Source organism: Caretta caretta, chromosome 8 (assembly GCF_965140235.1).
Source record: "Caretta caretta isolate rCarCar2 chromosome 8, rCarCar1.hap1, whole genome shotgun sequence".
NCBI classification, from domain to species: domain Eukaryota; kingdom Metazoa; phylum Chordata; order Testudines; family Cheloniidae; genus Caretta; species Caretta caretta.
The window spans coordinates 11120815-11192903 of NC_134213.1; the positions used below are offsets into that span (position 1 = coordinate 11120815).

At 42.6% G+C, this 72089-nt stretch overlaps 1 protein-coding gene across 10 annotated transcripts; it reads right to left on the bottom strand.

The window, feature by feature from the left end:
• Positions 1-1895: 1895 nt before the first annotated feature.
• On the bottom strand, positions 1896-44589 carry SMAD5 (SMAD family member 5). 10 transcript variants are annotated; one of them, XM_048861047.2, is made up of 10 exons: positions 26325-26460; positions 21112-21173; positions 14047-14144; positions 12856-12939; positions 12389-12756; positions 10852-11103; positions 10033-10152; positions 9014-9235; positions 6035-6291; positions 1896-4951 (listed from the first exon to the last, which is right to left on the bottom strand). In XM_048861047.2, the coding sequence occupies exons 5-10, from the start codon at positions 12645-12647 to the stop codon at positions 4808-4810; spliced, it is 1254 nt and encodes a 417-aa protein (XP_048717004.1). In that variant the 5' UTR covers positions 12648-12756; positions 12856-12939; positions 14047-14144; positions 21112-21173; positions 26325-26460; the 3' UTR covers positions 1896-4807. The 10 variants fall into 10 exon arrangements, with proteins under 10 accessions (XP_048717004.1, XP_048717000.1, XP_048717003.1 ...); XM_048861043.2 differs by lacking the exon at positions 26325-26460 and adding an exon at positions 44495-44589 and having other exon boundaries at positions 12389-12939; XM_048861046.2 differs by lacking the exon at positions 14047-14144.
• Between the last annotated feature and the right edge of the window lie 27500 nt (positions 44590-72089).

Below are 72089 nucleotides of genomic sequence, written 5' to 3' on the forward strand. Positions count from 1 at the left end.
TCAGTATATGCCTATAATCTATATGCATATAGGTGTTCTATCTTTAAGCTCTCTGCTGGTGTTACCAACAAGGCTAACAATTAATTGCTGGTGGCTAGTGAGATACAGAATCATGCCCACCAAACAAAGATTGAAGTTTCACTTTATTTTACATAGGGCAAAATTGCTTTCATAAAATGGTAACAGAGTCTGAGCAGGGCTAGGTTTGATCTCCTATTTCCAAGACCCCGACCCATCCAGTTTCTCTGTACCTGTTAGCAATGTAATTAAACAGCAACTGCACTCACAGGTATACTGTGATCAGTGCTTCCATCTTTGCCATCACAGAATTTAAACATTTAGTGTCAAGCAGTTCTCAGCCAGCCTATCCTTGCATAGATGTGTGAACGGTGATACTCCGACACAAATAAAACTGAACAGAACTAAATATATCATGACTCTGCACCACACAAAACTAGAAAGCTTTTACAGAGTCCTAGTATTTATGATAAGCACCACTTAAACTGCAAGCGCAGCACTTCGCAAGCCTGCCTCTGCAGAAGAAAATGTAGGAGCAAAGCAATAGGATATGAACACTTCAGGAATGGAGGCTGTTCCAAACTCTGAAATGTTCGTAACTCTGAACAAAACATTATAGTTGTTCTTTCAAAACTTTACAACTGAACATTGACTTAATGTAGCTTTGAAACTTTACTATGAAGAAAAATGCTGCTTTCCTTTTTAGTACAGGTTGAACTTCTCTAATCCGGCACTCCCTGGTCTGGAAACATGTGTGGTCCAGCATAGGTGCTAAGTGGGTGCTCCAGGGCTAGAGCACCCAGGGGGAAAATTAGTGAATGCGGAGCATCCACCAGCACCAAGCTGCCCCCCCACTCCTCATACACAGGCAGCCCTGTGCTTACCAACTCTTCCTCCCTCCCAGCGCTTCCAGAGCACCACGAACAGCTGATTTGCGACATTAAAACTCTGGGAGGGAGGAGGGAAGACCTGGGGCCAGCAGCAGGGACCCTGGGTGAGGGGCTGGCTTCAGAGCCCCCAGGTGGGGGGCTGGTAGCCAGGACCCCAGGTGGCAGTGGGGCCCCCAGGTGGGGGGCCACAGTGGGCACAAAGCCTGGAGGTGCTGCAGCACTCCCTGGACGGCTGCTTCATTCACCTATGGAGACCCGCTGGCACTCTGCATTGACTTCCTGTGATTCGGCGAATTCTCTGGTTCGGCACTGGTCAGGTCCTGAAGGTGCTGGACTAGAAAGGTTGAACCTGTATTTTACATTTTACACAATGTACTATTCTGTATTTGCTCTTTCTGTTTTTTTCTGGTGCATCTCTGCCGCTGCCTGATTGCATATTTCCGGTTCCAAATGAGGTGTCTGGTTGACTGGTCACTTCGTAAGTCTGATGTTCGTAACTCTGAGGTTCTACTGTATTGCTAAGATTATAGTACTGATGCACATATAGCCAGTCTGGCCACATTAAGCACTAGTTCTGTCTTGTGCACACCCATGCAGCCATTCCTGAATCATTTACTTAGTTTCAGCTAGGCACATACACGAGCATAGATGAAGCCAATAAAAAAAAAAAAAAGGTCAAGCTTGGATGCAGTGAAATCTTTTAGAGGCACTGCAACTGAGATTTTACTCTTTTAACCTGATGCGTCATGCCATTAATCATAAAAATTATTCTAGAAAAGATACCACAGTGTTAAATATATGCAGAGTTACAAACTTACGAAGAAAACTCAAATATGGGTGTAGGAAAATGTTCATTTTGACTCTGGAAGGCCTGATCTTGTGGGTAACAGCTGAATTTGTTGCTCTTTCAATAAAACCATTGTTGGCTACAGTTCAAAGGAATACATAGTGGTCCAGAAGATAAATGACAAAGTAATGTTACTCCTCTTTTTCATGAAAATGTTTTATTTTTAAAATGCTGGAGAAAGTGTTTAAGATCAAGTACAAATACTTATTCCTGTACAAGACAGCATTATAGATCTGTGAACGTTATCAGTTTAGCTTTATTCCTTTAAGGCATTTCATAAGAAACAGAATTTATCATGATATGTAAACAATTTTGTTCCTTTAAAAAGATTTACTTATGTACTATGTGATACAGGGATTACCACATTTAAGCACAAACTTTGTCATTCAATAAAAGGACACAAGAAGAACTTAAGTGATCAATACCCTTGGGCTCCAGTAGCTAACTACAAAGCATCCTTTAATAAGTACTTGAGTTTTAGGACCAGACTTCAAAGAGAAACTGCTGAGCTTCAGTTCATTTGCAAATTTGACACCATCAGCTCAGGATTAAACAAAGACTATGAATGGCTAGCCAATTACAAAAGCAGTTTCTCCTTCCTTGGTGTTCACACCTCAACTGCTGGAAGAGGGCCTCATCTTCCCTGATTGAACTAACCTCCTTATCCCTGGCCCAATTCTTGCTTGCATATTTATACCTGCCTCTGGAAATCTCCACTACATGTATCCAATGAAGTGGGTATTTACCCACAAAAGCTTATGCTCCAATACGTCTGTTAGTCTATAAGGTGCCACAGGACTCTTTGCCGCTTTTACAGATGTGGACTAACATGGCTACCCTTCTTATATTTGAGTTTTAGAGTTTTCAGCCTACCTCCCAAACATTTTATCTGGGTGGGTAAATAACGTGTGTTTGCGATAGGGAAAGGGGAAGGTGAATAGTTATTATATACAAAAGGCCCTGCACTCTGCACATAAAAACTTTAGAATTAAAAGAGTCTGGCCATAATTCACTTCACCTAGTATTCTCCACAATACATTTCTTTCGCGCATTTTCTTAGGAAAAGACATTACCCATAGATTCCCCCTTTTTTATTTAGTGTTTGTATTGACAGCCTGGGCATCAAAAGTCCTCCAATTAGTGACACAACAAATACAGCAGGCAGCTGCAGTACAAGCCTTTTCACAGTCTTACACCAGCGTACTTCAACCCCGACCCTGAAGGATTTCCTATGTGGTTGAAAGGGCAATTTAATCTCCATCAAAAAGAACAGCCTCTCTGGCCTCCCTGGCCACTCAGTAAAAGATTTAAGGGTGACAATTTTGCAACAGAAAAGCTTCAAAAACAGACTCCAAGGAGAAACTGCTGAGCTTGAATTAATATGCAAACTAGATACCATTAACTTGGGTTTGAATAGAGACTGGGAGTGGCTGGGTCATTACACATATTGAATCTATTTCCTTAAGTTAAGTATCCTCACACCTTCTTGTCAACTGTCTAAATGGGCTATCTTGATCATACTACATTTTTTCCCCTCCTGCTGATAATAGCTCATCTTAATTAATTAGCCAAATACAGTTCGTATGGCAACTTCCACCATCTCTGTATGTGTGTGTGTATATATATATCTTCTAACTATATGTTCCATTCTATGCATCTGATGAAGTGGGCGGTAGACCACGAAAGCTTATGCTCTAATAAATTTGTTAGTCTCTAAGGTGCCACAAGTGCTCCTGTTCTTTTTGCGGATACAGACTAACACAGCTGCTCCTCTGAAACCTTTAATCTCCATCTACATGCAATCGTTAGCTTCTCTGCTAAGAATGTCAACTGTAGGCCTAGACTATGTGAAGGGAAACTCATTCATCAGGATTGGGATGAAGACCACCATTTCACACAGGACATAAGTCTTTACAGTCATGATTTTTGATAATTATCTACCACATCTGCATTTGATCTAGAAATAAAACGCTCTGCACTCAATTACCATTTGCTAAGCCATTCAGTCTTCAAAACAGTATGAGAAAGAGAGATTAATCAAATCTGTATTGGAAGTGAAGTACAGGGTCATTACTAATATTGCAAAAAAACTGCTAAGTGATTTACGAGACCTAAAACATGCCAATTCTGAATAGGTAAAACAGACAGCTAGAGAACTTAGCTCCTTTGCAATGTAAGTACTACCATTTATAAAAAGTGGTGTGTATACTAAAATACAAAAGGGTACCTAAAAAGCTAGGTGTTGGCAATTACATCCAAAACAGCATGGGTGCATATCAAGGCAAAACAAGAACTGACTAGTCCGCAGCAGTGCGAAAGAGTTTACCTTGTATCAATTACTCGTTAAATGGTGGTTAAAAGCAATGTTATAAAATTGGAATGGGACAAGGCTAATAATTTATGTTCTTCAATGTATATAGTGTGTTTATGACTGCATTTTCCAAAAGTTAATGCAAGTGTTTTTACACCATCCATATCCATTTAAAAAAAAAAGTATTTCAAGAGGTGTACACTTAACTCACATTGTTCAAATTGAGGCAAACTTAGCTGTAATAAAGGCTAACTTTGTTTATGACAGAAGTCTTCCGTAAGATGTTACACAGCTACATATAAAATACTGACTGAAATCTGGAGCTGCACATGTTCAGCAAACAGAATGTACAGTTCTATTAACACTAAAAATCTATGATCTGTATTTACTCCTAAAATCTGTCTTCAAAATTCTTGTCCCTGTGTGACAGTGAAGAAAATATGTTCCAGTTAGACATATACCTGTTTAAGTTTCATTTGAAGAGGGGGAAAAGTGTTGCGATTTTTTCAAGAAACTTTGTCGCACTCCCCCCCTCCCCCAATAGGGCTCAATTGTCACTTTAGTATCACAAGAACAAACAAATGTAAAAATAAATCAACAATATGTAATGCAATTGGTCACAAAGGGGGTAAAAAGTTAAACCATATCTGTTCTCCATCTAGCTCACAGTATCCACACTGGAAGTTTCTCTAGAATTAAAATAAGTTCACTAAAGGTAGAGTTGAAGGTAATACTGCAGCACTATGAAACTGAAGAGATGGGATTAAGTGGTGAGCCCATTTGTGTAAGTACTTTATCCAGCCACTGAAGGGGCCCGTGAAGATGAATTTCTATCCAGCATGGGGTGCTTGTGACATCTTGACGATGATATTCTGCTCCCCAACCCTATAAAAATGAACAAATGTTATACCTTTGACATTATGAGTGTATACTCTTAATCCAAACTAATTTTAGCAACAGGAAATGCAAAGTTAGGCTGTAGGACATTTAAAGCTATTAGAGGCCCCCAAATAAGCAAGAACAATTGTGTTGTTCAACCTTGAATACCCAATATTGAACATCCTTTTAAAGATCAGATACAGAAGAGCTTAGTGGCACAATTCACCTCTTACTACAGTAGCAGTCAGACCATTTACTAATAGAAAACCAGGTTTTTTGAGAACTACAGATATTGCAGATTTTTTTGAATTTATTTTAAAAGGCACTGAATACAATTTGGCTGCATAAATTTAAAAAATAAAAGTCTGCCTTCATTCTACAAAAAGGTATACTGAAGGCTCAAAAGGTTGATGAAATTCATTTGTCTAAGAACTCAAACTTTTTTGGGGAGCAGGAATTGAGGAAGGCACAAGGAGGAGTCAAACTGTTATATATGTATTCCTTCAGTTTTACCATATGGATCACAGCCACATTAGTTGTCCAGCAGGTCACTTTATTCTTACCCCATCATTCAAATTGAAATGTGAGTGCACATTGCAAGTCTCCTTTAGAAATGGAAGTTTACAAGACTTACAGCAGGTTTCAGAGTAACAGCCGTGTTAGGCTGTATTCGCAAAAAGAAAAGGAGTACTTGTGGCACCTTAGAGACTAACCAATTTATTTGAGCATAGAGCTGTAGCTCACGAAAGCTTATGCTCAAATAAATTGGTTCGTCTCTAAGGTGCCACAAGTACTCCTTTTCTTTTTGCGAAGGCTTATAGCATGCTTTGGATCTGCGAAAGGAAGCATTTAACTGGACCAGATGGAGCAGGGGACCTACTAAACTACTATGGCCAACAAACTCACCTGGCAAGTATCACACATGTAACAGTAATGATACTCCAACACAAGGTGTCAGATTAAAATGTAAAAATCATGTTACATTGCAAAAACTTTCTGCAGTATAGTATCAGTGCGAATCTGAATATTTTGCTTGAACCTCTCTCATTCCACAGTAAATTTAAATGCTTAGATAAAGAATTTATTTACCTTTACAAAACTCATTCGAATGGTGCACATTTTGGTAAGCTCATACACTGCCTCAAATCCATGGTTGACAGACTGAGCTAAAAGCTGAGCAAACTCCTGATTGTTAAAAATTTTAAGGCTGCAGCCACTGGGAATCTTGCACACAGTTGTAGGGTGAAATCCATGATGGTAGTTGCAGTTCCTGCTCTGTACAAATATGCTGCTGTCACTTAAGCACTCAGCATAGACTTCCCCACCAACATAGTAGAGATGAACTCCTTAAATCAAAAGGAAAAAAAACAGATTAAAAAATTGCTTCAGATTATAATCAAGTTGTATTACTGTAAATAACTTCCTTGAGCTCTGAGACAATTTAGTCAGACTTCCATTTGAAGAACTTCCCTGAAAAGATATTTTTCTAGTCATATACACATAAGCAGTTCAACACACTTTTTCCACCTCAGACGACTTCATTTTATATCAGCCACTAGATGGCCTTCTCTCACCAATTATAGGACAGAATGCCTAGTGTCCAGCTCAAAGCAGCACTAGACCCTCCCAGAACAACAGATGCATAACCTACAGATGTATCTTCATTGCTACGACTATCATCACCCCCGCCCCTGCCACCACACACCTTTCAAGATCCAAGGGTCCTATACATGCCTATCACAATATGCGGTGTACCTCAGTGTACTAAATGCCCCAATAGCAACTGTGTGAGTGAAACCAGATAAACAATCACTACACTCTAGAATGAACTCACATAGGAAAATGATAAAAGACAGAAACACCATACCACCTGTGGGTGAATATTTTTCACAAAGCAATCATTTTGTATCTGACCTATTAGTCCTCATCCTCAAAAGGAAACCTGCAAACTTTCAAAAAGATGAGCCTGGGAGCTTAAATTAATAACTTTGCTAGACACTAAAAATCAGACTGAAGAAACACACTGGATTTATGGCTTACAACAATCTATAACCCTCTAACAACCCCTCCCCGCAGCTGATTTCCCTCTCCCCCTTCCTTTCTTCCCGATGACTGGGACAAAAGTTTGTCTCTCTCACCAACAGAAGTTGGTCCAATAAAAGATACTACCTCACCCATCTGGTCTCTCTAGTATCCTGAGATGGTCACAGCTAGAACACTGCATATAATAAAGGAAGACCTGAACTAATCTTTCAGACTGACAGCTATTGGTGAACTCATCAGGTCCACTGAGAGTCTGGGGTGGGATAAAGTTTGGGGAAAGTAACTTAGAAGCAGATTGCTTCATCAGCTGATAAACTGCAAGTGGCTCACAGTGGATTTGGGGTCAGGCCTCTCTCCCATGTAATTCTGTTCTATTCTGCTTCTTTCCTGCCCCACTAGTCAGTTGACCTTCCCATGGTAAGGTATTGATTGGGGATCTCTGAGGAATCGAATTGGAGAGGTAGGCTGTGTTGAGTTGGAGAACAGAGGTACATAGCAGGCTGCGACAGAAATGTCTGCTTCTCCTGGGGAAAATAAAACTCAAGATGAAGAAATAAGAAGCTTAAAAGTTAATTCTGAAATTTCAAAGTGACCCATGGCTGGGGTGCAGTGCTTTTACAAAAATGAGAGAAGTTTGGTATTTTTGGTGGCTGTGTTGTATATAGAAAGGGGAGACATTCAGAATAAATGTCATAAGTAGATAATGTAACTGTATTCCCTTGTGAAGTTAACAGAAATCATCCTAGAAAATTCAACTGTCCCAGGAACAGTGACTCTGCACTTATAGAGTTAAAATTCCATTATTAAGATTACAGATTTTAACTTTAAGTTTTAACTTATGCAAGCCTATCTACCTAGTACTCCTGGGGGAATTCTGCACCCACCCAGGCCCCCAACCACCTTCATCTGGACCCCCCCTTCAGAGTCCCACTTCTGTGCATTCAGTGGCCTGTGCTCCCCAATGGCGTGCGGGAGCCGCCACATTTATCTGACAAATAAAACCTGCAGAATTTTAAAATGTTTTGGCACAGAACGCCCTCAGGACTAATATTCATGAGCACAGCTCTGTAATATTGTCTCCATTTCTAATCTATTGATGGTTCTAGTAGTCCACATCAGAAGTAGCACAAAAGTACCTTGTTACAGTACCTTTGGCTTTCTAAGGCACTAGGCAACTGTTTCAGTTTGACCAACGGTAATGCAATTTTGAGAACAATTTTAAGTACTAAAATGATCTTTATAAAGCAGAGCAGTAAGAAAACGGTTCTCTTCTCAAGACATGAATAAGGAAAGGCATATGAAGGGACATTTTAAAAATTCACTAAAATACTTTAAGAGAATGAGCAGGCTTCATCTGTGTGAAAATTGTGTGTTCATATAGTGCTATCAGCTGAAAAGCATGGCAGACCCAGGGGAAAACTGCAAGATCCTGTGAGACCTGTCAAACCCAGGAAAACCCCCACCCCTCACTCATCTTGGAGTCACTCCAACAAAACAGATCCTTAAAGCCTTATTTTAGTTTTGCTTTCAACGTACGATATTTAAACATACTAGACAGCACTCAAATATCCTGTATGAACTGAGAACAAAAAACTCTGAAATATTATTAAGCAGCAGCAAGAACTTCTTCTGAGGAACATATCTAAAATGGTAGTTGTATATATGGAACTTGACAGATACTCCCAGGACCTACAATTTTGTTGAAGTGCTGGCACTGAACACAGTACAGTCACGGCAGGCTTGTTTGCCAACAGTATTCTACCTACTCTAGAAGCAGGCAATTTTTATATTGTACATCATTTAAGTTAATTGGATGGATTCTGTGACCAGAATTCTTCAATGTGTATCACATATATACAATTTGTTTAAACAAACCTTTTCTCCAGGCTTATTATTTACCACTGCAACCACCATATATAATTTCAATTTTTGCACATTACAATATGCCTGTTTTCAATGAAGTCTTTAATAGCAATAGGTTGACAAGCAATCAAAAAGGAGACATAACGTACACTTATGAATTACCTTTTCCAATATGTCGCCTAGTGTTCTCAATAGTTGAGTTGCGATTAACATTGGACAGCAAACCTAAGCAGAACCTGTTTTTATTGTTAGAAGGATCTGTAAATCCATCCACTAAGACACTGGTGGAAGATGCGTGAAAAGCTTCTCCAACGCGATTGTTTAATTCATAGTACACAATTGAACACCAGTGCTTGGGCTCTTCATAAGCAACAGGTTGAACATCTATAATAAAATGGAATTAAAACCGGTCAATATGTATTTCAATTTAGAGGTGTTTAACAATTCCTTTCACATAGCAGTAAAAAACTGCTCCCGCAATCCCACGCCTGTATCTTATGCTCAGAGTTTGAAGGATAGTAGGATATGGTTAAAAAGGCCACTACCAATTTGTTGAAATCTAGTCAGTTTAAAAAAAGGTAAGAGCATCTTCAGGTACTACACCTGCTCCGAGTTACTCTGAAAGTTTTGTTTCACGATATTTTCTTATTTTGGTGCCTTTCCCTCTTCCTGAGCCTTATGTGAAAGGCTCATGTAAACAAAGTGGAAAATTATACAATAAGTGCTGCCACACAAAGAGAAAGTTTTTCTGTATAAACTTATTTATAATTGACATGTTGAGGCCTGATCTTCAGGGATGCCGAGCAAGTACAACTCCATGTGCAATCAAAGGTAAAAGACAGGGTCTGAACAATTCAGGGGGCGGAAATCATACCCTTAGTAATTAAAAGAAGCTCAATTCAAGAAGAAGGGGAGGTTTTTTTGTTATTTTCTTCTTAAGTGGTTTAAAAACAAGCCAATCAACAAAACGCTGTAAAAATGAACTAGATAGAGGTTATTTCATCTTGCATTCTCTTCCTGGTGGCTGCTCCTTCTGGTACAACCCTGGACTTCTTCCATTTTCATTTGCAAGTTATATCTACTTAACACCATATCAATTACTCCAATTAAGTTACCACAGAATCTGGCTCTCAGCATGAAATAAACCAACTAAAGATTAATTATATACCATACTATCTTACCTCTGCTGGCTATATTTGGCATAATTTGAGGAATCATAATGTTGCTTGTGTCCATAGACTGTGAATTATCCTGCCCCATCTGATCTTCGGGGGGCATATATGCAGGAGGTGGAGTATCAGCTTCAAATAAGAAAAAAACACGCACAAGTTAAAACTATAAATGAAGACTGACAGACAGATGCCATCAAGCGGAGCGTAAGGCCTTGCTTTGCTCACTCAGCTAGGCCACACTTAAATGTTGTCGGGTGCTTGGTTATTAGCGTGATGAGTAAATACACACGCTTAGTTAGATTTATTAAGAGTATTTATTAAGAGTCCCAAGTCAATACTCTTCAGCACAACTCATTGCTGCAGTATTTGAGGTCTTATAAGACACTTCCATTCCGTACTACTGGATGATATTTAATATAAACTATGCCCTCTGTGAACTCAGAATTTGTTCATGTCAAATTCCTTCTGTTTTAAAAGAGGACTGTTACATATTAAGATACTTCCTCTCTGCTTTGCATCTCATATTTAAAAACAGTGAATTCATTTATTAACCCCATTTTTCCATATCCTAGCCACAAGTCAGATGGTATTTGAAAAATAAAAACCATAACAAATAATTCACAGAAGAGCTCGTTCTGATCCATATCAAAGACTAAGGAAAAGTAGTAATGAATGATTAACATAGTACCAGAATTGGTTGATATTAAGCCAATATCAATTGATACCAGAAACAAACAGAGAGGCAAAAGGGAATTGCAATAGCTTTTGGTATTATTCTACAAGCATATTTTAATTTCTCAGCAGAGTTCGCATATAGACTGTTCTCACCTGGTAGCTGAAATGGACTAGATGGTCCAGAACTGGCAGGGGAACTTGGGTAAGTGCTGCTCACTGGAGAAGGTGGGTAGGGGCTGTTTGGTGAAATGGAAAATGGAGTGCTGTTGGGTTGCTGGAAAGAATCTGGAAATGTAGCATTTTGTGGCATGTGCGGTTCATTGTGGCTTAGGTTCCTGAACTGAACAAGAAGGCTGTGCTGTGGATTGAATTCACTATGTCTAGGCACTAACACTGGAGGTAGAACTAAAAAAAAAAACAAAAAACAATCAGACAAAACAAAATTGTTAAAAATATAGCTAGAACGAACAGCATAAAATAGCGCAAACTATTCACTAACCACCAAAATAAATAAATAAAAATAAAAATTCCCATCATCAGCTCAGGAGAAGCAAGAAAAAGGTGTTACAAGATTTAAGTGCTTCTTACAATTTGTTGATTTAAAAAATACATACACTTTGTAAAACTATTTTACACTTCTGCTCCGTTTCTTGACAGACTTAATTTATACTTCACAGCATGAAAAATAGTCATTTGTTACCAGTTTAGTGAACCTTTTGTGCAGAGCGTGCATACTAAGTGGAAAGTACTAATAAATTTAAAGGATTAGTGTCCTCCTAACATACCATTAAGTGCAAAAAGCTACATTAATACATTGAACTCTAAACTCAAGTAAGGAAATCCAAAAGTCAATGTTTCCACAACAACATTAGCAATCTAAGTACACATCTGATATATGTTATTTTGGATTGTGTACACACGCTTTCAAATATACACCTTCCTACCAGCACCATTGCTGAGATAGTGGGAGAACAGTAACTTACAAATTCCTGACTTGTGTGTGCAAATTCTCCACTTTAACCTTGCATTACATATTCCTATGCCCACTCTAGTGGAAAGCGGATTCCCCTGCTAAACATACTTCCCAGAAATTACAAGACTGACTTTTCCCATTCCCAACTTCAACTCTACTTTCCTCAATGTCTCCCATGGACCCATGCTTTTACATACTACCATGCTTACCTTTTGGAACCTTGTACCAGGAACATGGCTGTACCTATCATTCCTAGTCTGCCCTCCCACAATCACTTGTTGTCTAGAACTTGACTGGGGAGCACCAGTCTCTCCACATCTCTTCTTCCTGTGTCATGCCCACTGTGACTGATAGAACACCCAGTGATTAAAAAAACATACTGACCTACTAATAAGAATTCTGAGGTTTATAGCTAAATTTCTCAAAGAATATGAAGTCTTCAGTTGACTACTTTTGCATTTAGAGCCAAATACTGGTCATAATAAAGTCAATGATGACTTTGTGATTGACTATCGGAACCAGGATTTAGAAATCCCTTCCATAGATCATATGCTACACAGTAAACTGTAGTTGTAAGGTTTTTACCAGGAAAACTGTATCTATTCTAACCAGAATGTTATACTCCACCCCACCCCTTCCCCTAACAATTTAACTGGCAAGGCAACACTGTCTGTGGGCAATTTGTTCAGATTTATAGACAGCGATGCTCAAACTTACCTGGGCTCTCCACCCTTTTGTAGTGGTATGGATTAATACAAACTTCCTTCTGTTTAGATCCAAATGGAAATTCACAAACGTCCAATGGCTTCAACTCATGATGACTCTGTAGATCAGGCCAACGCCAGACACGACAGTATATAACATGGGGCAGGCCTTTTCTGTGGGAAACTTGAAGTCTCCCATCTAAAGAACGAGGAATAGTAACACACTTGCTGGGCTGTCCGGGACTGCTCAAGGCTTTTTCTAATTCTTCCATAGCACCCTTTTTCTTTTTCAACTTTTTTACCAAAGCATCAACTGCCTTTTCTGCCCATTTTTCCTCTTCATCTCCTTGTTTCCAGCCCAACAAACGCTTTACAGCTGGGCTAGTAAAAGAGAACAAACTGGCCATTGACGTCATTTGACACAAGTCTTCAGAAAACCTTTCTATAAATAAATGTCAATGTCTACAAGAAGCAACTGACCAACTGTATTATTTCTTGGAAGACAACACCTGATTGAATAGATGTCACTTATAAATCAAAAGGGACGATTCTTCTAATTTAGTCCTGTTTAAAACAAAAAAAAACAAAAAACAGCAAGTAGTTAGCCACTATGTTTTGTTTTGGGGTTTTTTGGTGGGAGGGAAGAGGAAGGCAGAGCTGAAAACAATTCAGATATTAAATAGGAAGAGTGATTATTTCTATCTTTGGTTTTAGATCTAATTTTTTAAAAGAACACTGAAGTTCCACATCATAACTACCATTCTTCTAACTGAAGGAAAATTCTGTAGGACTCCTTTCAGACTATCAGTGCTAGCTCGAGGGAGGCCAGGGTAGTTTCCAAGAGATGGAAGGTACTCTTCTCCATCTCCTGTAACTTTGGATTTCCTGACATTGGCTGGTTTAATAGGACTTTAATGCAAAGCTTTCCAAGTTAGCTTTTTATAATATGCAGTTTAGTGTAGATATGGCGTAGGTAAAAAACACGTAAAAAATTTATTTGCTTAATAGGTAAAAAGTTTACTAGACTACAAACAGAAGAACTACTTCTACTCACCAAAAGCTAGATAAAGACAAATTGAGGGATATGGGTAACCAGCAAGTTCCAAGGGCAATATGCTGGAGCAGTGGTTCTCAACCGGGGGTATGCAGAGGTTTTCCAGAGGGTACATCAACTCATTTAGATATTTGCCTAGTTTTACAACATGCTACATAAAAAGCACTAGTGAAGTCAGTACAAACTAAAATTTTATACAGCCAATGATTTGTTTATACTGCTCTATATACTGAAATATAAGTATAATATTTATGTTCCAATTGATTTATTTTATAATCATATGGTCAAATGAGAACAAACAATTTTTCAGTAATAGTGTGCTGTGACAATTTTTATGTCTTATTTTGTAAGCAAGCAGTTTTTAAGTGAGGTGAAACTTGGGGGAACGCAAGACAAATCAGACTCCTGAAAGGGGTACAGTAGTCTGGAAAGGATGAGAGCCACTGTTCTGAAGAATCCTATCCTGCCATCACCTTACTGCCGAGAAGGGAGAGCATGCTGAAGCTTCTACCAGGGTGCTGCTCTTGGACATTCAGTTTTTTGTAGCTAACAGTGATGAGATCGGAGGAACAACCGAGGATAGCTAATAAAAAAAGATTTTAGACATAATCAATCACCTTGGCCACTTCACTTATACGCTTAGCCATTTCCCCCAGTCTCCTGGGATAGGTATTATAAGCAGTAGATTTTCAGGCTTTTGCAGTACGTTTTCTTCCTAAAAAGGTGAAGAGACTGCACAATAAGTGCCAGAAATAAGACCTTTACAATAAAATGTTTGAGGGAATTAGTTTGAACAGTACTGTTCGATACACAATGTCATAAAGAAACAGTGTTCACACACTGCCTTTGTTTTCTTGAATACCCACCAGAGTCTGGTGTAAATCTTTTTTTTTTTTCTTTTTTTAAAACAGGGAGTAAAGATGACATGAGGAAATGATGTGCTGTGGCAACTAGCTGATAAGAGCTCACGAAATCCCTTGTGATTACTACACAAGCAAGTTCAGACAATGAGCAGCTGGCGAAAAGCAAGAGCGGAGCTAAGAGAAAGGATGTCAATAACAAAAGATGCTTCCTTTCTTGCTACAGAGACTGCCAAACAATATTGTCTCTCAGCTTTTGATAAACTCTGGTGAATAAGAACATCTAACATACTCTGGAACACTGAATCCGCATACAAGAGAAATCCATCTAAGTATTTCAGTACTAAACAAGATAAAATTATTCATTTTCAAGATGTCACTGTTCTCATACCACTGTCTTTAATCATCAGAACTTTTGTTACTTTTCTTACAACCCATAAAAGTAAATTAGATTACCTAAAAGAGTTGGTGGTGTTTTTTAATTTCAGACCCCATGCTGTCAGACAGCTTTAAAAATATCTAGAGATACCGATTGGTACCTTCCTAATATTTAACATTTAAGCATCAGAAAAACTGTTTAAGTCCCAGTTTACGGCACTGGTTATTATACTTCATGACTGCAACTAAAGCATTAACTTAAGCCTTCGTCAAGCAACCATTTTGAATATCGACCAAGTGTAAGCAATTCAGAACGCAAACATCAATACTCTAGCCACATTCAGTTTTTTTTTTTTTTTTTTTAAATAAAAGAACACACACTTCGCCATGATAAAGATGAAAGAAGTTAACACTACTTTGGACAGACTTTCTACAGGAAGAAAAACTATCCTAGATAGCCTACCTCTCAATGCAGCATCTGTTTCTATGGAAGCTCTGGGAGGTGTGCCTAAGTAATAAGGAATTCAAAACTGGGAAAAGCGTCAGGAGAAACCCTATTAAAAATACTACTTGCTCCTAAATACACACTATACTAACAAAAAAGAAAGATAGAGGTTACATGGCTTTGATAAGCATTTATTCTGTGTTCCATAACCATCTTTACGTTACAGGAGCTATATTTTAAACAGCAATTATTCATAATTAGTTTCCAGGCAAAATAGAGGGATGTGACAAATGGCTTTCATGTTATTTCAGTGAAAAGTTTGTTTTCTGCCTGAACGATCATGCACACAGAAATCTTTTACCTATATGCATCGTTACAAGGAACGGGAAACACAGAAAAGGAACAAAGCTTGGCCAAAAGAACAGACTAAGTTTATCATCTTAAAAAGAATGCAAGTTTAGTGAAAGACAAGTAAAAGCTCCTCAGTCATAAATAACTTACTTTCCAGGTGTGAGTACCACTCATTTGCTAGCTCTTATTAATACTCTCCACCTTCAAGCTTCTTTATAAGCATTAATTCACTCTGTAAGGTAAATAAGTATCATGCTCATTTTTACCCAAAGCTAAGAAGCAACTCGGTGGCAAAACTAGACCAAAACCCCACAAAATAAACTTTCAGGAATTTTAAGGTCTTAGCCCTTGCTCACACCACCTCTAATAAATAAATGATAAAACCACTATAGATGTCCACATAGAATATCAGTGAAAGGAACAAAAAAAAAAAAAATTCCCAAACATGTTCTATTTTTGACATGTTTTCACAAGCTTAAATGTAGCCCTGTGAGAGGGAAAAAAAAGCAAATTACAAGTTTTGCTATTTATATAATTTTAAATTAGAGCCATCTTTCTATCCCAAAAACATCAAATACTACCAAGTGGCAGAGCATAGCCATAGGAAACACTTATAATGGATTATTACTACAAATGCATACTCTAGAGATCCCTTAGCATTTATCTGATTTTAGGACATTTCTAGACATTTTCTTCTAAACCGTTCTGATATGGCTGTCCTGTGTGTCACGCAATAGAAGTGCAGAACATGTACCGATCAACAGTATTTTATTTGGTATGTGCCATGACAACATGCAATATATATTTGAAATTTTACCAATTTTATATTCCTTGTGAAACATTTGATACAGATACAGTAAGCAAGTGGCATTTAAAAGCATAATGAAAGTTAGAAAAAAGGGCATTAAAGGCAAAGAGGTCCTTCATAACAACCAACCTAAGCAGCTCCAACACTGCTTTCCGGTTAGAAGTGGTCTCAAGTCTTTAGTGGTCAGAATTTTGGCAAAGAGACACTCAATTGGAAGGAAGCATCAACAGAATTTTGTTAGCTTTCTATGTCTTCCACATACATGATTTTAGGAAAATATGTTGGAGTAGATATTGTCTGCTTTCCTGCTCGGAGTGCTCAGACTGCAAAACTAAGAGGTGCTGTGTTCCTGAGATCTCACAACAGAAGGATGAGGCTTTTAGGGTTCTTGTACGTCTTTGAGAAAAATGACCATATCCATTCCCATTTTTCAGGAGAATGACAAAGACTACAAGGGATAACATACCAAGAACTTGTCTACAAAGGCCAGGTTGTTATAAATTGTTAAAGGATATCATTCGGGAAAATATTTTATTTTAAATATTGCTTATGCACAATCCTGGGTTGTTTTTTAGAACAGCTGAAGAGAATAGGAGTAATGGAAAGACCATCTCCTCCCTTTCCGTAACACAGTATTACAGAAAGAGGAACAAAACTCATATTGGAGTATGAGATCATGGTGTTCAACAAACCATTTCAAACTGGTCTTATCTTTTCCCATCTCTCAGTACTGGAATGCACCAACAGAGTCTGTTAAGACAGTTACACTGATCCATACTTTGTGCAGCATTTTGGGATGTATGCACCATCTAAAGGGAAAGATTTAAAATGAAGAAAGTTCTTTTCACTATTTGGCTCAGAGACCTTGAGTGGCAGGTGTCATTATACTAGGGGCTTGTCTACACTGGCACTTTACAGCGCTGCAACTTTCGTGCTCAAAAACACCCCCCTAAGCGCTGCAAGTTTCAGCGCTGTAAAGTGCCAGTGTAGACAGAGCTCCCAGCGCTGATAGCTATTCCCCTCGTGGAGGTGGGTTTTTTGCTGCGACTACACAGCCACGTTAATGTTGCTAATCAAGACATGCCCTTATTCAATGTTGCTAGTGAAGACTTGCCCTTATTCTCTCAAATGGAAGGGAACAATGGACAGCTCATGAAGTGCAGAATAAAGACTCATTTACACACAGGAATTTCAAGTACACCTAACTTTACCCAATACATGTGCTTGAAACAAAGTCCTATACAAAACAGTAGTAAAACTGACGCAAGTACCCATTGTCAATTTATAGGTGGTTAGTGTACTAGACTGGCCTGTAAGATCCCTCTTAACTTCACAGAAGATGAGGATCTAAGAATTTCAACTAGATAGACAAACTAAAACTAAGAAGATTCTGTTAACTGAATAGAACTATATAATTTGTACACCAAAAACACTCAACTTCATATACCACAAATCAATTTTGGCTAAATGACAATGTGATCAGACTTCCTGGTCATCTTTAAGGAAAATTCACTTCCACTTTTCATTTAAGAGCAGTGTAAAATCAATAAAGCTTCCAGCAGGTTAAATGGTACTGTGAATTTTGCTTTCATTATAATCCCTTGGGAGATGGCATTTAGAGAGAGCAATACTGATGAAGGTTAAAAAGCCTTATTTTAATACAAAACACAGAATGCAAAAAAAGTTTTATTTATTCGTAGATTCAAATCCTGATTATTTCTTTGGATCTTTATTAGTGCCATAAAAATCTTTTAAGCTATTTATCTAAAAAAAAATGAAATGTGTTTTTATCTTAAAAACTGCAGTTTTTAAAGGTTGTTAAAATTTATAAACTACATACATATCCTACATTTAGATCCTTCACTTGTGTTTTATGCAGATAATATAGGGTCAAAAGACATTTATAAAAAGGTTCTGAGGTACCACAGTGACCGCTGCTTTAAATATTTCAATGGAACATCCATGTTCAAAAGTCAGCTTTTCTGATACTTTAAAGCAAAGACATATTTGTTATAATAGTTGTGGCTGCAGTGCAACACTGTCTCACCAAGAAGATCATCCGTTCAAAAATGAACTTTAAGCTCAGGTGCTTATTCAGAAAGGTATACATAAATTACCCACGAGCTCATCTCAGACAACAACCAAGTGTGTTCATTGTGTCTAGTTTCCTTTTCACAAATTTAAAAAAAAGCAATCATGAACGGTTTTAACAGACCAAATAAAATCCCTTGAAATCTAGAGAATCCACAATGCATTTCACAAACATCTATCCTACTCAGCTATGGAAGTACTTGGAATGTCAGGTTGTTTGCGTAATATTTTGATAGCCTAAACTATACAAAAGTACTTTAACATGCCCAAGTAATGCATGTGGCTCTTTACTTGTGTATAAAAACATAATGTAAGTCGGTAGGTGGCATGGTGTGTGCTTCATTACTGAACACAAGAGGAAGTAATCTCTATATCCAAACTAGACTTTGGGGCAGACTTGATTTATAGATCTAGGGTTCTTTCTAATAGTTGCAGCAAATGGAAGGAAACAATCTGTGTGAACAAGTCCATTGTTTGAACCCCTTCTTAGTACCATATCAGGCCAGCTGAATATAAACAAAGTTGGTTATCAGTAGAAATGGCAGATTAAGTTTCATTTGTCAAGGAAATATTTTATTTGTAAGTCTTTCAGCTATTGAACGAAACAACTATGAGACTGGTAGCTGAAACAATCAACTGCCCTATCACCAAAATTAAACAATTCACAGCTCTGATTTTACACATTTCTCTTCCCCTCACACTTACCTATATGTGAAAAAAATTTACCAACACCTTTCATTACAAACACCACTGGCCCAATATCATGGCAATCAAGCTTCTGGATTAATAGGACCTGAACAAGACACATGCCAGAACATACCAACAAAAGATGACACGTGGTTGGTATATAATGATATGAGATAAACCCTCCATTTCTCCATCTGAACTGTTAGATGGACGAAATGGACAAGAATTGAATAACAGATTACGCTGCAGGAGCAGAAGAACTATCCTCTTCCTGATAAATTAGTCTACTTAGTAGTTTTAAAAATGCAAAAGACAGAAACATAAGGATTCCTGAACACCGTGTCCAATCTGAAACAACGAACGTATTTGTCAGTAAAGAAGTGGCTTTTAGTGACTCAGTTTCATAATATAAACAACAAGCTGCCCACTAGAATTATCTACACAACTGCAAATTTGGTTAGAATCTCCGCAGTCATGTCTGTTACAAGGTGTGTACTATAGACGCCATTTGCAGTTCACAACAACTTTATTGGTTCCACAAATATTATGTACCATAGATGGTTTTCTTTATATTAAATATATACATACATTTGTATATATACTGATCTATAACACATGAACCCTTTACAACATCTCTTCCTATGATGGAAACTAAATAATTTGATTAACAAGATCTTTGAAACTATGAGGCAACTTTACTGTTCTTCCACTGCACCTGATTTTGTTTAGAGTCCATTCCTTCTGTTGATGTTTGCCCTCTGTGCAGATATATTTTCTGGCATCACTTTGCCAACTCACAAGGGTCCTTAGCGAGCTAACTCATTTCATATTCACTGCTAGTTTACACTGTACCCATGTCACAGGATTCATTATAGTCTTTTCCTGAGGACAAATAATTCCTTGCTTGTTTCTAGGAAGTCATGGTTACAGTAGTAGAGTTGTCCATGTAATTCTACCACATATATGAAGGTTTGAATGGTCACTGAAGGTTTGTCTACACATACAATGCTGCACCTGTGCCACTATAGTGCTTTAGTGAAGACACTACTATGCCAAAGGGAGAGCTTCTCCTGTCAGCATAGTTAATCCACCTCCCCAAGAGGCAGTAGCTATGTTGACAGGAAAAGCTCTCCTTTCAACATAGTGCTGCCTACATGGTGTAAAATATCCACACCCCTGAGCGACACAGTTATACCGATATAGATCTGTAGTGTCGACCTGGCCTGAGAACAAGTCACTTTCCCATGTTGAACCAGTTTCATTTCAAGTAATGAATGATGAACTTTCATGGGGTGGCTAAAAGGAAGTCTGCATTACCGCTGCTTGTGCCATACTTGTTCTGTGAATATCAAGTTTCCTCTTCAGAACTAAAAATTCAGCTTCTTTCACAAACACAATATAACCTTAAATTTAAAAAATAATCTACTTACAGACTACTAAATTGGAAGTTGGGCAGATTTTAGAAAAATGGTTTTAACTTTCAGCCAGTTGGATTTCCATATAAACCTTAGTGACAACTGATTTCACATTACCATTAAAGTCGCTTGCTTCTGTTCAAACATCCAAAGTAAGGCAATTGGGGGGGGGGGGGGGGTAAAATATAGATATTAGAATTAAAAAAATAGCTTGATCTTAAAAAACAAACTTTAACATCCACAACTGAATGATTTAAAAATAAAAGCTTCAATCCAATTCAATACTTGTTTTTTTATTTCCACAGTCCCACATCAGTTGAAACAGATTTTTTTAAATGAAGCTTACCAACAAAGGTAAATATAAATTTGTCATTCTAATCACTATCTTCTTAGACGATATCCATGTCTACCACTGTAACTCGGTAAACTATGGCAGATGTCTATATAAGTGGACAACTCGCAATTAACAACTATTGACCTGAGGAAGTCACCAAAACAAGGATACAAACTGATGCCTATGTGGGCAGTTTTAGCAGTTAAGATACCAAGGACCAGATGGTCATTTAAAATGAACTACACTCATCACTACAGGCACTCTCTCCAAAAAAGTATGGTAAAAATTTACTCAACTACAGCCCATACTATACCTGTTCTGCGGAAAAATGGAAGACATTCTCCAGGTCTATCAAGGCAGCCCTTTTCAAAAGCCCTACAACACATTAAAATAAAAAGACATTTAAGAAGCTGCATGAACTCTTCCAAAAGTTTAGCTGTCCATGTGGAATAACCTAAATACAGTACAAGATGCTAAACGCTGTCCATGAGAAAATGAACTATACACAAAGACAGTCCTAGTTTCACCAAAAAGGAGAGATTTTATAAACTTCCATTAACATTTCTTTTAAAAAAGAGGAAATATATACAGAAGATTCCACTATGTTAAAGCTGTTACAAGCTTACAAAAGCCCCAGAATTTAGAGGGAAGACTAACAATAGTAATTCACTAACGTACTTCTTTCCCTTGCACTGTGAGTTAATGGCAAAACATTCTGGATTTGTCAGTTTGTGACATCCACTGACCCAGAACTCAGAGACACTACCTCATAATTGGTGGATCAGCGTCAACTAGTCTGACAAAGGTCCTCTATGTCAAGGATGACAGTTATCCTTGGTAGTAGGTCAGCAGGGATACAAACTTGGCAGACACTGCTCTACACCTTGCCAATCTGCTCTGGACAAGTACATTGATGTGCCAGCCAAACTCTTTTGCACAGATCCAGGAACATTGCTGAAGAGGTTTCCATCAAAGAGCAGCATAAGAATTTACAAGACCACGGATGCGTGAGATAATGTATTAAATATTAAAATTAAATATTAAATATGAAAGCAATTTTAAATGAGTTATCAATGTGAGACATGAAATGCACAAATACTCCATGTGATAAGGATAAATACCATTAATTTGTATCAGAGGAACAGCCGTGTTAGTCTGTATTCGCAAAAAGAAAAGGAGTACTTGTGGCACCTTAGAGACTAACCAATTTATTTGAGCATGAGCTTTCGTGAGCCACAGCTCACTTCATCAGATACATCTGATGAAGTGAGCTGTGGCTCACGAAAGCTCATGCTCAAATAAATTGGTTAGTCTCTAAGGTGCCACAAGTACTCCTTTTCTTTTTTCATTAATTTGTATGAGGTTGTTCCCTTACTGCAGGAGCTTCACTTTGATGACATATTTTTAGACAATAGCAGATGAGTTTTTAAAGTCTTTTACAGTGTTCTTTGTAACAGCTATACTGATTTGTTCAAAGAGATTTTCATTTACTTTGCATTTCAAATCAGATCACCCATGCTCCTCCCACCCCACCTCCCAAGAATGGAGAAGAGTAAAGGTCTTTGGAGAACACTATATATAACTGTCACAAAGAATGTCTCTATGCAATGGTTTAACTCTATTTTAAAAACAAAGAACTATTACACAATAAGGCACTTTCACTTAACACCTCCCTAAACAGCAGAATCTAAAAACGGACCAGTTACAAAGAACTGCTTCTTAATATTAAAGATTTAATCCTCTGTAAAGACTGTTCAAGGAAGCCGTGAAATGTGTATAGTGCATTTAATAAACCATTATTTGCATTCTGCATTGAGAGATGAGAACAATACTAGGCATTAAGATAAGTACTCTATCAATATAAAGATTATAAAGCAGGTCATCAAAACAAGTCTGACTTCATAGCAAAAATAAGGAAACAAAGAAAAATATGGTCTGTAAGCTTGAGCTCTTTCGGGTTCAGCCATGGGTTAAAATTCAGGAGGGCAAGGAAGTTATTCAACACTGTAGTGTGTAGTCTTCAAATGTATTAACTTCAGTAACTAAAAATATCAGAGAAACAATTCAATCCAAGTCCCACTGATGACATTCTCTCAATGCATCCCATCCTTCCTTTGCATTCCTCATAGTTCTAAAATTCCCCTGAGAAGAGGGAAAGTATAAGACGTTACTTTATCCTTCCCCCATTCATTTTTTAATCATCTTTACTTTATTTATCTTGTGTCTCCTTTGCTTTCATTGAAAAAAGTTTTCTTTCAAAATTTCCTCTCCCCTCTATAATATATCCTCCATATCGGGAAGCAAAATATGCTGGTTTCACTAAGTTAGGCAAACCACTGGGCAGATGTTTTTTAAAAAATAAATGCCTTGAGGCAATTAACAGTAATTTCAAGGCTTAGTCAGCAAAGTTTGATTCAAGTGAGGGTAAGCGTGGAACCACTACTGTCTTACTGTGGGGATCAAATTAAGAAATCAAGCAGCATATTTATTCAACTACATAAAGTTTATTTTAATCTAAGACCTACATTTTAATGTTTTCAAAATTATACTAAAACTCCTTTACTGAAGTTACTAGCTTTTCCATCACCTTGTAGCACCATTGTTTGCTGACTAGTGAGAAATATAGCAGCTTTTGATGAAAATGGCAGCAAAATGTAGATAGAGGGAAGGGGGGAAATGAGGTTGAACACAACCAAAACCAAGATTCAGAATCTGACAAAGTTATGGTACTCATGAACATCAGGCTTCCTAAGCATTACTGCAGCTGGGAAAAGTGTGCATTGAATAAACCTTCTTTAAAAAAAAGTGCTGACCACCATAGCTGAATATTTGGGGTTTAAAGTAAGTTGCTCTATTACAGTGAAAGGAGAGCAGCATGACATGGTATCTACAACTGAATTTTGCAGCTATAAACAAGACAACATGGAAGTATAGCACAATAATACAAACGTTGCAAGTTATTCCCTGGATATCTCATTATATTGGATCCGATCTCCAAGTTATTCATTAAGTATAATCTTTACAATTTCGTAGCACCTTCCATTAAAGAACCATAATGCACTATACAAACATTAGTGAATTATGTCTCTGGAAGGCAGGGAAGTACTATCCCCACTTTACAGAAGAGAAAAATTAAACATAAAGAGGTTAAATAGTTTGCCCAAGTACACATAGGAAGTCACAGAAATGGAAAAAACCCACAGGTCACTTGATTCCAGTCTTGTGTTTTAACCACAAGACCATGCTTCCTCTATTATGTCCCCCTAATCAGACCACAAGCCATGGAAACACAGGAATTGCCTTAATGCAGTGGTGGGCAACCTACAGCCCGCAGGCCTGAGCCGTTTTAAGCCAGCTTGCAAGTTCCTGCTAGGGACCAGGGTCTGGAGCTTGCCCCACTCTGGCATGGCCCCGCTCCGGCTCCCACGCACTCCAGCGGCACGCCCCCTTCCGGTGCTTCAATGGGAGCTGCAGGGGCGGTGCCTGCGGACGGGGCAGCGTGCAGAGTCACCTGGACCCGCATCTGTGTAGGAACTGGAGAAGGGACATGCCACTGCTTCCAGTAGCCGCTTGAGTTAAGTGCCGCTCGGATCCCGCGCCCCGAGCCTCTCCCCATGCTCCAACCCCCTGCCCCAGCACTGATCCCCCGCCTGCCCCCCTCAATCCCAGCCCAGAGCATCCTCCTGCACCCCAAACCTCTCATCCCCAGCCCCACACCAGAGCCTACACCCCCAGCCAGAGCCTGCACCCCATCCCGCACCCCAACCCGGAGTCCCCTCTGCACCATGAACTCCTCATTTCTGGCCCCACCCTGGAGCCTGCACCCCCAGCCAGAGTCCTCACCTCCCCCCGCACCCAAACCCCAATTTTGTGAGCATTCATGGCCCACCATACCATTTAAATTCCCAAATGTGGTCTTCGGGCCAAAAAGTTTGCCCACCCCTGCCTTAATGGATCAGATTAGTCCATCTAATCCAATACCCTGTATCAGGCCATGGTCTGTACTGCATGAAGGTACAAGAAATCCCATAGTACAGTGGTTCTCAACCTTTTTTTATTTGCAGACCCCTAAAAATTTTCCAATGAAGCTGTGGACCCCATTGGAAATCTACTGTCTATATATAGAGTAGAATTTTGTTCAGTGAGTTTTCAATCTGAGTCTTTCATGGACCCTTTAGACCAGAGGTCTCCAAACTGTGGAGCGTGGAGGAACGTTCACAGGGGTGCAGATGAGGCATGGGCCAGCCCCATGGCGCCGCTCCCAGCCTCGGCACCCTTACCATGTCCATGCCCCCATCCCACCCCACCCGTGGTCCTGCTCCCAGCCTGGGGGGAGGAACTGTAATTAGGGATAAGGGAGAGCATGACCTGAAAATGTTGGGGGACCACCACTGCCTTAGACATAGTCTGTGGACACCACAGGTTGAGAACCACTGCCATAGTGAATAATTAATGGAATATCCTTACAATTACAGAATAACCACCTCTTCACAAATGTATGCCACAAATCATGAGGGTTTACAGCCTTGTTTACGTTGTAGATAATGTAACTAGGATTGTTCTTATTAGCTCCTCATCTTTTTTAAATCCTGTTAAATCCTACACTTCAACAATTTGAGGCAAGGAGTTCCACAGGGATGAACACATTAAACATATTTCCAGTTATCAGCATTAAGTGAGCTGATCTGCAATTTCACTGAATGGCCCGCCCCCTTACATTTGCATTACCAGAAAGTGTAAACAGGCACAACTGATCAGTACTTTACTCACCTCTCACGTCTCATCTGAAGTCTCCTCACTAAACTAAACAGCCCCACTCTTTCCACTCCCCTCACAGGGAAGCGTCTCTGTCATCTTTCTTGGGCATAAGCTTTCGTGGGTAAAAAGCCCACTTCTCCTCCACGTGCATCTGAAGAAGTGAGGGTCTTTTACCCACGAAAGCTTGTGCCCAAAGAAATCTGCAAGGTGCCACCGGACTCCTCGTTGTTTCTGTGGGTACCCCGCTGAGACGGGGGTCATCTTTCCTACGGGCCTCAGAGCCCCTTGGGTTTCCGCCCCCACCCCCGGTGCTGTGAAGCCAGTCTGCAGCGCCTCACTCGCGGCGAAGCCTCGAGCAAACCTGCCGAGCAGGGACGCCCCGTCCCTCCACAGGCTGCGGGAGAAAAGACGTCGGAATCACAGGACCCACGACGCCCCCCTCCCCCAGCCACGCCCAGCCTCCCTCAACGTCCACCGACCCCCAGACCCCTCCTCAGCCCTCCCCGCCGCCCGCCCCGCTCCCCAGCCTCACCTACCTCCAACCCAGGCCCCCACCCGGGACCAGCCCTCCTCAGCCCCCCGCCCATTCTCCCTCTCAACGGGACAAGCCAGCCCAGCCCAGCCCAGCCCGCTCCAGGGGGCACCCTGTTCTCCAGGGGCCGGTCCCAGTGCGGTCAGGGAGCCGCTGCAGGAGCCCCGGGCGGTGAGAGCGGGGGAAGGGGACGGAACCTCCCGCCCCCAGGGGGAAAGGCCGCAGCTCGCACTTACCGGCCGCGCGGCCGTGGAGCGCTGGGCCCCAGCCTCGCTCTCGGCAAAACTTTATTCAGACGGGGGGACACACACGGCGCCTCCGCTCGGGCAGAGCCGGGCCCAGAGCCCCGGATGTGAATCTGGGCCGGGGCGGGGGAGGAGAGAGAGAGAGAGAGAGAGAGCGAGAGCGCGCGCGCAGGCAGATTCCCGCGGCACTGCGCAGGCGCCGGCTGGGCAGGGAGGGCTCTGACCCAATCCCAGCTACAGGGGGGGAGCAGGGAGATTGGGGGCTGGGGGAGGAGGTGGGATGGGGGAGTGTTGAAGAGGAGCTAGGTCAGGGTGGAGAGCAGGGAGGTTGGGGGCTGTGGGAGGAGGTGGGATGGGGGAGTGTTGAAGAGGAGCTAGGTCAGGGTGGAGAGCAGGGAGGTTGGAAAGGGGAGGAGGTGGGATGGGGGAGTTTTGAAGAGGAGCGAGGGTCAGGGTGGAGAGCAGGGAGGTTGGGATGGAGGAGGAGGTGGGATGGGGGAGTTTTGAAGAGGAGCTAGGGTCAGGGTGGAGAGCAGGGAGGTTGGGGGCTGTGGGAGGAGGTGGGATGGGGGAGTTTTGAAGAGGAGCTAGGTCAGGGTGGAGAGCAGGGAGGTTGGGGGCTGGGGGAGGAGGTGGGATGGGGGAGTGTTGAAGAGGAGCTAGGGTCAGGGTGGAGAGCAGGGAGGTTGGGGGCTGTGGGAGGAGGTGGGATGGGGGAGTGTTGAAGAGGAGCTAGGGTCAGGGTGGAGAGCAGGGAGGTTGGGGGCTGTGGGAGGAGGTGGGATGGGGGAGTGTTGAAGAGGAGCTAGGTCAGGGTGGAGAGCAGGGAGGTTGGGGGCTGTGGGAGGAGGTGGGATGGGGGAGTGTTGAAGAGGAGCTAGGTCAGGGTGGAGAGCAGGGAGGTTGGAAAGGGGAGGAGGTGGGATGGGGGAGTTTTGAAGAGGAGCGAGGGTCAGGGTGGAGAGCAGGGAGGTTGGGATGGAGGAGGAGGTGGGATGGGGGAGTTTTGAAGAGGAGCTAGGGTCAGGGTGGAGAGCAGGGAGGTTGGGGGCTGTGGGAGGAGGTGGGATGGGGGAGTGTTGAAGAGGAGCTAGGGTCAGGGTGGAGAGCAGGGAGGTTGGGGGCTGTGGGAGGAGGTGGGATGGGGGAGTGTTGAAGAGGAGCTAGGTCAGGGTGGAGAGCAGGGAGGTTGGGGGCTGTGGGAGGAGGTGGGATGGGGGAGTGTTGAAGAGGAGCTAGGGTCAGGGTGGAGAGCAGGGAGGTTGGGGGCTGTGGGATGAGGTGGGATGGGGGAGTGTTGAAGAGGAGCTAGGTCAGGGTGGAGAGCAGGGAGGTTGGGGGCTGTGGGAGGAGGTGGGATGGGGGAGTGTTGAAGAGGAGCTAGGTCAGGGTGGAGAGCAGGGAGGTTGGGGGCTGTGGGAGGAGGTGGGATGGGGGAGTGTTGAAGAGGAGCTAGGTCAGGGTGGAGAGCAGGGAGATTGGGGGCTGTGGGAGGAGGTGGGATGGGGGAGTGTTGAAGAGGAGCTAGGTCAGGGTGGAGAGCAGGGAGGTTGGGGGCTGTGGGAGGAGGTGGGATGGGGGAGTGTTGAAGAGGAGCTAGGTCAGGGTGGAGAGCAGGGAGGTTGGAAAGGGGAGGAGGTGGGATGGGGGAGTTTTGAAGAGGAGCGAGGGTCAGGGTGGAGAGCAGGGAGGTTGGGATGGAGGAGGAGGTGGGATGGGGGAGTTTTGAAGAGGAGCTAGGGTCAGGGTGGAGAGCAGGGAGGTTGGGGGCTGTGGGAGGAGGTGGGATGGGGGAGTGTTGAAGAGGAGCTAGGGTCAGGGTGGAGAGCAGGGAGGTTGGGGGCTGTGGGAGGAGGTGGGATGGGGGAGTGTTGAAGAGGAGCTAGGTCAGGGTGGAGAGCAGGGAGGTTGGAAAGGGGAGGAGGTGGGATGGGGGAGTTTTGAAGAGGAGCGAGGGTCAGGGTGGAGAGCAGGGAGGTTGGGATGGAGGAGGAGGTGGGATGGGGGAGTGTTGAAGAGGAGCTAGGGTCAGGGTGGAGAGCAGGGAGGTTGGGGGCTGTGGGATGAGGTGGGATGGGGGAGTGTTGAAGAGGAGCTAGGTCAGGGTGGAGAGCAGGGAGGTTGGGGGCTGTGGGAGGAGGTGGGATGGGGGAGTGTTGAAGAGGAGCTAGGTCAGGGTGGAGAGCAGGGAGGTTGGGGGCTGTGGGAGGAGGTGGGATGGGGGAGTGTTGAAGAGGAGCTAGGTCAGGGTGGAGAGCAGGGAGATTGGGGGCTGTGGGAGGAGGTGGGATGGGGGAGTGTTGAAGAGGAGCTAGGTCAGGGTGGAGAGCAGGGAGGTTGGGGGCTGTGGGAGGAGGTGGGATGGGGGAGTGTTGAAGAGGAGCTAGGTCAGGGTGGAGAGCAGGGAGGTTGGAAAGGGGAGGAGGTGGGATGGGGGAGTTTTGAAGAGGAGCGAGGGTCAGGGTGGAGAGCAGGGAGGTTGGGATGGAGGAGGAGGTGGGATGGGGGAGTTTTGAAGAGGAGCTAGGGTCAGGGTGGAGAGCAGGGAGGTTGGGGGCTGTGGGAGGAGGTGGGATGGGGGAGTGTTGAAGAGGAGCTAGGGTCAGGGTGGAGAGCAGGGAGGTTGGGGGCTGTGGGAGGAGGTGGGATGGGGGAGTGTTGAAGAGGAGCTAGGTCAGGGTGGAGAGCAGGGAGGTTGGGGGCTGTGGGAGGAGGTGGGATGGGGGAGTGTTGAAGAGGAGCTAGGTCAGGGTGGAGAGCAGGGAGGTTGGAAAGGGGAGGAGGTGGGATGGGGGAGTTTTGAAGAGGAGCGAGGGTCAGGGTGGAGAGCAGGGAGGTTGGGATGGAGGAGGAGGTGGGATGGGGGAGTTTTGAAGAGGAGCTAGGGTCAGGGTGGAGAGCAGGGAGGTTGGGGGCTGTGGGAGGAGGTGGGATGGGGGAGTGTTGAAGAGGAGCTAGGGTCAGGGTGGAGAGCAGGGAGGTTGGGGGCTGTGGGAGGAGGTGGGATGGGGGAGTGTTGAAGAGGAGCTAGGTCAGGGTGGAGAGCAGGGAGGTTGGGGGCTGTGGGAGGAGGTGGGATGGGGGAGTGTTGAAGAGGAGCTAGGTCAGGGTGGAGAGCAGGGAGGTTGGAAAGGGGAGGAGGTGGGATGGGGGAGTTTTGAAGAGGAGCGAGGGTCAGGGTGGAGAGCAGGGAGGTTGGGATGGAGGAGGAGGTGGGATGGGGGAGTTTTGAAGAGGAGCTAGGGTCAGGGTGGAGAGCAGGGAGGTTGGGGGCTGTGGGAGGAGGTGGGATGGGGGAGTGTTGAAGAGGAGCTAGGGTCAGGGTGGAGAGCAGGGAGGTTGGGGGCTGTGGGAGGAGGTGGGATGGGGGAGTGTTGAAGAGGAGCTAGGTCAGGGTGGAGAGCAGGGAGGTTGGGGGCTGTGGGAGGAGGTGGGATGGGGGAGTGTTGAAGAGGAGCTAGGTCAGGGTGGAGAGCAGGGAGGTTGGAAAGGGGAGGAGGTGGGATGGGGGAGTTTTGAAGAGGAGCGAGGGTCAGGGTGGAGAGCAGGGAGGTTGGGATGGAGGAGGAGGTGGGATGGGGGAGTGTTGAAGAGGAGCTAGGGTCAGGGTGGAGAGCAGGGAGGTTGGGGGCTGTGGGATGAGGTGGGATGGGGGAGTGTTGAAGAGGAGCTAGGTCAGGGTGGAGAGCAGGGAGGTTGGGGGCTGTGGGAGGAGGTGGGATGGGGGAGTGTTGAAGAGGAGCTAGGTCAGGGTGGAGAGCAGGGAGGTTGGGGGCTGTGGGAGGAGGTGGGATGGGGGAGTGTTGAAGAGGAGCTAGGTCAGGGTGGAGAGCAGGGAGATTGGGGGCTGTGGGAGGAGGTGGGATGGGGGAGTGTTGAAGAGGAGCTAGGTCAGGGTGGAGAGCAGGGAGGTTGGGGGCTGTGGGAGGAGGTGGGATGGGGGAGTGTTGAAGAGGAGCTAGGTCAGGGTGGAGAGCAGGGAGGTTGGAAAGGGGAGGAGGTGGGATGGGGGAGTTTTGAAGAGGAGCGAGGGTCAGGGTGGAGAGCAGGGAGGTTGGGATGGAGGAGGAGGTGGGATGGGGGAGTTTTGAAGAGGAGCTAGGGTCAGGGTGGAGAGCAGGGAGGTTGGGGGCTGTGGGAGGAGGTGGGATGGGGGAGTGTTGAAGAGGAGCTAGGGTCAGGGTGGAGAGCAGGGAGGTTGGGGGCTGTGGGAGGAGGTGGGATGGGGGAGTGTTGAAGAGGAGCTAGGTCAGGGTGGAGAGCAGGGAGGTTGGGGGCTGTGGGAGGAGGTGGGATGGGGGAGTGTTGAAGAGGAGCTAGGTCAGGGTGGAGAGCAGGGAGGTTGGAAAGGGGAGGAGGTGGGATGGGGGAGTTTTGAAGAGGAGCGAGGGTCAGGGTGGAGAGCAGGGAGGTTGGGATGGAGGAGGAGGTGGGATGGGGGAGTTTTGAAGAGGAGCTAGGGTCAGGGTGGAGAGCAGGGAGGTTGGGGGCTGTGGGAGGAGGTGGGATGGGGGAGTGTTGAAGAGGAGCTAGGGTCAGGGTGGAGAGCAGGGAGGTTGGGGGCTGTGGGAGGAGGTGGGATGGGGGAGTGTTGAAGAGGAGCTAGGTCAGGGTGGAGAGCAGGGAGGTTGGGGGCTGTGGGAGGAGGTGGGATGGGGGAGTGTTGAAGAGGAGCTAGGGTCAGGGTGGAGAGCAGGGAGGTTGGGGGCTGTGGGATGAGGTGGGATGGGGGAGTGTTGAAGAGGAGCTAGGTCAGGGTGGAGAGCAGGGAGGTTGGGGGCTGTGGGAGGAGGTGGGATGGGGGAGTGTTGAAGAGGAGCTAGGTCAGGGTGTAGAGCAGGGAGGTTGGGGGCTGTGGGAGGAGGTGGGATGGGGGAGTGTTGAAGAGGAGCTAGGTCAGGGTGGAGAGCAGGGAGGTTGGGGGCTGTGGGAGGAGGTGGGATGGGGGAGTTTTGAAGAGGAGCTAGGGTCAGGGTGGAGAGCAGGGAGGTTGGGATGGGGGAGGAGGTGGGATGGGGGAGTGTTGAAGAGGAGCTAGGTCAGGGTGGAGAGCAGGGAGGTTGGGGGCTGTGGGAGGAGGTGGGATGGGGGAGTGTTGAAGAGGAGCTAGGTCAGGGTGGAGAGCAGGGAGATTGGGGGCTGTGGGAGGAGGTGGGATGGGGGAGTGTTGAAGAGGAGCTAGGTCAGGGTGGAGAGCAGGGAGGTTGGGGGCTGTGGGAGGAGGTGGGATGGGGGAGTGTTGAAGAGGAGCTAGGTCAGGGTGGAGAGCAGGGAGGTTGGGGGCTGTGGGAGGAGGTGGGATGGGGGAGTGTTGAAGAGGAGCTAGGTCAGGGTGGAGAGCAGGGAGGTTGGAAAGGGGAGGAGGTGGGATGGGGGAGTTTTGAAGAGGAGCGAGGGTCAGGGTGGAGAGCAGGGAGGTTGGGATGGAGGAGGAGGTGGGATGGGGGAGTTTTGAAGAGGAGCTAGGGTCAGGGTGGAGAGCAGGGAGGTTGGGGGCTGTGGGAGGAGGTGGGATGGGGGAGTGTTGAAGAGGAGCTAGGGTCAGGGTGGAGAGCAGGGAGGTTGGGGGCTGTGGGAGGAGGTGGGATGGGGGAGTGTTGAAGAGGAGCTAGGTCAGGGTGGAGAGCAGGGAGGTTGGGGGCTGTGGGAGGAGGTGGGATGGGGGAGTGTTGAAGAGGAGCTAGGGTCAGGGTGGAGAGCAGGGAGGTTGGGGGCTGTGGGAGGAGGTGGGATGGGGGAGTGTTGAAGAGGAGCTAGGGTCAGGGTGGAGAGCAGGGAGGTTGGGGGCTGTGGGAGGAGGTGGGATGGGGGAGTGTTGAAGAGGAGCTAGGTCAGGGTGGAGAGCAGGGAGGTTGGGGGCTGTGGGAGGAGGTGGGATGGGGGAGTGTTGAAGAGGAGCTAGGTCAGGGTGGAGAGCAGGGAGGTTGGGGGCTGTGGGAGGAGGTGGGATGGGGGAGTTTTGAAGAGGAGCTAGGGTCAGGGTGGAGAGCAGGGAGGTTGGGATGGGGGAGGAGGTGGGATGGGGGAGTTTTGAAGAGGAGCTAGGGTCAGGGTGGAGAGCAGGGAGATTGGGGGCTGTGGGAGGAGATGGGATGGGGGAGTGTTGAAGAGGAGCTAGGGTCAGGGTGGAGAGCAGGGAGGTTGGGGGGCAGATGGGGTCTGTGGGAGGAGGTGGGATGGGGGAGTGTTGAAGAGGAGCTAGGGTCAGGGTGAAGTAAGGGTGGAGAGCAAGGAGGATGACAAGCAGGGAGCTGGATGGGGAAGGGCAACAGTCTTTAGGGCAGGGTGGATATTTTTAATCAAAAATTATTTTTTTCAACAGAAAATTGGATTTTTGACAAAACTATTTGGAGGTTGGGGGGCCATGAAAATGGAACATTTTCAATTTCAAGATTCTGCACTGGTGCCCCAGGGGTGATGTCATTGAGCTGTCTCGTTCCCTCCTCCATGGGCTGTTTTCCTAGCTTGGTTACATTATGCATACTGTGGGCCAGGGACTCCCATAAAGCACCACTGTGGCTCAGCAAGAGGGGAGGCCATAGCACATGCTGGGAGATGTAGTGTGACCATGGGGCATGCGGCAATCAAACTATGACACACAGGAGGCATCATGGTTGTATTTCCAAAATGAAGAATTTGGCCATAAAATTACCGCTTTCAATTATTTGTCGGGGTGGGGGGATACACCTTTTCCACCTCGTCTACTTTAAACCCTCCTCAGCCTCTCAGTGTTTCATACCGCCCCCTATTCAGACACTCAGGCTGTGACTCTGGTGGAGGCCATTGTGTGCTGGGTTCTGTCCCTTTCCAAACCCAAAAGGAGGGAATTTACCCCAAAGCTTGGGAAATTCTGGTCATGAGAGTTAGCACTGGCTTCCATCATGGATGAAACACTACTCAGGGCTTGACGATAACTTCCCTGCCCACAGGAGTTTTTGTTGTGTTTTTTTGGTGGCAAGCTGAGTATTGTAAAACTACAGTGGATGAAGGACTTCTCTTAAATTTCTGAACGCCCTACCTGTAATCTAATAAGGAGCTACTAAGAAATGTTTGGTAGCATTTTAGAAAAAGGATGTTGACCAGCAATAATCCTATAAAGAATCATACATTATATAATTATTGTACCACAAACAAAACAACTGTGGGATGGTGTCTGATAAAATTAAATTGTGTCCTGTACTTTTCTTGCAGTTCTTATTTCCTTGAAATGTGAGTGGACAGACACTTTTCTTGAAGAACTATAGCAACGCAATAGCTGATAGAGTATTGCAGGGAAACACAAGAAGGTAGACATTCATAGAACAATACAATGTATTCATTAGAAAATAGAGTTAGAGAGACAGGAAAATATAATGAGCATTACAGTATGTACTAGTAAGCCCAAAAGACCCACACATTTTATTTGTGTAAATTAGAAATTGAACTAAATCAAAAACCCAACCAAACAAAATTTTGTGTCATTCTACTGCCTTTGCAGTGTGCCAAACTTATACTTTAGATTCAAACACCTGAGCTTTGGAAACATTTGGATCCAGATCCAAATGCTGTGGCTCAGGATTATGTCTAGTGTAAATAGAAATCTTCAGCAGAATGATTTCCCCCAGCATGTTGTGACTAGACAGACACAGGCTATGTCTACACTGCAATTAAACACCCACGGCTAGCGCATGTTAGCTGACTTGGGCTTGTGGGGCTCAGCCTGTGGGGCTATAAAACTGCAGTGTCGATGTTTGGGCTCTGTCTGGAGCTAAGGCTCTGGATCCCTCCCCCCTGGCATGGTCCCTATACCACAATTTTACAGCTGTGTAGCACAAGCCTCAGGAGCCCAAGTCAGCTGACATGGGCCAGCCAGGGGTGTTTAATTGCGGTGTAGACACACCCACAGAGGGCTCAAGTAATTCTCCAGACATATGTTTCTATTGCAATTTAATAAGTGTGGAGAAAAAGGCTAGAGGTAGTTTAGCCAGTGAACGCGGTCAACCTCCTTTCGATACAACATCTCTGCACCAAAGACAGAGCTGGAAAAATAATATGCTAATATTTATTTCTGCAGAAATTAAACCATAGTTACAAAATACTTACTGTGGAGGTTTCAGAGTAGCAGCTGTGTTAGTCTGTATCTGCAAAAAGAAAAGGAGGACTTGTGGCACCTTAGAGACTAAATAAATTTGTTAGTCTCTAAGGTGCCACAAGTACTCCTTTTCTTTTTACTGTGGAGGTACTTTATCAAGATCCTGCTAGAAGTATGAATTTAAAAAATAAAATAGCTATCCTGCAAAAATAAAAGTTCTTCGAAGGAGCTTTATCACCTTCTTTGTAGCCATTAGGATAACAATTGTTCTGGCTTGGCCAACCAGTCTGAAGATGGAACAACAACAATAAAAAAGCTGGGTCTTTTCCAACCCTTTTGTCTAGCTTAATTAATAACGTGAATAACAAATAGGCAGCAGGCATTTTAGGTGTTGTTCATGTGTCAGCCATGTCTCCATGAAACAAAATGCACTCGTATTGGAGAGTTACTAAACACAGTCTTACACAGCCTGATGAAAGATACAATAGCATTATTATGTGTATGTTGTACAAAAACGCCAGAGTCCTGTTACTGATGGAGAAGGTTAAAGCACTCTAAGTTGGGGAGTGAGTGGGAGAGACAAAACATAAAGAGGTATGCAATTCTTAATTTAAACCTACAGAGGAGGTTGCGTTGGGCACAATGCTTGAACCACATAGCATCTCTGAAGGCAAAGTATTATTTTGAACATTTTGGAGCAAGCTAATGATGAATATATTCCAGCAGGTGAGAGGAAAGTTTCTCTCCTTGTTTTGCAGTAGAGGCAAAGAATTAGTGTCAGGAGAGTGGTCACTTTAGATAAGCTATTGCCAGCAGGAGAGTGGGGTGGGAGGAGGTATTTTTTCATGCTTTGTGTGTATAAAAGATCTTCTACACTTTCCACAGTATGCATCCGATGAAGTGAGCTGTAGCTCACGAAAGCTTATGCTCAAATAAATTGGTTAGTCGCTAAGGTGCCACAAGTACTCCTTTTCTTTTTTTCAATGAGAAAAATGTTGCCAACGTCAAGTGTCCAAAGACCAAATGAGCGGAACTTGGACAACCTCCTTCCTGTCAACAGGCAGGTAGAAATGACATGTTATAAACATTAATTCAAGTTTTGTATATTCTTAAGGCCCTTATAAAATCACAGTCACAAAAAATAGTAGACCACCTCAGACATGGTGTGTATCAGTTTAGATCAGATGGGCTGATCTCAAGTGCAGTACTTAATACGTTTTTCTTCCCACCTATGCTTCAGAACTTCCATCATGAATAACATAACTAGGTTAATATAAAACATGCAACAAGTGGACTCAAGTCACCCTGAATGTATTGTTGACAGAAACCATTTGAATTCCAAAAAGAAGTCAATCTACTATTTTTCATACTCACAGGCCCAGACTTGTAGAAATGCAGGCATGCAGTTGTAGGAATTTCCATGGAAATCACTACTTAAACATCTAGTCATACAGACATTTAATCGGTAATTGAGAGTCCAGATTATGCAGAAGCAATTGCAAATGCACATTTATAAAAATCTTGTTCTTGCTTCCTAAACTCAGGCAAATGTTTTCTGATGATCTTGGCTCCATTTGCTAATAGATTCCTCCAGTCTTAGTAAAGAGGACAGATTACTGTGACAGCTGTCTCTTTAAACCATCCTTGTCAGTCATATAATGCAGTCTATGCCCCCTTCACACTGGGGCTAACTCGGGGACTGTCTTTTTGTTATGTTTGTACAGCGTCTAGCACAAATGGGGTCCTGGTCCGTAACTAGGGCTACTAGGTGCTACAGTAATAATTATTATTAATATTTATTATTAATACAGTGCCACAGGGCCTGATCCAAAGCCCATTGAAATCAATGATAAGATCAGGCCCCAAATTATTAGAAGCAACATGTACATCTCAAGTTATATTATTCTGATCTTCTCGTCATATTCAGAATATGAACATTGCATTTCTTTTTGTTTAGCTGGAAACTAGCAGTTTGATAGCTAAATGAGATGTTTGAATTGTAAGGAAACTGTCTACAAAAAGGTTACTGAATTATAAAAGCTTGGCCTTCCTGTGACTCCTAAAATGACTGCATTGTTTAAATTGAACTTTAAAACTGCTGGGAGGGGGCAGGAACAGTTTAAAAATAGTTAACGTGTTTGTATTACACATTTTCTAAACCATTTTACAACCATGTTAAGTAACAGGTTGATTCTTGCAAGGTGGGGATGGGGTATTCCTCATTTCAGCTTAGAAGCATAAGGGTGTGGGGAGGATAGGATAGCATAGGGGAGATTGGAATTTCTCATTTATGAGCATAAATTCAATCTAGTTGAAATCTGGTGGGAGGATACACGATTGGATTGTAAAAATGAATGGCTATAAACTATTTAGCATGGATCAAGTGGGCAAAAGGGAAGGGGGTGTGGCACTCTCAGAAACAGGTAATACCATTTCTGATAGACATCAGGGAGCACAAGATGGGGTATTAAAGTTGATGTCTGCGACAAACCACCAAATCACAAATGGGAACAGAATGACTGCCTCCTTACATGCCTATATATAATGTGTAGGGCGAAAAAACCTATGTAATCATGGGGGATTTCAATATGAGTGACATATGCTGGAGGTCTCATGCTGCCAGTACTAAAACATCCTTGATTTTCTACAGGTTATAGATGACAATTTCCTAACTCAAAAAGGGTTGCAGCCAACACAAGAGACTTTTTTTATTAGGCCTTGTCCTAACAGATAAAGAGTAACTGATCACAGAATCACTTAGGTACAAGTGATTATGACTTGATCATATTTATACTGTGCAAGCAGAATAAAGTTCATACCAGTAAATATATATACCTGGTACTTTAATAGGGCCAGTTTCATAATGCTGAAGACAATTATGAGCTAAATCAGCTGGGAGGAAGAATTTAATCAGAAAAATATGAATGATAATTGGGAATCTTTTAAGAACACCTTACTAGATGCCCCAAAAGCCGCAATCAGCCAACTGAGAAAGAAAGCCATACTAGTTTAAAAAATGACCTGGTTTAGAGGGAAGGTGAAAGCAACTATATAAACATATGGAAGAAAGAGGAAGTTGATAGTAATGAATATAAATCAGAAGTTAGGAATTGTAGAAAATTGATAAGGGAAGCAAAGGGACATAAGAAGAACTCTATGACCGGCAGCGTTAAGGACAATATGAAGGAGCTTTCTAAATGTATTAGGAACAAAAAGAATCCTGACCATGGTATTGATCCATTACTAGATGGAAGTGGTAGAATTATCAATAATAATGCAGAAAAGGTAGATGCTCAATTAATATTACTGATCTGTATTTGGGGGGAAATATAGTTTCATCATATGCTGATGATAACACTCTTTCCATATCAGTAGTATGGTCTGAAGGATGTTAAACAGAAGCTATTAAAGTTAGATATTTTTAAATCAGCAGGCCCAGATAACTTGCATCCAAGAGTTTTTAAAGAGCTGGCTGAGGAGTTTGCAGGACCATTAATGTTGATTTTCAACAAGTCTTGGAGCACTGGGGAAGTTCCAGAAGACTAGAAGAAAGCGAATGTGCCAATTTTTAAAAACGGTAAATGGGATGACCTGGGTAAGTAGAGGCCTGTTAGCCTGACATCAATACTGGCAAGACAATGGAGCATCTGTTTTGGGACTTGATTAATAAAGAATTAAAGGAGGGTAATGTAATTAATGCAAATTGACATGGGTTTATGGAAAATAGACTCAAACTAACTTGATCTCTTTTTTTGGTGAGATTACAAGTCGTTGACAAAGATAATAGTGTTGATGTAATATACTTGAGTTCTCTGTAAGGCATTTGCCTAGGTACCACACAACATTTTGATTAAAAACTAGAACAATATAAAATTAACATGGCACACATTAAATGGATTTCAAATTGGCTAACAGATACATTTCAAAATATAATTGTAAATGGGGAATCATCATAAAACAGGTGTTTCCAGTCATGTCCCACAGGGACTGGTTCTTGGCCCTATGCTACTTAACATTTTTATCAATGACTTGAAAGAAAACATCAAATCATCACGGATAAAGTTGGCAGATGACACAAAAATGGGGGGAGTGGTCAATAATGAAGAGGACAGCTCACTGATTCAGAGTGATCTTGATCTCTTGGTAAACTGACCACAAGCAAACAATATGGGTTTTAATATGGCTAAGTATAAATATATACACTGGAGAGAAAAGAACGTAGGCCACGCTTACAGAATGTGGGACTCTATTCTGGGAAGCAGTGGCTCTGAAAAAGATTTGGGGGTCATGGTGCATAATCAGCTGAACAAGAGCTCCCAATGCGACACTGTGACCAAAATACAAGCCTGGGATGCCTAAATGGGAATCTTGAGTAGAGAGGTTATTTTACCTCTGTATTTGGCACTCGTGCGACTGCTGTTGGAATACTGTATTCAGTTCTGCTGCTCACAGTTCAAGGAGGATGTTGATAAATTGGAGAGGGTTCAGAGAAGAGGCACAAGAATGACTAAAGGAATAGAAAACATGCCTTATAGTGACAGAGTCAAGGAGCTCAATCATCTGTTTAGCGTACCAAAGAGAAGGTTAAGGGGTGATTTGATTGCAGTCTACAAAAATCTACATTGGGAACACATATTTAACAATAAGCCTTAAACTTAGCAAAGAAAGGTATAATATGACCAAATGGCTGGAAGTTGAAGCTAGACAAATTCAGACCAGAAATAAGGCATACATATTAACAGTGAGAGTAATTAATCATTGGAACAATTTACCAAGGGTCACAGTGGATTCTCCATCACTGACAATTTTTAAATCAAGATTGAATGTTTTTCTAAAAGACATGCCCTAGGAATTACTTTGGGGGGTTCTCTGCCCTCTGTTATACAGGAGGTCAGACTAGATGATCCCAATGCGCCCTTCAGGCCAGGGCCGGCTCTACATCTTTTGCCGCCCCAAGCTCCGAGAGTGCAACTGCCCAAGCAAAAAAAAAAAAAAAAAGGGACGGCCGGAATGCCGCCCCTGGAATTGTGCCTCTATGAATCTACAAGCATACTCCCTCTCACTGCTGCCTGTTTGGGGAATAGGGGTGAGGGAAGGGCTACATAAAAAGAGGGAGGGGAGAGGAATTTGAAACAATCCATCTGTGTTTTGGCTGAGTTTACCAAGATGGGAAGGGCAAACATATCACTTATATCTACAAGTGTTATGGTGGGGAGGAATCATCACTTTTTAGGTGTCTGTGCAGAAGAATAGGATCAACTTTTGAGGAGAGCTTAAGGGATCGGGAGGGAGCTGCTGTTCCTCTTTTTATCCATTTCATCTTGTCAGGTAACCCCACTATTCACTGCTTGATGAAAACAAGCAAAATACATGACGAATAGCTACTTCCCAGCAAGAAAGTAAATTCAGAGGTTTAGTATGTCTTAGACTTTCTTTTCCCCCCACATGTACTATAAGTGTTTTCAAAATATGGAGTAAAATGTTTAACCACTCATCTGTGGTGAATTATGGGCTACTATGGGATATTAACGTATCAGGTGCATGGCCCTTGAGTTCTATAATGGTACAGTGTGGATGCTTTTGCAGAACAGAAACAAAAAGTATAACAAACTCCTTTTAAAGTTAGTTGGAGCAATATGAAATGTCCTGTTAGGTCCCTGTGACCTATCCGAATGTGAAGACAAAAATGTCAGGAAATAGTTTTGCTTGCATTACTAGACAGCATTTCCACATTATTGTTGCTATCATTGCTCACCTGCTGGCGATCTGCTGTTGAATGACAAATGACAGCTCACTGAACAGTAAGGGAAAGGATGTGCAACAGTATCTCCTTGTGTGCTGATGCTACAGATGTGTGATACTAGGTATTAAAATGAGGTTGCAGAGCAGTGGAGGGAAAGCTAATGTTATATCTATGAATAAAGTTAAAGCCACAAACTTTTTATTATTAATTGACTGGAAAAATGACTTGGACCAAGCATGCGATCAAACACTGATATATTAGTGAAGATATTATAAACAAGGAACACTATGGCAAGATTAATATGACTATTCTCAGTTGAGCACCGACGGACTTCTCTGCACTGAAAAGAACACAGAAGAAGTGCATGCATGAGCTGTTGATGAGATATCCATGTTGATATGTGTGGAAGGTGGTAAAAGTGCAAGACTGAACAGAGATAGAGTACAAAAGTAGATTGGGAGTCTTACGCATAAAAATACTAATCAAACCCATGGGAAGTGCAACGTGGATAGGATCAAGGACAGAATAGGTCACAGAAGAAGCTACCAACAAGGGGACCCTTTGTTTGAATACTGTTTCAAGTTTCTGTACTACAGCATGATCCAACTCCCATTAAAGAAAGAATCTTGCTGGAGCAAAACACTGTTAATTGGATGTGGTCCTTGAAGAGGAGAAAAACTTCCTGGAAGAGCAGATAAAATGTCCCATTTACTTAACTCAAAATAAAACACTCTCACAGAGGAAATACCAGAGAGAGGAATTTAAAATTGCTTGATTCCTCAGAATATCTATCCAATGTTGTTCACTGCATAGATCATCCTTCATCTTATACTCCTTTTAGCTTTTATGGAGAGAACCGGGGTGCACTCTCACTTTTATTAACTCTCAATCAACGGTTCTCAACCTTTTCTATACTGTGTTCCCATGTTATAACAACACTTTCCAGAATTTTAAGACCCACTCCCTTCTGGCTATAAGGAATAGGAGAGATGCCACAACTCTACCTGGAGCTTTTTGTGTCCACCAGGTTGTGAACCTGTTCTCTAAATCACTGAGAACAGAGATGCTGGATCATGAAATGGAAGTTATAGAAAGTTGTAATATACAAGGGAAATTATTCCCACATCACTATAAACTTCCTGCCCTATTATTATACTCAGGTAGCTCATTATCAGAGTTTTTTTTTTTCTTTATTTAAGGTTTAAGCTCTGCTGTCAGATTTTTAAGTCACTACAGATTTACTCACTTGCAAGACAACAACCTTCACATGGTGCTCCTGTTAAGCGCTGGTGTTTTTTGTGCTTTGTGCAAATTCACTAATATTTCAACATCAGCAACTGGCCACTGGATGTCGCATTATCGACCTCCCAGTGAAAGTAGCAACTTGCATACCTTATGGCTCCTCTAAATGTGTAGTACATTGTGTGTCCGGCACAGAACCCTGGGTATATAACTTCCAAGGTTATTGGCTACAGGGATGCTGTCAGTTTCTGAAAGGTTGTCACTCCCAAATGTCAATATACTCTCCTGAGCATACTCAATTTTGAAAGTGTCTGACATCTGGACTGGACACATTCCATATATGGGATGGTAGGGAGGTCTAACATGCTGCATCATACTCATTACAGCAATCTGTTGACAAACCACTGAGTTGGATGTCCACTTTTCCACTTTCAGTCGTGGAGTTAGGGCTAACATTGACAATAGCTATGCACTGAAAGTTGTCCCTGTGGCTGCACAGCCAAAGCCACAGGAAAACTATTTTGAGCCCTAAATAGTGGAAACGTTGGAAATACAGCACATTGCTCACATAATGGGCCAAAGTCTCTGGGTTACACCCACCTTTCTGGAGATGCTTGGATGTAACAGAGCAGATTTACGCTGCAGCAGAGATAAAAAAGTTTTCCTCTTTTTTAATATGTGAAACCAACTTATTCTTTAAAACAAAGGAATATTTTCCACAAAAATATACAATTTATAGCTGTATTTGTGGCGGTCTGTCATATCTGTTACAATAAAGTTAATGCACCCCACAGTACATGTGTGCATACATGATGCTTACAGCTAAACTATCAATCCATTCATTACGCAGATACTTTTGGCTGTCATGGAGTGCAACTGTCAAGACTACTACATTTTATGGTGGGCTCTTATGACTAAACAATCTAAAGCAAGTAGAAAGCACATTGATATATCTATATCTTTATCTTAAGAGCAAATGAGTGACGGTAAAGATAAACAATGCTAAAGAGGACCAAACCAACCTTCCATACATATACATGCATACACAATTCTTTTTTAAAAAAGAAAAGGAGTACTTGTGGCACGTTAGAGACTAACAAATTTATTTTTAGTTATCAACCCAAATGATTCAGCAAGACAAAATAGTCCAGTGCCATTACTGTGACATGCCATTCATCAGGACAGTGGTACAATTAGTGATGTCAATATTCCCAGGAATCAAAAATCACCCACATCTGAGCTGCACAGGCCTGAGTCTCCTCTCATGCTGATTTAAATAACGTAGAGTATCTCCTCTGATGTCCCTAGAGTTACACAGGTGCAAAACCAGGGTAAGGAGGGAGGGATAGCTCAGTGGTTTGAGCATTGGCTTGCTAAACACAGGCTTGTGAGTTCAATCGTTGAGGGGGCCATTTAGGGATTGGTCCTGCTTTTGGGGGGAGGGATAGCTCAGTGGTTTGAGCATTGGCTTGCTTAACCCAGGGTTGTGAGTTCAATCTCTGAGGGGGGAAAAAAAATTGGGAATTGTGCCTGCTTTGAGCAGGGGGTTGGACCAGATGATCTCCTGAGGTCCCTTCCAACTCTGATATTCTATGATTCTATGATCAAGAATTAGGCCCGTTTGAGTTTAAATGTATCTTCGCACAAAGTGACACAACTGTATTTTTTCTGACCCTTAAGCAAAGATTGTGTTTTGTTTTAATAATTTCCTCTCCCATATCAAAGTCTGCTAATATAAGTACACTAATGTCTATCTCAGGAAATGAAACTGCTGAAAAAGAGCAAAAATGTTATTGGCCTTTTCTGTTTTGAACAAATATAAGCAAATACTTTTAGAATAAAACACAAATGCTATTCCCTTTAGTGCCGAATTTTGTGTAATAGTGAAAGTAAAAGAGGAGCATAACTTTTGCAACTTTTCAGCACAAATTTTACAAATTACTTTCGTTTTCACTGGAGCAATTTTCAGCAGCAAAAATAGCTTTTTATGTAGTCAAAAAATAGAAGTGGGATATTTACTGAAATGAAAATTAAATGCTGCCTGACAAACGAGTGAAGAAAAGAATCCAGTTTTCATAGAAAGTAGCCAAAAATTGGACTTCTCATCATTTCTCCAGCGGTGCCATTTCTCCCCTACCCCTTTTGAAACAGCTCTATTACGCAAGTATTTAAAAAAAAGAGATACATGGGGAAAAACAGCTTTTAAATTTAAGATGCTTTTTACAATGCTGCAAGAAATTGGATGAAAATATTTCTCTGTTTGGAAGTACTAATGTTTAAACTCCTCTACATTTGGCATTGCAGAGGGAAAGTTAAAAGTTCATAAACTTTTTTGCTTCAGATGCGTAGATGGGCCCCATGTAAGGCTGTGTCACCAAAATAGTTCACAACCCTAATTACAGTGCACACATCTTCTACAGAATGACATTTTGGGTTCTCGAGGCACTTTTAGATCATATTTAAAATACACAAACTACTTCATTTGTTGTGAGCGTGTGTTATTCTGTAATATATTTTCTATATTAATTGCTTCCCATTGTAGTAACTACGGAATGGTGTATTTGGATTGGGCTAAAAGATGTTGAAGAATAAAATATTATACAATTTGCTAAACCAGCTGGAATAGAACTCCTAAAACCATTAAAACAAAATCATTTTTAGTCGAGAATCTTTTCGTATCCATTTTCGAAAGCTACGCTTCAGCTCAAAACTCCAGCTTCTCTATATTTAGATTCTGCATTATTCCAAACCCACTCTGGATGTCAGGAATTTTACACAACTACAGCATTGGTATTAAATAAATCTTTATCACTTCATGCTTTAACTGGAATCTCAGAAGTTAACAGCAATGACCTTGCTAACATATACTATCTCTGGGATTCCACTTTCACAGGCACATATTTAGATCTCCGCTGCATTGTTGAGGTGCCTAAAAAGAGTACAAATCACAGCTGAAACAGTAAAATCTGCAAACTTTTAGAAACTTATGCCATGTCAGAAGATCTCCTTCCCCTTTCTCCAAAATACATTTCAGAGTTTAACAACTTAGGGAGTAGAAGCCACTGTTGTAGAAAAAATAACCACATGAACAAAAATCAGTTTTACCTTGGAAAATGTTATTGCTGGTCCATTTTCTCTGCACTTATTTTTTCTCTCTAGTCCCTTTCCAAGTGATTTCTATTTCTCTGTCTTCTTCTCTCATACTGGCGACAGAGAGGCTAGGGGTGGAGCCCTAAGCAAAGTATCCCCCTGCCTGCTGGGAGAACTGAGGTATCAGATAACACATACTCCATAGCAAAGGAGCAGAGGCAGTCAAGCTGGGAAATCTGTGTGTATGTGTAAGAGAGAAAGAGTTCAAATTCCCACTTTAGAAACTTTGTGGAAAAGTTATCCCTCAATTTTATTTTTGTTTCCTTCTTCCATCTTGAAATAATGTCCTTAATTCCAGTTCAATGTAGCCATATTTTGTAGGGCGTCTTTCATACAATCCACATAAAAATGCTACCTAAGTATTAAATCATATCATTATTAGAAATTATTGATTTTTTTCCCCAATGAATAATTTGTTTAGTGCGTTTTTTTTCTGATTTGCCAACTGCGAACCGACAGTGATATTCTCAAATGTATTGACTATTTGTTTTATGTTTCCCTGTAAATAGATACTTTGGGGCTGAATGACCCTTATTTTAGATTAAAAGGACAACAGAACAAAGAAGAACAAAAGGTAAGTCTCTAGGAGAGAGCAAAGTATATGCTCTCGGTAACTGTATTGAACTGAACACAATATGGCTGCCTATCCTGCTTACAGCGGAGTCCTTGGAGATTTCCAGGTGCAGTGTACTTATATAGCTATATTCATGCTTTGGGTATATCTGCACTGCAGTCAGATGTGTGATGGCAGCTCATGTAGAAACACCGGAACTAGCTTTAATCTAGCAAGCTAGTGCTCTCATAGCAGTGAAGGCATAGCATGTGGCAGCATGGAGTTCAGCAGGGGCTAGCCACCTAAGTAAGTACCCAGGGTCCCAGGCCAACTTGTACAGCTGCAAACACTTACACCAGTAAGTGAAATTATTCACGGGACTAAGTGAATCGAGGATGAACCCTTAACGATTACAATAAGCTCTTTTCAGTCTCCTGCGGGGGCCGGCAACCTTTCAGAAGTGGTGTGCCGACTCTTCATTTATTCTCTCTAATTCAAGGTTTCATGTGCCAGTAAGACATTTCAATGTTTTTAGAAGGTCTCTTTCTATAAGTCTATAATATATAACTAAACTATGGTTGTACGTAAAGCAAATAAGGTTTTTAAAATGTTTAAGAAGCTTCCTTTAAAATTAAATTAAAATGCAGAGCCCCCTGGACCGGTGGCCAGGACCCGGGCAGTGTGAGAGCCACCGAAAATCAGCTCGCCTGCTGCCTTTGGCACGCGTGCCATAGGTTGCCTGCCCCTGGCCTAGTGCTTAAGCACTTAACACACATATTGGTCCTCCATGCTCACTAGGTAATTAGGACTGCTATGACTGACCTTATTTGCGACTATTTTACTGTATTTATATTTTATTATACAATATCTTGTATGTTTCTAACTGTCTGTTGTTTAAATTGTTAGTACAGCAACCGGAGCATCTCTGTTACTCTAAAAAACAGCGAGGAGTCCGGTGGCACCTTAAAGACGAACAGATTTATTTGTGCATAAGCTTTTGTGGGTAAAAAACCCACTTCTTCAGATGCATGGAGAAGTGGGGTTTTTACCCACGAAAGCTCATGCCCAAATAAATTTGTTCATCTTTAAGGTGCCACCAGACTCCTCATTGTTTTTGTGGATACAGACTAACATGGCTACCCCCTCTGATATCTGTTACACTACAAAATCAGTATAAACTTGTAAATTACACAAATAACAAACAACCAAAGTGATTAACAAGGATAAGACTGTTCAGAGCCAGGAGGAGTGAAATGGTTTTTGTTTACACCAGCAGGGCTTTCACTGTCAGATAAGAACAATGAGCTTCAGGTGCGAGAGATTCCACAAGTCTATAATGAGTTTACACTGTTATACAAATATTCATTAATTATTATAATCTACACGAAGAAACTATTACTAACAGTGGCACATTAAAGGTGATTTGAAGAGATGCCTCAGTTTAATTAATCTTCATTATGTTAAACCAGTCACGTTGTGTAATGTTTCTGTGCAAATAATATTAATACAGCTAAGCATACTAGATTTTCTTCCTTCAGCACTTCAATTTTCATTTTACACAATGGAGAATAGCATGCTTTGAAATGGACACTTCCAGCACATCTTTCCTCCAAGGATATTAAACCCCTTGACAAACATTTACTAATTCATTCCTCTGGTGAGAAAGGTATTATTATCTGCATTTTAAAGATAGGGAAAATGAAGCACAGATGGAGAAGGTGACCTGCCCAAGGGTCATGGCAGCAAGTCTGCGGCAGAGCTGGAGATAGTAGAAATGATAATCTTGTCCCATACTCCCAGTTCTGAACTCTAACCACTGGATTGCATTGCTTCTCTAACAATGTACTTTTATGTATGTGTAATGCTATTGTCGGTGGGTGGGATTGAACCAGTGACCTCTGGAGGTTAGTGCATGAGCCTCTACACTCAGTATGAGCTAAAAGCCAACTGGCTCTCAGCTAAGGCTGTAGAGCAGACTCATTTAATTCTCTCTAAGTGGTCTCAGTGCCAATAGATGGGACAGAACACCACACCCAGAAGATGTGTGGGTTACATACTTCCCCTTGCTGAGGAAGTGTGTCTTGAACTTCAGAGACTTCCCAGTTGAAATCCCAGATGAGCCCCCACTTGTAATGCCAACAGACGCCGGTTGTCGGGATTGAACCTGGGGCCTCTGGAGCTTAGTGCATGAACCTCTACCACAGCTAAGGGTGTAGAGCAGACTCATTTTATATCTCTCTCTAAGTGGTCTTGATGCCACTAGATGGGACAGAGCACCACACCCAGGAGGTGTGTGGGTTACATATGCATAAAGCAGATGTAGTTCCATTGAAGTGTTCCAGTCACATCATGAACTCTGCCTTTCTTCTTTTTCTAGAATCAGAATAAGGAACTAGGTATTACAGCCTTGGTAACCCAAAGTGATATTCCTGAAAAGGCCACAATAAAAAAAATTTAAAATCAATCCTTTCTGCAGCCCAGGTTTGATTGTGCATTTATAAACAGGCACAATATGATATGCAAGATACATATTTGGATTTATATTCAAACATCCTGCACAAAGGCATTAAGTCAATGGGGGTTGCATGAGCATAACCAGACATTTTGGTCCTCAGTGTTTAATAATACGGTGCAGCAAACATAACTACATACTACTGTCACCTATTTACTATGTAAGGAAAGCATACATAGTGATATGCCTATTATTCCAATTCTGTACTCTCTGATTGCCATATTTTGAAGATTATCAGTGAATAAAGGAGACTAAAATTATAATTAATAATATATATTGGTTTGTACAATACTAATTAGGCAGACACATTTGAAGACAACTTCTACCTGGTGTCACTCCTCAGACACTCTTGTCTGCAAGCAGCACAGATTATTTAAATTCATCAGTGTAAACAGTTTTTGGTATTTAAACAGTTTGGGTCAAATTCTGGGTCTAGACCAAGTACTATAGTTACCCCTCTCGTCCTGTAAATAGGACACATTAATCGTGCAAAAACAGTGTTAAATTGAACTTTTTCCCCCCTCCCAAATCTTTCATTCAGATTAATCTTGAAGGAGGGAGATTAATTTGCACAGGATGGAGGAAGATGAAGCTGTATCAGCGTGCATGTTGTTGTGTGCTCAAACGTGCGGATGACTTCTGTGCCCCATCCCAGAATGCCTTTCCACGGCTCCAGTGACATGGGACTGTAGGATAGCAGCATCTCCATTGTTTCAGTGGGGAGCTAGAATCAGATCCTCTCCCCCTGCTCCCCTTCGCTCTGTGGTGTTTGAGGCCTCTGCAGTACATATATGCAGCTCAGGCCTAAATTTGTTCCACTCTTTGTAAGAATAAGGGGCCAGGTTGTCCAGTGCATTATGGCTTCTTTACAACACTCAAGTAATATAAAGGGAATGCAATCTAGCAACAAATTCTGAGCAGAGAATACCCCCCGCATGGAGAAATTCCCTGTTGGGAATAACTGAGTTGTAGGCAGGCCTGTGCCTCTGTCCCCTTCTCATTCTCCGCACTCCCCCTGTGTAAAAGGCATGTTGTGGGAGAAGCGGTGGCGGAGCAGAGATTTCCTACATCAATCCTCCACTGGTTTAGGGTCCATTAAGAAAGCAGAATGTACAGGCTAGGGGGGACTGGATGGCTCAGGGACTATGAAGGAGTTTACCTCTAAGTCCCTTATGGAGATCTGGTGTGGATATTATAGCCACAGGAAGGTTCTCTCATAATCTATTCAATGTGATATGCCTTGGAGGTTTAAATCTAGGTTCTCACCACAGAAGCTATCTCTACTACTGGCACTGATTTGTTACCAATCTCAGCAGCGTGGTCTGAGATCAGCAGGCATGTAGAGTGAATTACTTCCTTGGTCCTGCAAAGTCTGAGCTAAAGCTCGTTGCAGGAACAGTGCGTGGAAGCCCATGTAATATTTGTCCTGTGCCTAGCCTGCCCAGTGTTGAGTGCCCCTCCAACCTTCAGAGCTATTATCTATAGATCTTGCATTTTGTTAAAGAAAAAAAGGAACTAGCAGGAATTGTAATCCAATAAGCCTAGCAGATGTATTTCTTAAAGCACAGCACATCATACACAGATTTTAATATTAGTAATGTTTTCTTATTCCAACATATTTACTTAAACAAGTAAGCTGTACATTGACCTGCACCCTTTGTCAGACCAAATTTAATTAGAAAAGCCCAGCTTTCATTAGTGGGATAGTCTTCTTTTCAGAGATGATAGGTTCGGAAACCCTAATTCAGCAAAATATTTAATGTTCTTAGATGTGAGTAATCTCATTTCTATTCAGCAAAATGCTTCTGTCTATGCTTTATTTTAAGTACATGCTTAAGTCCCATTGACATTAAGTACTTTGCTGTATCAGGCTCCTAAGGCTGATGGCATTGCATCTGTCTCAGTGAGCTTGTTTTGGCAAAATGTCTTTTACTTTCAAGACCAACAAACTGACAAGTAAGCAAATCAGAATAAAGTTTTTGCCTCTCTGAAGAAAATGATAAACTGAATAATCATACAGTCCCTTAGGGAAAACAGCCATCCACAGAATGTGTTGTGCATTCCCTTGATGCTATCACACTGTTATTATCTGTTAGTGAGAGGCTGCCTTATAAGCAGAGAATGAATCAATGAAGGAGTGTGTATCCCTATCTTTTCTCTAGTTCTATACACTAGTCTTAGTGGTCATCATTTTTTATTAAACTAGAGCATGATCTGGCTTTTTATGTTCAATTGCTTTTACTTCAAACATAGACAAAAGCTTGTGTTGGTAAGAGACTTAGCCAGAGCTGCAGCTGGCTTAAATTGGCTCCGCTGACTTCAAAGGAGTTACACCAATTTACACCAGCTGAGAATCTGTCTTTATGAATTCCCACGTCATGTGTGAACTCAAATGAATTGGTTCTACATCCAGGGGTGAAATCATTATTTGCAAGTGTTTCACGTTCTGACATAAAACACTGATGTCTGGGAATGTTTGATTGCACCTGTTTTTCTAAATACAGTTGGATCAGGTAAGTTAGTGGGACCAGTTGTTTATCTCAAGAAGAATGAATGAATGAAGTAAGTCTGAATTTAGCCAATACAAGTTCCAGTCATCCTTAAGTTTTTAATTAAAACAAACAAAACAAAAAGGAAAGAAAGAAATTAAACATTGTTATAAAATGTTGTATGCAAGATTGTGTTACTCAGATAAATGACTTGCAAACCATTTTTTTCATTTAAAATGATACATTTAAAACCATTAATACACTTAGATTGATTCACCAGTGCAGTGATCAGAGCTGAAACAGTCATCAGAAGTCACTGAATACAAATTCCTTTATAGAGCTGTTAGGAAAAACTTTGATGGAACAATTTTCTATTGGAAAATGCAATTCTGTTGAAATTGAAACATTTTGCAAAATCATGTCAATTTTGCCAAAATTTCATTTTGAATTAAAAAAATGGACTTTTTGACATTATCAGAACAAAACATTTTGATTTTTCCTGTTGAAGTGGCTTACTTCAACTGTTGTTTTTTTTTAAAGTCAAAAAGAGAATATTTCAGTTATGCCAAAAGAAAAGATTTTAATCACTCTGAACCAAAAAAAAAAAATGGAATTCAAATTTTCCTTTGGAAAATTTCAAAATGTATGAAACTGGAACATGGACAAATTTTGAAATCCTCTGCAAAGTGGAATGCCCGTTCTCTGCACAACTATTTTCATTTATACTGTCACTACAACAGACTCATAAGCACAAAATATTCCCCCTGGCATTAGCCACTTCTGCCTCAAAATCTATTGGAAATACCATTTATTAGACAGTGAAAAATGTTGAGTAGGGTGGCTTTTGCCTCGTCCTATCCCCACTACCTGCCTAACACATACCTTTGTCCTTACCTGAAGGAAATGATCATGCAAAGATCTGCAGAAAGTCTTCCTTTGGCCCATACAGGGTAGGTAATGCTGTGGAGTGACTGCTCCCTTCCACCCCCAAACACGCACATTCTGAATCTGCCACGTGCAGAGATATCGTCCCGTGTTTCCTCTGTGCCTTGTATCAAGGGGAGCATAGGGCTTTCAGTAAAGACTGCATTATTTGGCCCTGTGTTATGAAACAAAAGATAGTTTGAAGCAAGTGTACATTCAGGGTAGATAAGTCATTTTCAAACACCCTGGAGTGATATTGCATTTCAAAACCACGACTTTAAGTCAAAGATGCCAACTTTACCTCCAGAATCACTGTAAACTATAACTATTTTAGCACTTCCTGAGTTTGGCTGTTTCTGACATGCAGGGCTGTGCACACATGTGGTCTTGTTTTTTCTTGAATCCCGCAGGAGCTGAATGCTGATCATTTAGATGAGGGTTAGTACTTTGAAAATAATGGGCCCGATTCGCCTTTCACTTGTGTCCGTTTTGCAACAGTATTGCCTCCCGCTGAATTATTCTTAATTTACACTGGTATAAAGTGAGAGGGAAGTCAGGGCCAATGTGCATACTAGGCATTGAAAACTGTTGCTTTTTTCTGTTGTTTTGCAAATCCAGAAGTATCGTCCCAGCTTCTGAGTACAGAAAGAGTCTGGACTTCTGCAATGGGCTATTTCCTTGTTAGGTGTGGCTGTAGACTCAGACTTCTTAGGGTTTTTTATTACTATTATTTACACTATGAACATAGGGCTAATTCCTCAGCAGTGCCTTCTACCCCCTCCCACAGATCAGAACTGAAAAGCCAATAAGGGATGATGGCTTGATTTCATTGATAAATTTGCTCCAAAGGAATATGTTGAATATTGACAACCAATTCTATCATAAATGGATCCATAAAATTCAATGAGTTCAATAGGGTTATGTGGTGTAATTGAGATGATTATATATTATAGGCCAAGTCATACCATTTGTATGCCGGGAAAGGTACTCTTGGCTTCTTCCTGAATAAGGGTTGATTAATGGCTGCAGGATTTAGCCTGATGTTAATACAGCATTTTAATGCACAACATTTGTACACTGCAGTACTAAATCTGTGTCTACTTAATAAGGTCAGAATAAGTTAGCAGTGAAGACGTATGTTAAAATGCTGCATAAAGCGGAGTTCAGATTTGGTGGAGTGGATTACAGGGAGTCCACTGTATTCCAAACATCTTTAGACATAGCTTTGGCACACGTATTTTTGAATGACATGCTTGCCATTTGGTCTGGTGCCATGTTGCATAATGCTAGAGTGCTAATGTTTGGGGTCTGGGGGCATTCTTTTATAGCAAAAGGAAAGCTTCAGGACAGTGAACTTTGCTGTGCCATCATGGCAGAATGCCACCACATCAAGACCTGCATTAGAGAAGCAAGAGCGTTTGGAGACACAGGGTACCTCTTTCAAAAGACAGATCACAGTGTTGTCAGGCATCTGAGCCTTCCTAATAGAATTCATCATCCCAAAAGAAAGGAGGGAATTATCTTCTTTGGAAAAGTTATTCTATTTGCTGTAGGCTGAAACTATTAAATAACTTCTTGCTACGTAGCTGGGTGTGCACACATGCATTGGAATCTGGGGAAGAGGCCACAAGGCATTTGCTTCCCTAAACGGGGGCAAGTTACAATGCACTCCTGATGCTCCCTGAGAGCAAGGATTGGTCTAGGCTAGCATCACTAACCACCACAAAGGAATTGGGGTGAGAGGACTGAGCCACACCCACACTGCCCACAAGTGGAGCCCAGCCAGCAAAGCTGGGAAAGCATGTTGCATTCTTTCCAAAGGTGACAGCGTGCCCACTGAGGCCCTTGAGGAGTTCCAGCTGAATCAACATGAATTCCTCCAGAGACTCCCACTGCGGCACAGCCCCTCTACATTGCATACCCTGGCTTAAAACCACACAATCTGGCTCTAAGACTATTTCCTCTGAAAACTGTCTCCTCACCCAGGTGATGGGCAATATAACATCTTATCCTCTTGGTACCTCTCTGTAGAACTTTATTATCCCGACAAGTGGAAGTATACCACCATACAAGGGTGCAAATTGAGTCAGCTCAGCATGGCTCAGCAAGCTGCCACGTTGTGCTCCAAAATCTAAGTATTCATTTAAGAACTAATTTTGGGTCTCTGGCCTTGATGGTTGCAAAGAGAACTTTCCTCTTGTGAACAGAATGTAAAATGATGCAATGTTCATCTGTCTGAATCTGTGAACAGCCTGGAAAAGATAGCTCTAGGGAGTGTTAACATCCATATTCATGTAAGTGGGCTGTGGATTCCTTCTCATAGATCGCGACTGGAGGATGCGCGGAGAGCTACCTGAGTTCTCTGCTGCATACTGTCCCCATCTCCTGATCCCACAGAAGCCTCTTTGCAGGCCCTTCATTGGGATTCTTATCCATGCGCAGGGGGGAGATGGCCACTCTCTGTATCATTAACCCCCACAGATTTTGTGCAAGATCATGTTGACATAGGGTAAAATACTGCCCATGGATGCCGGCACTGATTTCAGAGGGAGTTGTGCCTGTAAGATCAGAATTTGGCTCCAAGTCAGCATTAACTTCATGCAAAAGGGCCAGTAACATGACTTAAAGTAGTTTCACCAGTTATTTGTTTTAAATACTGTATCTGTTCCTCTGACAAGAAATCATTAGTCTCTTTGTGAATCCTGCCTTTAAGTTCTTTCGTGTCGCAGAGAAAAGGAAACTCCTCTGTGCTGATGCGCTGTTTGCAGATTGCCTGCCATTATAAAGGGCACAATGTTATTTCGCTGGCAGTGGCATGTCTGCAGGAGAATCTTCAGTTTTTCTCTCTTATCCTTTTCATTTATTTTTTTTCCTCCCCCATCACAAATATTTCCCATGGTGCCTTTGTTTTCTATTGGCCTCCTCAATCATCCAAGTTAATAGTTAGGGGCACACTGGGCATTTTGTTATGTTCCTTTATGTCCTGGCAGGCATGAAAACACACAGTAGGGATTCCATTATGTTTTAGCTCTTGTGCTCAAGGATGAAATAGCTTCATAGCTTGTCAGAGCAGTGATGCAGCATGAATAGCTCCTCTTTTATTCTACATATCTTTATTTACTGGAAGTTGTTCACGATCTACAATAAACTGTTCTCATTGTACAACACTGATTAAAAAAGGAAGATGTTTTTATCTACAAATGGCCATGAATGATTGCAGGGAAAAAACCCTCTGTATTAAATTATCAAAAGCTGATTAACCCTCATGGTTTTTCAGCCTCATTATGCACATAATGGCCTCAACTCAAGTGGGAAATGTAAGCAGAGAACAGCATTTGCCTTCATTCAGTGCATAGCTGCCCTTATCTTAAGAAGTTGGCATTGTTCTCACATGGATGTTGATTCCTACTTGAAACTAAGCAATCGGATTCCATGCTAGCTATGGCTGATCTCTCTGTGAAGTCATATCTGCTGTGAATTTCAGGGGTGGAGCACTGTGCACCTCAGTGTCAAAAGGCACATTATTAATTTGTGTTGTCAGAAGTTTATCTTGTCAACACACGCTGCCATATCCCATCGTTTCGAGAATATAAAATTGTGTGTTCGCCCATTTGTTACTGTTCAATATGCCTCATTACTACATTCAGATGAATAACAGTACCAAGTCGCCGGTCAGAGGGATTCCATTTACATATGAGTTTGCCCCTAAGTTGTCTTTTAAAGAAGCAAAGATAATTTAGTCTTGATGAGTGGAGCTGGTTTGAAGGCATCAGTGATTGAAATCAAAGGTGCAACCACCGCAGGGGGACTAAGAGGGGACAACATTTTTCTAGCTCAGGGTTGTCCTCAGTGCAATTACAGCACTCATGCATTTTTCACTTGGGGTTCCTCCTCAGCATTTTAATGTGATTGCTTCACTGATTGGAGGCTTCTTTGTATCCACAGAGCAAAGCCCATGGAAGTTATGAGTGCTACAGTAGCTTCCCCACATTTCTTTTCCAATATTCCTCAGTTCTGCTCCAAAGAACAGGACCCCTTTCCAGTCTAATCTAGGGGCTGAGGTTCCTCCCACCATAGGTGTATGTTGCAGCTTTGCCACAAACTCTGTGAGGCCTCTTACACAACAACATGCTGTCCCAGGAGCAGACTGGGAATCACATTGTGACTCAGCCTGAGTCACTCTCTTCCTCTTGGTTTTCCCCTGCTCTGGGCTGTGGGGGCCTGTACCGTGCAGCAGCCCCATGACTGGAATACTGTATGGCCCCATCCTGCCAGCTAAAGAGCACGGGCTGGAGTGCAGTAAGGGAACAGAGTCAAGGCTCCACCCTGTCCCTGGCACTTCCTGACTAATCCTAGGAGGGTGGGGAGAGACAGACGCTGGGAACCTGCCAAGGTTGCTCCCTTCTCCTTGCTGCTATATCTGGTACAGGTAGCTTGCACCGGGAAGTAAGGAGGTGCCCTCGTTCCCTGTGCAGGTTAATTTGACCAGGAAATGTGTACAAAAGCTTTCTATAGACCTCATTTTTCCTTTAAGTAACTTACAACTTAAAGGGTCAGATCTCAGTTTCAGGGGGGCTTTTAGAATAAAGAAAGAACAAAGGCTTTGGATCTAAAATATAGGCAGGCCATATTTCAAAATTATTTGCAGGCACAGACCTAGCCTCAGTGTAACTTTACTCCAATAGTGTAAGATTGATTACAAGTAGGGCCCTACCAAATTCATGGTCCATTCTGGTCAATTTCACGGGCATAGGATTTTTAAAATAGTAAATTTAATTATTTCAGCCATTTAAATATGAAATTTCACGGTGTTGTAACTGTAGGGGTCCTGACCCAAAAAGGAGTTGTGGGGGGTTGCAAGGTTATTGTAGGGGGTTTTGCAGTACTGCTACCCTTACTTCTGTGCTGCTGCTGGGTATCTGGAGAGCGGCAGCTGCTGGCTGGGAGCCCAGCTCTGAAGGCAGACTCACTGCCAGCAGCAGCGCAGAAGGATGGCACGGGATGGTATTGCCATCTTATTTCTGGGCCCTGAGTCAGCAGCCGCCATTCTCCGGCCACCCAGCTCTGAAGGCAGCACAAAAGTAAGAGGGGCAATAACACGATCCCCCCTAAAATAACCTTGTGACCCCCCAGCAACTCCCTTTTGGGTCAGGACCCCCAATTTGAAAAACGCTGGTCTCCCCTATGAAATTGCTATAGTATAGGGTAAAAGCACACAAGACCAGATTTCACGGTCTGTGGTGCGTTTTTCATAGCCGTGAATTTGGTAGGGCCCTAATTATGAGCATTAGTCTGAACTCTGCCCAAATAAAAAGATGTACAACTAGGAGCTGAAAGTGTGGATGCAATCCTTGCAGAAGAATTAAAAAAAAAAAAAAAACCCAAAAGCCACCTTTTTTAAAAGAACAAAATAATTCAATTTAGGATTCTATGCAGACCAAATCATCACCAATAATCCAGCTTTGATTCCTCATTTCCCCCCCAAAATATATTAAATAGACTGAGAAGTAAGTTCCCCAACAAATTGCATCAGATTAGATTTTACATGAAAGAGGGCAGGAAGCTGATCAGAATCAAAGATGATGTAGGTATTTGCATCTAATGCTCCCTCAATTTGCAAGGTAAAAGCAGAGAAAATTTACATTGAAATTAAGCAATTCCTGCCATAAAGAGGAAGGCAATGATGTTGGGTTTGTCTAGGCCTCACAATAACTGGGAACATTGGGAGTATTTTGCTGCAAAACTGTTTATTCCTGTTTGATATGAATGTATTAAAATTCAGTAGCTGTGAGCCATGAAGACAAAAGTTATTAACAGTGATCTCTCTGGTCACGCAATCACAGACATGAAGGTCACTATCTTAAAACAAAAAAACTTCAAATCCAGACTCCAGCGAGAAACTGCTGAATTGGAATTCATTTGCAAATTGGATACTATTAATTTAGGCTTAAATAGAGACTGGGAGTGGCTAAGTCATTATGCAAGGTAGCCTGTTTCCTCTTGTTTTTTCCTACCCCCCCCCCCCCCCAGATGTTCTGGTTTAACTTGGATTTAAACTTGGAGAGTGGTCAGTTTAGATGAGCTATTACCAGCAGGAGAGTGAGTTTGTGTGTGTATGGGGGTGGGGGGGATGTGAGAAAACCTGGATTTATGCAGGAAATAGCCCGACTTGATTATGTAAAGAGTTGTCACTTTGGATGGGCTAGCACCAGCAGGAGAGTGAATTTGTGGGGGGGGGGGGGTGGAGGGTGAGAAAACCTGGATTTGTGCTGGAAATGGCCCACCTGATGATCACTTTAGATAAGCTATTACCAGCAGGACAGTGGGGTGGGAGCAGGTATTGTTTCATATTCTCTGTGTATATATAAAGTCTGCTGCAGTTTCCACGGTATGCATCCGATGAAGTGAGCTGTAGCTCACGAAAGCTCATGCTCAAATAAATTGGTTAGTCTCTAAGGTGCCACAAGTCCTCCTTTTCTTTTTGCGAATACAGACTAACACGGCTGTTACTCTGAAACCTGTTATTAACAGTGTGACTTGGCCAGAGTTTGAAACAATCTCATAGCTACTTTCACCATGTGTTATAGAAAGTGCTGCTTTAAATTTATTCAGCAAAAATAAGCCCAATCTATCAGGGGACATTTTTGTCTGAGAAAGCCAGGACTTTCCACATAGTGCTTCTCTAAAGTCATCAGAGGCTCTTTTCAGAGTAACAGCCGTGTTAGTCTGTATTCACAAAAAGAAAAGGAGGACTTGTGGCACCTTAGAGACTAACCAATTTATTTGAGCATAAGCTTTCGTGAGCTACAGCTTAGTCTCTAAGGTGCCACAAGTACTCCTTTTCTAGAGGCTCTTTATTATCTTTGTGGGATCACAGGATTCTCAGGTTCCTCGATTTAACTGCATTCTCCACACTTATTTTTTCTTAGCCCTGGTCTACATTATGAGTTTAGGTCGAATTTAGCAGCACTAGGTTGATTTAACCCTGCACCTGTCCACACAACAAAGCCATTTTTGTCGGCTTCCAGGGCTCTTAAAATCGATTTTTGTACTCCTCCCCGACAAGGGGATTAGTGCTAAAATCAACATTGCTGGGTCAAATTTGGGGTAGTGTGGATGCAATTTGGTGGTATTGGCCTCCGGGAGCTATCCCAGAGTGCTCCATTGTGACAGCTCTGGATAGCACTTTCAACTTAGATGCACTAGTCAGGTACATAGGAAAAGTCCCGGGAACTTTTGAATTTCATTTCCTGTTTGGCCAGTGTGGCGAGCTCATCAGCACAGGTGACCATACAGTCCCAGAATCGCAAAAGAGCTCCAGCATGGACCAAACAGGAGGAACTGGATCTGATCGCTGTATGAGGAGAAGAATCCATGCTATCAGAACTCCATTCCAAAAGACATAATGCCAATATATATGCCAAAAATCTCCAAGGGCAAATGCGAGGTTTTTACAATGCTCAGAACTGCAGCGGTGATCGGAGTGGGCTTGCAATGCTATGGTGTATGCGTGGGCAATCCAGGAAAAAGGCAAGAAATGATTGTCTGCCATTGCTTTCACGGAGGGAGGGAGGGAATGGTCACTGACGACATGTACCCAAAACCACTCGCAGCTACCTTGTCCATTATCTCAATTTTTTTTTAATTAATAAAGAAAGAAGGCATGGTTTCAAAACAATAGTTACTTTATTTCGAAGGGGGGAGGGTGGTTGGCTTACAGGGAATTAAAAGCAACAAAGGGGGTGGGTTTGCATCAAGGAGAAACACACACAATTCTCACACCGTAGCCTGGCCAGTCCTGAAACTGGTTTTCAAAGTCTCAGTGATGCGCAGCACGCCTTGCTGTGCTCTTTAATCGGTGTCTGGCTGCTCAAAATCAGCCACCAGGCAATTTGCCTCAACCTCCCACCCCGCCATAAACGTCTCTCCCTTACTGTCACAGATATTATGGAGCACACAGCAAGCAGCAGTAACAATGGGAATGTTGGTTGCGCTGAGGTCTGACCAACAGCGCCAGTGAGCTTTTAAACGTGCAAAGGCACATTCTACCACCATTCAGCACTTGCTCAGCCTATAGTTGAACTGCTCCTTACTACTGTCCAGGCTTCATGAGCCATGGGAGCAAGGGGTAGGATGGGGTAGGTGTGACCGTGCGGTGCTGCCGTCTGGGAGACCAGCCAGAGGCAGAAGCCTCCAGCTCGCAGGAGATCAGGATAGCAGAGTTGCAAGGGAAGCGGTGGAGAGAGCAAAAGACCATTGATGAGGACAGCTAGCAGTCCTACTGCACCGTCTGCTGCAGAGTTGCAGCAGATCAGGATAGCAGAGTTGCAGCGGAAGCGGTGGAGCCATTCACCATTGATGCGAAGGCACCGAGGAGCTGCTGCTGTGTGGCCAAGGCAAAAGAGCAGGAACCCTGGAGCTGTTACATGTGGAACGTACGGCTGCAAGATTTCTTCACCAGCGACAAAGGACAGGAATATGATGCACCTAAAATCTAAAAAGGCCCGCACATTTTCCAGAGTCACTACCCTTGGTAACAGAACATCAGTGATTGCATTGGCTACTTGGATCACAGCAGCCCCCGCAGTAGACTTGCCTGCAACAGCAGTGGTGATGGTGAGCTGAGTGGGCTCCCGCTTGCAGTGCTATGGCGTCTGTGTGGTTAACCCAGGAAAAAAGCTGCAAAATGATTGTCTGCCTTTGCTTTCACGGAGGGAGGGAGGGAGGGAGGGAGCGGCAACTGATGACATGTACCCAAAACCACCCACGACAATGTTTTTGCCCCATCAGGCATTGGGAGCTCAACCCAGAATTCCAATGGGTGGCAGAGACTGCGGGAACTGTGGGATAGCTACCCACAGTGCACAACTCTGAAAGTCGATGCTAGCCATGGTACTGTGGACGCACTCCAGCGACTTACTGTGTTTAGTGGGGACGCACGCAATCGACTGTATAAAACGGCTTCCGAAAAATCGACTTCTATAAAATCGACCTAATTTCGTAGCGTAGACATATCCTTAGACTCTATGGCATATGCATTCATCAGCCTCTGTAATGATTCAGGCTTCCTCTCCCTCAGGCATTTTAATGGACTTACAGAACTTCAGATATGTTCTCTCTGATTTTAGCGCATGGTTCTAATTTCTCTCTTTAGACAATGACTTTTCCATCCTCAAAGGAGTGATTTAAATGAAGTATTTAATGACCCATTTGGCAATTTTTAGTAGTGGCCATAGCATAATACTTTGCTTTTATATAGCACTTCTCATCCAGAGCTGTCAAAGAGCTTCACAAAGGAGGCAAATATCTCTATTTTACAGAGAAGGGAAGATGCACAAAGAGGTGATCTTTCCCAAGTCACTCAGCAGGCCAGTTCCAGAGCTAGGAATAGAACCCAAGTCTCCTGAGTCCCAGCCTAGTGCCCTATCTATTGGGTAATACTGCCTATCCTCTAGCTATGAAGAGAAAGACTGTCATTTCAACAGCTTACTAGCTTGGGCCCAAAACTTCTTCACCTGCTGATTAAGGCCCCAATTCAGGTAAGCATTTCCATTCAAGAAAGCACTTAGACCACATTTACCTTTAGGCATAGGCTTAAGTACTTTCCTGAATCATGGCTTAAGGGCATAGAGATTTTTCTCTTGTGGAACAGTTCAAGAAAATCAGTCATGCCAGGAGAGCTCAGTGCTAGCAGATATAGACCAGGCTCCCTCCCTTCTCTTCAGTTAGGGTATTCTATGAAGCAGGAAAAGGACACAACAAAAAACCAGCCAGAGACCATTTCAAACACTATTTTGCTCAGCATTAATTTGGGGAATGGGCAAAATAAATAAAAGGGTTTTTTTCATTCCAGGTTAGCAATGGTATTACTCAGAGCACATTGTTCAAGCACCATCTTACTTTCCTACATAGTCTATGATTCCCTCCGAACGTGTTCTTCTCCCAGGTAGTGTCAGAGGGTGACCAACTGTCCCAATTTTATAGGGACAATCCCAGTTTGGGGGTCTTTTTCTTATATAGGTTCCTATTACCCCGCACCCTCTGTCCCGAATTTTCACATTTGCTGTCTGGTCACCCTATAGTGTCACCATGTATGGACACCATGGCTGGGGCAGTGGCCATGGTGATTTAGGAAAGCAGGCCTCAATGTACCTGAAGTAGCTATTGCTAAAGGAACCAAAGCTTACATGCTCACCTCAGGAAGGTCAAACATGGGATGGCGAAAGCAGGGGGAGCAGCCATCTTTGTTTTACTGCATTAGCAGCTAGAATTAAAAAGTATTTGACCTCCTAAATTGGATCTTAAAGGGGTTCAATAGAAGAAGATTTTTGTTTCAGCTTAAAAATCTGGTTTTGCTGACTTTTTTTTTTTAAATATACACTCATGTAGGGGTCAGAAGGTTTACATAAATCTGATCACTTGAGTTCAGCATTTTGTACCCCACAATATTTTATGCTGCCACCATGTCACACCACATTTGCAAAATCTTTACAGCTAGTCACTGTTATTACAGCTGCTACTCTTGTTGTCCATAAAGTAAATGTTCTCTGTGTGTCAAAATTCTGCCTCATTTTTTCATTGTCCTTTGGCTCTTAATGGGCTTAATCCTACCTCCTCAGTAGTCCTGGCCAGTCCAGATGAGAGACACCCATGGCAGGGAAGAACATTAAACAAGTCACTGCATCCGCCTGTATTCCATTCACTTTCACTTTTGCACATGCAGGGTGGGCAAGATGCAGGACAACTGTGCCCCATCCCCAAGCTCAGAGAGGCCCCCCAAACATCTTTAAAATCTGCATACATAAGGTGAATAGGAGGGGGTGGGGCCCCAGCCAATATGGTGTACCAGGGCCCCACATTTATCTCCTTGGGCCTGTGCACAGGTAATACTTAGTAGGGACAAAAATTAACATGAATAAAATTGGAGCCTTTTTTATGAAGTCTGAAAATGTGGGGTAAGTTTTAAGAAATACTGAGCCAAACCTAACCACTCACACCCCTCCCATTGCTTCACTGGAGGTTCTAGCTGCTTATTTCTGAGCTGTCTGTGGTGCAACTTTGCCCTAGCTGGTTTTGACTGGAATGAGACAAATACCCTAGGAAAGGTACATATCATGGCATTAGTAGGGCTGCTGGCCTGTCTCCCCCAGGCAAGGCTAACATTACACCCAAAATCATTTCAGGCTCCTCCTTCGGGGCATGATTTTATTCTTCAAACATAAACCCCCAGGATAACACCTGAACAAAAGCTATGCTATGCTACTGACCAAAGCAGGGACCTTATACCTCCCCTCATGCGAGGGCCAACCACAGCTCCCACTCTTCAGCTGACTTCTTTCAGCCCTTTATAGGAATGACCTGACCCCTTCCCAGATGGGTCTGATAACTGAACAGGCTTGGCTGGCCCCAAGGCCCCCTGCCGTTAAAGAGGCAGACCACCACTACAGTATTTTCATCTTGGCCAGACTGACTGCAGTGAGACTCCTGCTGGATTCAGCAGTGGAACTGGAGAAGGTGAATTACAGAAACGGTGCCAAAATAAAACCAAGACATTTTAAATAAGCAATCGCCTATTTTGGATGCTTTTCTGCACTAAATCGTCACAGACGTATCACAGTGAGACGAGTTGAACGGGAGCTAATGCCTCATTTAGGAGGCTGGCCTGTAACTAGTCAAAACGGGGTTTTTACAAAATGGTGATAAATCCACACACACTTAGACACAATTTTGCAAAGCTGTTCTTCCTGCACTGTTCATGAATATTACAGACTAGGTGGGATTTTCAAAAGCAGCGAGATAATTTAGGAACTCAAGTCCCACTGAAAGTTAATGGGATTTGTACTCGTTAATCATTTAGGTGCTTTTGAGGTCTTAATTTTCTTGGAATTTTCAAAAATATTTTTTGTAGTAATACCAGAGCTGTATTGAGAAACTATTTATTATAGGGAGAGTTGTAAATTGTGTCCTAAACTAACCAGCTGCACAAAGCTTCAACTCAAAAGGAGATCAGGGAAAACACATGGAAGAGTTAGTGCTGCCTAATGACTGGCAGGCACTTCTATCAGCTGGAAGGGCAATTAACATAACATCAGTCTTGTAACAGAATGATCTGCATTCACATGCTCAATGTGAAGGGACCAGCATGGAAAAAATAATCACATGGAAATGGCCAGAGACAAAGACTGGTAGCATAAAGTTGGGACCTTGCACACTGCTGGCACTTTATTAATTAAAGTGTAAGGAAAGGCAGTCCTAGGGATAACATGGGTCAAGAATTCACACTTAATAATTGAAAGGCAGGGTGTCATTGTCAGGAAAGTGGCAGAGAGAGCAAGAGAGGTCTCCTTATTCTGGGATGTTTGAGAAGAGGTTTCCTGAGAATTCGTTAAGTCAGATAGGCTGAAAATTAACAGAACTGAAACTGGTAGCGTAAGTCTAATTGGTATCTGATTACATACTCCATTCTCAAAATCAAGTAGGGTGTTGGAATATGCAGTTCTTATGGAGAGCTAGTACCTTGTACGCTCTGGCACATTGTCTGTTCTTTTCCCTTCTTTTGAGAAGATATGTTCCCTTGCAATTGCAATGGGAGTGTTTGTATTTACGTCAGAGAGCTTTGGATCAGGCCCAAAGTCCTCAAATTTGTCCTTATTCTGACAAGATTCCTACTGTTGTGACTGGGAGTTTTGTCAGAATATGGATTTCAGCACTGGGTTCAGAGGTCCAGATTTTCTGTGGTGTCCAATTTCCATTTGATGCAGCGAGCAGGGCAGGAGGGGTGAAGGGGTATCTGCAATGAGATGGATGCCACACCCAGTTTAGCAAGCCAGCATGCTAAAAGTCGCAGTGTAGTCACTGTGGGAGGGCGAGCCCTGCTGAGTACATACCTAGGGTTTCAAATGTGATTGTACATGGGCAGCTAGCCCACCCCACCACCCACGCAGCTGCGGCTACACTGCTATTTTGAGCAGACCAGATTAATCAGAGCTAGCTTGGGTATGTCTACCCAAACTGGAAATTACACCTTTAGGGTAGAAACAGCCTAAATGTCATGGATAGCATAGGAGCCAGCTATGATGGCTCTAAACCAGCTGAGGCATTCTCAGTTGACAGAATTTGACCTGCCCCCTTTGTTCCACCAGTGTGTCATAAACATTCTGGAGCAGGCTAAAGAATCTGGCTCAACCTCTGCAGTTTGAGGGGATTTTTTTTTTGTTCTTACCCAACAGAGAAGTTATGTTTAATGATGTCACCACTTTCCTTTCTCACAGTTTATAAACTTTCAGAATCCAGAGAACAATTACTAATAAAGTGTGAAGTATTTCTGTCATGGCAGGTTGAAACTTCTGACAACGTCCCTGTAAGGGAAAACTCCAATTTGCTCAGTCCTGCAGTCTAAAAGTTCAAAAGATAAAAAAACATTTCTCACCATGAGTGTTTGTGACATGCAACTGAAAATAAAGATTCTAATTACATTTGGCATTTCTGAGAGTCAGTCTCTTGCTAAACAAATGACATCATTTGTGGCACTGGCAGTAACGGAGCCGAGTCTAAGAGACTATAAACAAGAATCTAGCTAGCTTTCATTTTAAATTCAACAGAAGGAAGGGGGGAAATCTTGTTTAATAGTTGTAATGTTCAAACATTTTAAAAGTATTAAACATGGCCAGAGAGTTTCAGTATACATTTCTGCAGAGTGCTATTGAAGTGGGAAAATACACACTGGTACTCTGATTTTCAGCAAATTTAGGCAGGCCACCAAAGTTGTATGCACACTTACAATGGCAGTCCTGAGTCATGAATTCTGGATCTGAACTTGGTCAATGTTCACAGGCATTCAGATCTGGGGTCTTTGTTTGGTCTCCCTTCGTTCAATTACTGTATTTTTTAATTCCTTCAGAACCATGGGATGTACTTTCCCAAACGGCAGCCTCTTCAAAAATGCACTCCTCCATTAGGGTTCCCAACTTTGGTTGGACAAATTCCTGGAGGTTTCATTACGTGACATTTTCTTTAATTAAAGATTAATCTTTAATTCTTGGAGACTCCAGGACAATCCTGTAGAGTTAGCAAACCTATCCTCCATTGTTTTATTTATAATACCGTGTTCTTCTTTTTACCGGAGGGTCTCACAGCAGTTTACAAACACTAACCGGTCCCCTAACACTTCGCTGGGGTACTGATTTAATACCAATTCCAAGCAAAGAGTATTACAAACACCTGTGCATTTTTCTGAGCTCTCCTTTCCAAATAACGGTCTGTCTCGACCCTGCTTAATTTGTGAGATATGATGGCATCACAGCATGAAGTGGTCTGAATGCAGCCCATTAACTGTAACAGGATGCTCTTTGAGGCTTTTCAATACGTACTTGCCTGTAACAGTAATCTGCAATCACATGCAGTTATTTTCATCCCCTAATGGAAATGGAAATAACATTTTGCATTCAGTTTGCCTTTAGTGCACAGAGCTATAACATGCGATAATGCGACCGTGCAACTGTTTCACAGTTGTTACATCTCATTCCAGTGAAGAGGGGGGAGGGATAGCTCAGTGGTTTGAGCATTGGCCTGCTAAACCCAGGGTTGGGAGCTCAATCCTTGAAGGGGCCATTTAGGGAACTGGGGCAAAAATTGGGGATTGGTCCTGCTTTGAGCAGGGGGTTGGACTAGATGACCTCCTGAGGTCCTTCCAACCCTGATATTCCATGATTCCATGAGATTCATATTTGCCATGGTTAGTGTAAAAGGGATTTAGAGTTAACAAATGATAACGAGGAGCAGATAGACAGACTGGGAACAAAAAGCAACAGGGCTTTAGAGGAAAGAACACTTAGCGTTGTCAATAGGGGGAAATGGTCAGGCATCTGGTTGTTCATGAGATTCCTCATTGCAGTCCAAAGTGAGAGGTTGCAGAGGGAGGTGGGGCTTGGACTCATCATTATATCATCTCAATGGCAGGCATGATTGACGGTCCTTGTGGACTCGAGAGCATGCCTGACAGCATGAAATCTCTCTTCAAGGAGGCTGCGGTAGTGACAGCCCAGAATTGGCAAACTTTACCTAATCAAACTCCCAGTGAGTAAACAAAATCAGAGAGAGGGTATTTTGCATCTGTTTTTATTATTAATTGGGGAGGAGAGGAATTTGTCCATACTTTTACAAGCAAAATTATGGGGATTTTAGGTTTGGTATAAGACTATAAATAAAATGATCAGGAAATATCTCAAAAAATCTGTCATGTCAGATTAATTCTTGTTAAATATTTAAAAAGTAAAGGCCAGATTCACTGGTGTGGTCTAGCTGCTTTGCTCTATTTTAGCAATGCAAAACAGCTGTAACCCCAGTGTATCAGTTAAGCTAGTGTTTTGGCTGATTTCCCATTGCTGTGGTGGCAAATCTGGCCCTAAATTCTTAATCATCACAACATTCTGGGTTCTCAGTGGTTTTTGCCACCACCTTGTTTCAAAGTATTTGTTTTGGGACAGAGGAACCTGAAATCTTAAGTGGATCATTGTTTGGCACATGGGGCATGAAAAAATTACAGGGTAACTTTTCCAATGGGGCCTCGACTTGACCTCTGTACACATGCGGGTTTTTGCTTATCAGCCACGCAAGCAAGTGTGGGAATTTAAATGCACAAAGCCTTTGTGAACTCGATTTGCATTTGCCAATGGAGTTTGCAAACGTAAATTCACAGGCACTGCTTTTGCTTCTTCTTGCTGTGATAGTGATAGGATTGTTGTTTTGCCATTTGCTGCCTGGCCCAAGGTCAATGAAATACAGAAAGCTAGAGGAGGTGGTACCAGTTACAGGGGAATAAATCCCACACTTCCCTAGACCCAGCCCAATGGCTGAGCATCTTTTGAATTCTCAGCAATTGATAGGAAGGTTGGAGCGTGTAGCGGGGTGGTCACCTGCTCTTGCCCTGAAGGGCTTGAAATCAGCCCTGGCAGAGGGCTGAGGCTGGGAGAGGGCTGCTGCTAGGAAAAGCAGCAAGCCTTGGCTGATTGGGGAACTAGCCACAGCTGTGGCCACGCCCCAATCAGGGCCCAGCTGGCCTTTATACAAGGGCAGGGGGCCAGGAGGAGTCTCTTTCTAGCTGTAGAGAGAGAAGGACCTGGCTGCCTGGGACAGAGCAGGGTACCTGAGTGGAGCAGGGCTGGGGAAAGGCCAGCGGAGCTGGGGAGCTCTGGCCTGAGAAACCCCCAGGCTGCAGGCCTTGATGAAGGCCTAGGAAAAGGGTACTGGGGTTGCAGAGGGCAGCCCAAGGGTAGGCAGAAGCAGCAGGTCCAGACTCTCCTTGCTGATGGTGAGTGGCAATTATACTGAAGTCCGCTCCAGGGAATGGGAGCTAGATAGTGACTGGCAGTAGCCAAAGACTGAGGTGAGGTAGGGATAGAGGGTGGGGGTTCCCTGGGGGGGGGGGAGACCCAGATCTGTGGGGGTACTGCCAGGGGGCAGCACCCTGGCGTGAAAGGGGCACCCGGGTCTGGGAGGGACTTGGGGCCCAGCAGCAATCGGGACACCAGCCTGAAGAGGGTGCTCCAGAGGCTGGAAACTCTAATTCCCTGGATGACCAGCAGGAGGCGCCACGGCGTGAGTTGCCGCCCCGCTACAGAGACACATGAGTTTTATCATACCATCAAATCCAGCAGGATCACACAACTTTTTTCTTTCATACCACATTTCAGCAACATCCAAACATTAACTGTAACTGTTTTCTCAAACAAAACATTCTTCACATCCATATCCATCCACTTTTAAACAAAAATAAATTCAAGTGCATATTAAATCAGCAAAATATTTATTTTAAGGATCATAAGACTGCTTGATTACATTTTTTTTTCTAGCACTTGGTCCATTGGATTATGAATTATTTTGTTATGATACATGTAGGTACTAATGACATAGGGAAGGACAGGAGAGAGGTCCTGGACACCAAATTTAGGCTGCTAGGTAAGAGATTGAAGTCCAGGACCTCCATGGTAGTATTCTCTGAAATGTTTCAAAGTCCACGTGCATATACAAATGCTAGAAGTCTAAATAATAGGATGGGTGAACTAGAGTGCCTCCTATTAAATGAGGATATTGATATAATAGGCATCACAGAAACTTGGTGGAATGAGGATAATCAATGGGACACAGTAATACCAGGGTAAAAAATATTTCAGAAGGACAGAATAGGTCATGTTAGTGGAGGAGTAGCACTATATGTGAAAGAAAGCGTAGAATCAAATGAAGTAAAAATCTTAAATGAACCAAACCGTACCATAGAATCTCTATGGATAGTAATTCCATGCTCTAATAATAAGAATATAGCAGTAGGGATCTATTACTGACCTCCTACCCTGGATGGTGATTGACTGTGAAATGCTCAGGAAAATTAGAGAGGTTATAAAAATAAAAATCTCAATAATAATGCGGGATTTCAACTATCCCCATATTGACCGGGTATATGTCACCTCAGGACGGGATGCAGAGGTAAAGTTTCTTGACACCTTAAATGACTGCTTCTTGGAGCAGCTAGTCCTGGAACCCACAAGAGGAGAGGCAATTCTTGATTTAGTCCTAAGTGGAGCACAGGATCAGGTCCAAGAGGTGAATATAGCTGGACAGCTTGGTAATAGTGACCATAATATAATTAAATTTCACATCCTTGTGACCAGGAAAACACCACAGCAGCCCAACACTGTAGCATTTAATTTCAGAAAGGGGAACGACACAAAAATGAGGAAGTTAGTTAAACAGAAATTAAAAGGTACCGTACCAAAAGTGAAATCCCTGGAAGCTGCATGGAAACTTTTTAAAGACTCCATAATAGATGCTCAACTTAAATGTATACCCCAAATTAATAAACATAGTAAGAGAACCAAAAAAGGGCCACCATGGCTAAACAACAAAGTAAAAGAGGCAGTGAGAGACAAAAAGGCAGCCTTTAAAAATGGAAGTGAAATCCGAGTGAGGAAAATAGAAAGGAGCATAAACTCTCGCAAATGAAGTGTAAAAATATAATGAAGAAGGCCAAAAAAGAATTTGAAGAACAGGTAGCCAAAGATTCAGAAAGTAAAAGCAAAAAAAATATTTTATGTACATCAGAAGCGGGAAGCCTTCTAAACAACCAGTGGGGCCACTGGATGATCAAGATGCTAAAGGAGCACTCAAGGACAATAAGGCCATTGCAGAGAAACTAAATGAATTCTTTGCATCAGTTTTCACAGTTGAGGATGTGAGGGAGAGTCCCAAACCTGAGCCATTCTTTTTAGATGACAAATCTGAGGAACTGACCCAGATTGAGGTGTCATTAGAGAAGGTTTTAGAACAAATTGATAAACTAAACAGTAATAAGTCACCAGGACCAGATGGTATTCACCCAAGAGTTCTGAAGGAAGACAGGATATTGGGCTAGATGGACCTTTGGTCTGATCCAGTATGGCTGTTCTTATGATGAGTACATACTTGGTACTTTAAATGGCTAAAGGGATTGTTCTTGAAATTTGGAGATGGTTGTTGTGGTAACCAAGCTAGGACACTTAGTACATGCTTAAATTAAGGCATACAATGAATACTTAGTTGCTTTAGCTACTCTTTCATTGCCTTGTTTGGAGAACTTCTTCATATCTAGTGAAATTCTCCAAGACATCTTGCTGGATTACCCTTCAAGAGAGAACAATATAGAGGTGACTCAGAAAGTGCTTCGAGTTACTAACATGCCATCCTTGGTATTAAACCATGGCCATGGGCAGTGTATAAAGTGGGAGTAGTCAGAGCCACAGAACAGCAGCTACACTGTAGTGTTGTCTGTTCAGCAATACCTGAAATTCTTTCCAGCTCCACTGACGTAATCCTTAACTGAATCCTTAAACTTAGCTGGAGTGTTTGACTGAAAGACACAGGGGTAGATTTTCTAAGGCCTCCAAGGGCGTTTGAATGTCAGTGGGAGCTAGGCTCCAAGGACCAGATTTTAAAGGCACTTAAGAGCCGATGGGGATTTTCAGAAGTGCCCATCTGCATCTGTAGGTGCCTAAATACCTTTAAAAATCTTGACCCAGCTCCCTTAGGTGCTTTTGAAAATCCAAGCCATGGGATCCCCACCCCACAGATTTTGTTCAGCGTTCAAATGAAGTCACCACAAGCGGTTTCCTCAGGAAACTCCCTGATGAAGATATTAGTCAAATGGAAAGTTCATACATTTTCCAAATTAAAGGACAAAGCCTCAGCTGGTATAAATTGGCGCACCTCTATTGACATCTATAGAGCTATGCGAATTGACACCAGCTAAAGATCTGACTCTAAACAGATGGTCACCAGGAGTTCTTTCCCTATGCTGTCACATGTGGTCTCAGTGCTGGGGGATGCTCACCAAAAGCCCAAATCTTTGAAAGTTTGTATAGTAAAGGAAAGTCACTGCAACTCCAAGCAGATACTTGGGAGATGAGTCCATAGAAACGTCTATAAATTAAACATAAGGAATGCAAAAACAAAGGTCTGACACACAGACACACAGATAGATAATGGGTAAAATTTTCAAAAAGTGCCTCAGAGAGACAGGAACCAATTTTCAAGTGACATAGGTGCCTAGACTCAGATTTTTAATGGTATTTAGGCGTTGCTGCATTCAGCGTTGCAAGGCCTAACTGACTTAGGAGGCCTATATTGTTTTCCAATGGAGTTTAGGAACCTAGGAGTCCAAATTTCATCGACTCTCAAATGGATTTTGAGACTGTCAGAAACAGTACTTGCAAAAAGAAAAAGGAGTACTTGTTGCACCTTAGAGACTAACCAATTTATGAGCTGTAGCTCATGAAAGCTTATGCTCAAATAAATTGGTTAGTCTCTAAGGTGCCACAAGTACTCCTTTTCTTTTTGCAAATACAGACTAACACGGCTGCTACTCTGAAACCTGTCATTATTCAAGAAACAGTACTGGAGCTGATGAATTATTTGCAAGCCCTACGTGTATTAAAGACACACAAGAGTTGAGTACAGATCAAATCCACGCAGGCAGTCTTCAACAGTTCTAAAACATTCTCTAGCATATGAAGTTAGGAGTATATAACTGCTGCCTGGGTTTGAGAGATCACTGCACTATGCGCAGACAAGAAAACACTAAGATGCGCTTGAGACAAAATGAATCCAAATGTCTCCAAAGTTCAGAGTGCTTGGGTCAGAATCCTGGTTCCTCTGTGGAATACACTAATGTTTCCATTCTACACCGTTCATAATTTCTCTGGGATTCCAGCCAACCTGTTTCCCAGATATCCACTCAGACCTACTTAGCGTCTAACCAGAGAGAGTGGGACCATGGAGAAGGGGAGTTGTATTTATGGGACTCAGTTCTGCCCTGATTAAGACCCGGTGAGCTCAGTCAGATAGAGCTGCTTTGGCAGTCACTAGTTCCTCGCATGTACTGGGAGATGAAGTCACACCAAAGGATAAAAGGAAAAAAGCTAGTAAACTCTTGGGAGCAACTAGTGGGAGATTGGTTTCAGAGTAACAGCCGTATTAGTCTGTATTCGCAAAAAGAAAAGGAGTACTTGTGGCACCTTAGAGACTAACCAATTTATTTGAGCATGAGCTTTCGTGAGCTACAGCTCACTTCATCAGATGCATACCGTGGAAACTGTAGCAGACTTTATATATACACAGAGAATATGAAACAATACCTCCTCCCACCCCACTGTCCTGCTGGTAATAGCTTATCTAAAGTGATCATCAGGTGGGCCATTTCCAGCACAAATCCAGGTTTTCTCACCCTCCACCCCCCCACACAAATTCACTCTCCTGCTGGTGCTAGCCCATCCAAAGTGACAACTCTTTACATAATCAAGTCGGGCTATTTCCTGCATAGATCCAGGTTTTCTCACATCCCCCCCACCCCCATACACACACAAACTCACTCTCCTGCTGGTAATAGCTCATCTAAACTGACCACTCTCCAAGTTTAAATCCAAGTTAAACCAGAACATCTGGGGGGGGGGGGTAGAAAAAAACAAGAGGAAACAGGCTACCTTGCATAATGACTTAGCCACTCCCAGTCTCTATTTAAGCCTAAATTAATAGTATCCAATTTGC

Excerpts from the sequence above, each read along its gene's own strand:
- SMAD5 (XM_048861042.2), bottom strand. The coding sequence starts at position 12,791 with ATGACGTCAATGGCCAGTTTGTTCTCTTTTACTAGCCCAGCTGTAAAG. Across the intron at positions 11,104-12,388 it reads CAAAAGGGTGGAGAGCCCAG|TTCTACCTCCAGTGTTAGTG; the intron begins GTAAGTTTGAGC and ends TTTTTTTTTTAG. Across the intron at positions 10,153-10,851 it reads TAGTCCATTTCAGCTACCAG|CTGATACTCCACCTCCTGCA; the intron begins GTGAGAACAGTC and ends TCTTATTTGAAG.